The 72,089-nt window shown below is 42.4% G+C and overlaps 1 protein-coding gene across 1 annotated transcript; it reads left to right on the top strand.

Annotated features, from left to right (window-relative positions):
* The first annotated feature begins 16,890 nt into the window (after positions 1-16,890).
* Positions 16,891-39,521, top strand: LOC143416922 (butyrophilin-like protein 2). The gene is made up of 5 exons (XM_076882596.1): positions 16,891-17,162; positions 19,090-19,416; positions 21,073-21,405; positions 32,365-32,694; positions 38,940-39,521. Exons 1-5 carry the CDS (start codon positions 17,099-17,101, stop codon positions 39,272-39,274), a joined length of 1,389 nt encoding a protein of 462 aa, XP_076738711.1. The 5' UTR covers positions 16,891-17,098; the 3' UTR covers positions 39,275-39,521.
* Positions 39,522-72,089: the final 32,568 nt, after the last annotated feature.

Consider the following 72,089-nt stretch of genomic DNA (forward strand, 5'->3'; position numbering starts at 1 on the left):
TCATGCTTGCTATTAAACATGCTGCAGTCTGCAGTAAACTCCCTGCCACAAAGCTTTGAGTCTCCTCCAAATGCACCTGTAACAAGGTGACCTGCAGAAATAACTGTGTCCACGGGCAGAGTCACCAACACTCTGCACCAGAGCTAAACCTGCTTTGGAGCTAAAAAGCTGCTGTCAGGGTTTCCTGCAGAGCTTCAAATGTGGAGACTGAAAGCTGTGGACAGTTTCTGTGGCTGGATTATTTCATATGTGTTTGTTTCACTTTCAAAGGAAAGTGTTGGAATAAATCAGGTGTGTGACGCACACTTTACTGCAGATTGTTCTCAATGTAACACAAAAAGCAATCAAAATGTGATTGATCCTGATGTGCTTGTTGCTTCTAGCAGTGTTGATGTATTTGCACAGAGAGGGGGAGATGTTATCAGAGTGTGTAAGTGATCAGATCTGATGCTGAATCATGTTCATGTACAGTCAGCTGATCCTCACAGTTCAGTTTGTAATCATGCAGCTCTCCTCTGATAAATCCTGAGCTCCACCTGAGTCTCAGTCCTCAGGACCTCACACAGTCCCAGCAGCTTCTATCAGCAGAGTTCTCCCTGATATCACAAACATATTGATCCTCCTTCAGCCTCCTCTCATTGATCTGTTTCCACAGAGAAACTCATCAGTGAAACCTGAGTTTACTGTGGATTATTCTGGTGGCTCCATCACTCTCTGCCTCACACGCCCTCATCTGCTGCTTTCCTCTGATTGGCTGCTCTGACAGAGTCATGATTGGCTGCATGTTTGTATATAAAGCAGCACGTTGCTGGTAGATCAGCCATCAGCTCATGTTTGTGACTGCAGCATGGCACCAGTTTGCTCCTCGTGTTTCAGTCCCAGACTGACCTGCAGCTCTTTAGTAAATTCAGACAGCAGCTTTGTAACTGTTAGTAAATCTGACCATGAATATCATTATGACACCTCTGACCACTCATTCTGTCTTTATTGGCTTTCATACATGAAACACGCTTAAAGTCACCATTGAATCTAAACTGGATGAAAGCAGCTGTGAGTCACTGCAGCAGCTCTGTGCCAACAACCAACCAACACCTGGGTGGAGTCCCAGCTGAAGCTGAGAGATACTCAGAGATAGAAGCAGCTGTATGGAAGCGTTCTACAGGACGGCTGACACAAACCTGATGTTACTGATGTCTCCTAGATAGATCTCATGGACCAAAGGCTCTCTGTGTCATCTCGGCTCCAGCTGAACTAAACTGAGAGTGAATTTGGGCTTTCAGGGAGGGGTGAAAGCAGAGCGCTGTAAAGGAAAGGGCTGTGATTGGTTCAGAACACGTCAATGAGAAGAAAGGAAAGCTTCAGAGCAACATGAATGAAACAAAATGTTTTGATGACGACTGAAAGCCAAAACTGTCCCTGAAATCAGAATCCAGTTCATCTCCAGCCCCGTCAGCAGTTCCAGCTGCAGTGCTGTTACAATAATAGTCATCACTTCTAGTTTCACAGCAGCAAACTGGGAACTTTCAGCGTCTCAAAGATTGACCTGTTAGCACCTGCAGACATTGTTGAGCTGGCTCTGCTGATCTTGTCTTCATTTCTCCACTATTTGGAGAAGCTTCAGCAGGATCCACAGTCAGAGTCAAAGTGGAGTTCTAGCATGGACGTGACGCTTCAAGAAGCTTCAGACAGACAGTGTTCTCCAAATGTTCTGCTTTAAAAGGAAACTTTGAGCTGGCTCTGTGATTGTTGTAGTCAGAAGGATGGAGGCTGGATCTTTGATGAGTGCTTGCACACAGGCTGTCTTTAAGTATTCTGGGACACAGCCAGAGGACAGACGAGTGTTCATTATTGGAAGCAGCCGAGGGGCAGGGACATCCCAAACTTCACTCAGGAACTTTGGAGGAATCATATCTACACAGCTTGATGAGCGTTTCAGTTGTGCCACAGTCCTTCAAAGCTCCTCCACAGAGACTGGCACAAAAGAACATCAGATATTGTGGCTGGGGTCGGGGACATCAAGAAAAGGATCAGGAGCTGCTGTTTTGGATTTCCTCTCATTCATTTGATCCTTCAGAAAGTGAAGACGTTCCTCACTCGATGCCGTAACCTGATGAAAACTTGCAGGATTTCAAAGACGCTCCACTGAGCTCCAAAGAGCTCTGGGCTGTGCTTATTAAAATGAATTAAAGGAGAGAAATTGCCGGCCCTCGCCTCGTTCACCTGTTCATTGAAAGCAGTCGTTCATGCTTTCATTTCTTGATGATGACGGAGCTGAAGATTCACCTTCTTCCATCTCCGGCATTGTCTTTTCAGATTGTGAATCATTCAGAGTGTTTCTGTGTGTGAGGGAGGAGGAATACCAGTGGGGGTAGGAAACACTGATGTTGTATGCAGGCCAACAATACTCTGTTTGAAACCAATGAATTTACTGTACTGAGGAACTCTGTACATCATCTATCTGGTCTTTAAGTGATGACGTATTAATCTTCCTTCCAGGTCCAAATGGCTCTGCATTTTTTAAGGCTGTTGTGTTTTTAGCATGTTTTCATGCTTTGCATCTGATTCTGTTGAAGGAGACTGATGGTCTCCTTGATTTGTAGGATGTGTTGTTGCGGGTTGCCGTCTTCACCCCTCTCTCACCAGGGTGAAGCTGGACCTTGCTCCCAACCTCTGGCTTTGCCTACAGTGCTCACCTGTGGCCATCTACCATATTCATCCGCTGGCTTCTCATCATGAGTGATGACTCTCTCACACTACATAAGACCATGGGAGAGTCTGCTTCTTCACTGGAACGTTGTGCTAACTAGCGTCAGTGTAGCTCCAGCTCTCCTAGTAATTCCTTGTGGTTTCTCCTGATGACCTTCTCCTCTCCTTGCACAAAGTGTCCCTCCAACAGCCAAACCAATCTGCTCTCTGATTGGATTGTTAAATTTGTGATTGACAGGGCATTGACCAATCAGCCGAAAGGAAGAAAATCAGGTCAAAATTCGTCCTTGCAAATTGAAACTCACACACAGCCAGGAAAATTGAGTGCAGAGTTTTACACATAGTTTTTGCTTTGTATCTGTAAACAGACCTTAACAATAACAATTTGTAACTTGTGTAAATATTTTTTTACAAAAACAAATTCTCAACAATAGAGTTACAAACATTTTTTTTTTTTTTACATATTTTTATTTACAATGTTACAAAACTCAGTTCACAACTACGCAAAATATTTATAACCACAATCTGAGCCCATAATATTGGAGATCTAGTGAAATATACTTGATGAGAATTATCATGTGCAATGCTCCAGTTTGACCTCATGGGGGCAGTGCTGTTAAACACTCAGACTGTAGGACATAATAACAGTGTTGGAGTGTGAAAGTAAATCCGCTTTAAACCATAAATCTTTTTCCAGAGTGATTTCTGATGACATCAAACTGTTTGTGTGTCTGTTGTCACAGCAGCAGCCATCAGTGATACCAGCTCACAAAAGCAACAGTTACAATTCATTTCTAATGTCTGACCAGTTTGTAGTTTATGTGTTTGAGTTCAGTTTAAGAGCTGAACATAAGAATGGCCTGCATTTGTGTAGCGCTTTTAATTAGTCCCTAAGGACCCCAAAGCGCTTCACACTACATTCAGTCATTCACCCATTCACACACACATTCCACACTGGTGATGGCAAGCTACATTGTAGCCACAGCTGCCCTGGGGCGCACTGACAGAGGCGTAACAACATAAGATGGAAACAAACGCATACAGAGATGTGAAATGGTGTTGGTATACTTCCTGGTTTCCTGTTTTTTGTATATTTGTCACATTTAAATGTTTCAGATAAAATATGTTTAAATATTAAACAAAGAAAACACCAAATGCAGTTTGTAAATGGAGTTATTTGTTATTAAGGGGAACAAATCCAAACCTACATGGTCCTGATCATTTACATCACATTTACGTGTGACAAACATACAAAAACCTAACTCTCCAGCTGCCCCGGCACAGACTGCAATCATTGCACCAGACGTGCTTCAGCATGTTTCAGACACACCTTCACACTCAGTGCAGTTGTTACCTGTGTGCTCTAAAGCTCTCTCCTGTCTACTTTCCTAACCTCCTTTCTCTGACCTCAGTGAAAACACCGCTGCAGTCAGCAAAAGGTCGGTAGGAGAACTGATAAGGAGTTAGGAAATAACAGAGCCATGTGCTGAGAATGACCACTCATCTCTCCTTGACAAAGTGATGCTTCTGACCATGGTGTTTGAAAAGTGTGTTCACTACAAAGGCTGGAATTTAAAGAAGATTTAGGGTCAGATTTACTAACATTTGTATCTGTAAGAGTTTCACTGTCAGGAGAAGAAAACTTACATGAGTCACAAAGATGTGAATTACAAAGACTGTTTCACTGTAACTGCAGGAAGTTGAACGGTGAAACATTCCTGACTCGTGGCCGTTGTGCCTGTGGCAGTTGCTGCTGGGAGGTTATTACTGGGAGGGAGATGTTATCAGAGTTATCAGAGCTTCATCGGCTCAGAGTCGTTACCACAGCACCAAAACTTTGTCTCTGTCAGTGAACTGGAATGAGCTTCTTCTCTGCTGGATCTGAAACAAAGGCAGCTGTTACTGTGTTAGATTCACGTCTGCATGTTGAAACATCTTATTAAAAGTAAAGATGTGCACATACAGGCACGTGTCACAGTGTCAGCTGATGATCTGACAGTGAGTCATGCTCTGTGCTCTCCTGCACATCACAGAGGTCACTTTATAATCATGCAGCTCTCACAGAAGCTCAGTCCTCAGAGTCCTCTGCACAGTGCTCAGGCATTTCCAGTCAGATTTCCAGTCAAATATCCCAAACCTGCCGACTGGGATATTTGACTGGAGCCTTCAGTTTGGTTATTTATTTATTTCCATCCTTGTTTTGACCATCACAGCACTATGAACTGTGGGTAATCCTTCAGGTCCACAGAGATGAGGACTTATAGAAAATGTGAATAAGGACTCAAAGTGTGTGCAGAGAGGCGTCATGCACTTGATACCAGGACGGCCCTGAGCCCTCAGAGGCCGACACTAAGCTGTGACTGTTTATCTGCACGTCTCAAACACGCCTCCATTTTGTCTGCAGGCTGAGTGATCTGACTGAGCTCAGCCTCCATTTTCTACAGGGAGACGCTCAGAGAGGCTTTCAGTTTCATTTCACAGGAACAGCTTTGCTTCTGTTTTACATGCAGGTGCTGCACAGAACACACCCTGTTCAACCTGTTTGTGTGACTGACTCCAGCTCAGAAAAAATGACACAATACAAAGAAAAAAAATCCCCTTCATAACAAAGAGGAAGTGTACTCAGTTACTCTCCTGTACTCTGATCACAGTCATGTTATTTACAGGAAGCTGATGTGTTCTTGCAGTCAGTGACTCTTGACTTTATTTTAAAACTGTAATTCTCACCAATCCAGTCAAGCTGCCTTTATGCCTGTTGTGCCTGTGGCAGTTGCTGCTGGGAGGTTATTACTGGGAGGGAGATGTTATCAGAGTTATCAGAGCTGTCATCGGCTCAGAGTCGTTATCGCAGCGACAAATTTTTGTCTCTGTCAGTGAACTGGAATGAGCTTCTTCTCTGCTGGATCTGAAACAAAGGCAGCTGTTACTGTGTTAGATTAACGTCTACATGTTGAAACATCTTATTAAAAGTAAAGATGTGCACATACAGGCACGTGTCACAGTGACGGCTGATGATCTGACAGTGAGTCATGCTCGGTGCTCTTCTGCACATTACAGAGGTCACTTTATAATCATGCAGCTCTGCAGAGTCTCAGTCCTCAGAGCCCCCTGCACAGTGCCCGGGGTTTTCCAGTGAAATATCCCAAACCTGCAGACTGGGATATTTCACTGGTAGGTTTGGCTCGGTTATATATATATATATATATATATATATATATATATATATATATATATATATATATATATATATATATATATATATATATATTTCCATCCTTGTTCTTAATGCTTTGAAATCAAAGCACTATGAACTGTGGGTAATCCTTCAGAGATGAGGACTTACAGAAAATGTGAATAAGGACTCAAAGTGTCTGCCCTGAGCCCTCAGAGGCCGACACAAAGCTGTGACTGTTTATCTGCACGTCTCAAACACGCCTCCATTTGTCTGCAGGCTGAGTGATCTGACTGAGCTCAGCCTCCATTTTCTACAGGGAGACGCTCAGACAGGCTTTCACTTTCATTTCACAGGAACAGCTTTGCTTCTGTTTTACATACAGGTGCTGCACAGAACACACCCTGTTCAACCTGTTTGTGTGACTGACTCCAGCACAGATAAGAAGCTGGGTCAGCTGGTTCAACAGATCAGCAGTTTGCATAATTTTCATCTATGAAAAAACCAAACAGTCCTGTCCACAGTGTGTTTGGTACACTGGGTGTTTTATCTGTTACTAACTGTGTTTTTAAAAGGGTCACAAAAGGTTGATTCTGTTCATCTGGACGTAGCGTTTTGTGGGAGAAACATTTCATCACTCATCCAGGTGACTTCTTCAGTCTCAGCTGACTGCAGGTTTCCACAATCTTATAAACAGAACATTTGCATAGTGACTGAAACCAGCCAACTGAAGGAACAATGGGCTGGGAGGTCAGTTCCTTAATCTTAATTAATCAACAACCACTGATCAATGGCCATGAGTACCATTCACAGAGAGTTGGGGAATGGCTCCAATCACAACATTGTAAGATGGTGAAAGATGTACCCTTAGGCCCCCTCCTCGATTCACGGAGGTTTACGGTACACGTCAGCTTTTAGATGTCCCCCATTACTGATGGAAATCTCACAGTCTAAGAACGCTAACCTGCCACTTTTCATATCCTCCCTAGTGAATTTGATTTGTCGGTCCACCGAGTTAATGTAATCCGTGAATTGTGGTACGTCCTGAGATTTGATTTTCACCCAGGTGTCATCCACGTATCTGGACCAATGGCTTGGTGGTGTTCCAGGGTAGGATAGCAAAGCCCTCTTTTCCACTTCTTCCATGTACAAATTGGCCACAATGGGTGAAACTGGGGAGCCCATGGCACACCCATGTTTCTGCCTGTAGAACTGACCCTTGTATGTGAAGTAGGTGGAATCAAGACACAGTTCCAAAAGCAAACACACTTGGTCGATGCTGAGAGTGGTCCTGTTGCTGAGGTTGGGGTCATCCTGTAATCTGTCTTTGATCAGTGGGTTTTGGTCAGTGGTTTATTGATGGATTGATTGGAAATGACCTCCCAGCCCATTGTTCCTCAGTGGGCTGGTTTCAGTCATTATGCAAATGTACTGTTTATGAGATTGGGGAAACCTGCAGTCCGACAGTCAAACTGTCGGTCTTGTTTTAAGATCTAATCTGAGCTTTGATCATTTGTTGAATGATTTGACAAGCAATTGGGCACCATTGGTTTTAGTTTGAAAACTAGTTTGGAATAGCCTTGTCATAAATTTTAAATGAACAATTTTATAAGACTTAACCATGGAATTAACACAGCCTCTACTTAGTCCTTTGCACCTTATCCAGGTGTCTGATTGTATAGACTTTGGATCCATGGCAGGTGGTGTCTTGACCCAGTTTTTCTTGTTGACCCAACCATATATGTTTTTCTTTCCTCAAGGAAAAGTTCTGACAAAAGCTACACCAGAAAATCATGAAGGGTTTGGATGATTGCAACCTTTCAGTTCTAAATGGTAGGCCAAGCATATGCATATTTATGCAAATTAATGTCTAAATGAATTTTGTGTTGCTCACACTGACAGTGATCTTAGATAGAATCAGTTTTATGTTGTCAAATCAAAAAAATATTTAAATTACATTTAAATGTCCATCCATCTTCATCCGCTTTATCCGAGGCCGGGTCGCGGGGGCAGCAGCCTAAGCAAAGAGGCCCAGACCTCCCTCTCCCCAGCCACCTCCTCCAGCTTATCCGGGGGAACACCAAGGCGTTCCCAGGCCAGCCGAGAGATATAATCTCTCCAGCGTGTCCTGGGTCTACCCCGGGGTCTCCTCCCGGTGGGACATGCCTGGAACACCTCACCCAGGAGGCGCCCAGGGGGCATCCTTGTCAGATGCCCGAACCACCTCAGCTGGCTCCTTTCGATGTGGAGCAGCAGCTGCTCTACTCTGAGCCCCTCCCGGATGGCCGAACTTCTCACCCTATCTCTAAGGGAGAGGCCAGCCACCCTTCGGAGGAAGCTCATTTCTGCCGCTTGTATCCGCGATCTCGTTCTTTCGGTCACTACCCACAGCTCGTGGCCATAGGTGAGGGTAGGGACGTAGCTCGACCGGTAAATTGAGAGCTTCGCTTTTACACTCAGCTCCCTCTTCACCACAACGGACCGGTGCAGAGTCTGCATTACTGCAGCTGCAGCCCCAACCCGTCTGTCGATCTCCGGCTCCCTTCTCCCATCACTCGCGAACAAGACCCCGAGATACTTGAACTCCTCCACTTGGGGCAGGAACTCCCCGACCCGGAGTGGGCACTCCACCCTTTTCCGGCTGAGAACCATGGCCTCAGATTTGGAGGTGCTGATCCTCATTCCCGCTGCTTCACACTCGGCTGTGAACCGTTCCAGTGCGAGCTGGAGGCCCTCACCCGATGAAGCCAACAGAACCACATCATCCGCAAAAATCAGAGATGAGATTCTGAGGCCACCAAAGTGAAAGCCCTCCGCCACTTGGCTGCGCCTAGAAATCCTGTCCATAAAAATTATGAACAGAACCAGAGACAAAGGGCAGCCCTGGCGGAGCCCATCACCGACCGGGAACGAGTCCGACTTATTGCCGGCAATGCGAACCAAGCTCTTGCAACGGTTGTATAGGGATCGAATGGCCCGTAGCAATGGGCCAGACACCCCATACTCCCGCAACACCTCCCACAGGACACCACGAGGGACACGGTCGAATGCCTTCTCCAAGTCCTCAAAACACATGTAGACTGGTTGGGCAAACTACCATGCACCCTCAAGTATCCTCGAGAGGATAAAGAGCTGGTCCAGTGTTCCGCGACCAGGACGAAAACCGCATTGTTCCTCCTGTATCCGAGGTTCAACTAGCGGACGAACTCTCCTTTCCAGCACCCTGGCATAGACTTTCCCAGGGAGGCTGAGGAGTGTGATCCCCTTGTAGTTGGAACACACCCTCTGGTCCCCCTTCTTAAAGATGGGGACCACCACCCCGGTCTGCCAGTCTACGGGTACTGCCCCTGATCTCCATGCAACATTGCAGAGGCGTGTCAACCAGGACAGCCCTACAACGTCCAGAGCCTTCAGGAACTCGGAGCGGACCTCATCAACACCAGGGGCTCTGCCACCAAGGGGTTGTTTAACTGCCTCAGTGACCTCGGCCCGGAAATTGGCGGGTCATTCCCCTCATCCCCAGACTCTGCTTCCTCCTCGGAAGACGTGTCAGTGGGATTAAGGAGGTCCTCGAAGTATTCCTTCCACCGCCTGACAATTTTCTCAGTCGACGTCAGCAGCGCTCCGCCAGCACTATACACAGTGCAGGTAGTGCACCGCTTTCCCCTCCTGAGACGCCTGACGGTTTGCCAGAATCTCTTCGAGGCAGTCCGAAAGTCTTTCTCCATGGCCTCTCCGAACTCCTCCCACACCTGAGTTTTTGCTTCAGCCACTGCCCGAGCCGCATTCCGCTTGGCCTGTCGAAACCTGTCGGCTGCCTCCGGAGTCCCACAGGCTAACCAAGCCTGATAGGACTCCTTCTTCAGCCTGGTGGCTCCCTTCACCTCTGGTGTCCACCATTTGGTTCGGGGATTACCACCACAGCTGGCACCAACCACCTTGCGGCCGCAGCTCAATGCAGCAGCTTCGGCAATGGAGATGCTGAACATGGTCCATTCGGACTCAATGTCCCCAGTCTCCCTCGGAATGCTGTTGATGCTCTGCCGGAGGTGTGCGTTGAAGATCTCGCGGACTGGGGCCTCTGCTAGACGTTCCCAGCACACCCTCACTACGCGTTTAGGTGCACCAGGTCTGTCCAGCATCCTCCCCCGCCACCTGATCCAACTCACCACCAGGTGGTGATCAGTTGACAGCTCAGCCCCTGTCTTTACCCGAGTGTCCAGAACATATGGTCGCAGGTCTGGTGATACGATTACAAAATCAATCATCGACCTACGGCCTAGAGCATCCTGGTGCCACGTGCACTTATGGAAACTCTTATGTTCGAACAGGGTGTTCGTTATGGCCAAACTGTGATTAGCACAGAAGTCCAATAACAAAGCACCGCTCGGGTTCATATCAGGGAGGCCGTTCCTCCCAATCACGCCCCTCCAGGTCTCACTGTCGTTACCCACGTGAGCATTGAAGTCTCCCAGCAGGACAACAGAGTCTCCAGGTGGAGCCGTTCCCCGACCCTAAGGCGCAGGGAACAAACCCTCTCATCCACCGGGAAAAACCCCAACGTACCGGCAGCGAGCCGAGGGGATATTAGAATACCCACCCCAGCCCGCCGCCTCTCACCAGGGGCAACTCCACACTGAGACAGAGTCCAGCCCCTCTCCAGGAGACTGGTTCCAGAGCCCAAGCCATGCGTAGAGGTGATCCCGACTATATCTAGCCGATACCTCTCAACCTCATGCACTAAGTCAGGCTCCTTCCCCACCAGAGAGGTGACATTCCATGTCCCTATTGCCAGTCTTGGCAGCCGGGGGTCAGTCCGGCCTCCGCTCCTGGCCGCCACCCGGCACACAATGCACCCGACCCCTATGGCGCCTCCTGCGGGTGGTGGGCCCATGTCTCCTCTTCGGGCTGTGCCCGGCCGGGCCCCATGGACTAAGGCCCGGCCACCAGACACTCGCCCTCGGGCACCCTCCCCGGGCCTGGCTCCAGGGCGGGGCCCCGGTAACCCTATCCCGGGCAGGGTAAACTGTTCCCTCGATGTTCTTTTCATAAGGGTCTTCTAACCCTTATAAATGTATTTGACAAAATGACAATTTGGAATTGTTTCCTTTTTTGAACAGTGAAATGTATACATTTAAAGAGATGTAAAACTTTTACATTTCTGAAAGTTGCTGACTTTTATTTACAGCTCCCAACATAGATGAGGTCTTGCTCCACACCCTCAGTAGGGACGATTTAAGGAACCTGCTTCTAGGGCCTGAAACTTTTATGAGGAGGAAACAGTTGTGGTTTGTGATGCAGATTCAAGTGGTGAATCAAACATGCTTTTGCCACCAAGGAGCAGTTCTGGTGACAACAGTTGTAAGCGAAACATTACAATTCTGGCAATAATATTGAATATTGAACTGAAAGTTGATTTCCTTCTTTCTTTCCTTCTTTCTCTTTTTTTCAGTTCAAGTGGAAAACAACATAGCCCTGTTCAGGGCTCTACCAACTCTCTTCCCATCACCAGCTGGACCACCCAAGAAGATGGGACATGCCAGTTAAGCACGGATTCATGTCCTTCAGGTCTGGGTTTCTTCATATTTGTTATCAAATTATGCCCCTAAAGCCTTGACTTTAACAGTTTATTTGGCATATGGCCTTTTGATCCATGCCAAGTCCTCCAACAATATATTTGAAAAAAGTGTGCAGAAATCTGAAATGGCACAAACACTGATAGATCAAAAATGTTAATAAAAAAATAAAGAAAAATATAAAGAAATTAAAAACATAAATTGGAAATAATTACATATTTAATTATCACAGGTGCAGTATCTTTGTCATTTCCTAAAGTGTGTAAAGACATAATCCTAACGATGATGAGGCAGAATCTATTACATTTTTCAATGGCATGAATATTTTTTCTATATAGTATTTGTCTAAAGAAAAATAACATTAATATGGTCTGTAGCGCATCTGATCTATGGTTGTCATCATTCATGTATCACCCTAGGGTGCACCCCAAAGGGATCAATAAAGTTAGGTCTAAGTCTAATACATACTTGTGGTTAAGTATTTGAACTACCCTGACAGCTTTGGAGTTTCTCCGTACACTGTACAATTTTGTCTTTGTTTTTCTTTTAGCCAACAGAAGATCCAGCTGTATACCTCCAGAAAAGATCTCTCTTCAGCCCTGTTCTGCTCTTTGAAGGGTCCCGCTGTCTTATTGCAACCATATGACTCCTACAATGACCATGATTACGAAAAAAACTTGTACTAATCGATTGCTACAGAAGCAATCCAGGAAAACATTGAATGGGCAAGAATGGAGTTTAAGCCAAGTAAACCTCGCAGCATCTCCATCATAAAAGGAAAATTTACAGCTGAGCAATTCTATATCAGTGGAGAACCAAGTCCAACGTTCTTAGAGAAGTCCATCAAGAGCCTGGGATGCTGGTATAATGCAGACCTCAATGATACATGGCAACTTGAACAACTATTGGAGAACATGGCTAATGACCTCAGGCGGATTAACAAAACTGCACTCCCAGGGAAACTGAAGATCTGGTGCTTCCTGCTGGCTGTTGACAATGTACAAGGTCTCACTCAATCATGCCAAACGACTAGAGAGGCTAGTGAGTTCAAACTAGCCTTGCTGGTAAAGTTTCTGGGCTGCCTTTCCTCATAAAAGCCATCCCTCAAGATTTTCTCAATTTAAAGCAATGCTTTATCGTGGATTGTAACATCTAGTCCTTTTACTGAATCAGTACTGGCTAATTTAATTAACGGTTATTTTCTCATCTCTGAATTTTGTTGGCCTTTCATGACCTCTGACTGCTGCTGTTCTCTTAGTGTGTGAACACTTTTAACTGGAACTGGAAATATGTCTGAGTTGCTATGATTACAGGTAATCACAAGGCTGCCTAGTACTGTTCAGCATCCAATGACCACTGAACAGAACAATGTCTTACTCACGTAGTATTACAAAAATTGAATTGTTTTTTCGTTTTTTTATTTTTTCAGTTATCAACAAATTTATTAATAATAAACTTTATTATTAAATCATTAATAATAATGTTCTACATGTATTGAATTTTTTCCTTAATTCGTTTTTTTATATAGCTGCTTATTTTGTGTGTTTGGCCTTGTGTTTGTGCTCTGATTGTATTTTCCTGGTGAATCTGCACCCCTGCTCCCACACAGCATTAAAAAGCCTGAAAACTCGTGTTCACAGAGTCTGTGAGCTCCAAATGTTTGCATGTAATACAGAAAATAAAGGTCAGCGTGAAGGGTGGCTCTATATTTGAACAATAACTACTAGATAAGTCTGACCCTGTTATCCTGGATTTATTAAAGTGTGTTTGTGTGTTAGAGAGATGTAGACTTAAAATCTTTTCAGCATCACTCTGAGACAAGATATTTCTAATTTTAGAGCTGTTGCTCAAATGGAAGAAAGCAGTCCTACATATTCATTTAATATGTGTATTGAAGGACATATCCTGGTCAAAAATGACTCCAAGGTTCCTCACAGTGTTACTGGAGGCCAAGGTAATGCCATCCAGAGTAAGAATCTGGTTAGATACCATATTTCTAAGATTTTCAGGGCTGAGTACAATAACCTCAGTTTTATCTGAATCAAGGAGCAGAAAGTAAAAAGCCATCCAGGTCTTTATGTTTAAGACATTCCTGCAGTTTAACTAATTGGTTTGTGTTATCTGGCTTCATAGATAGATAATGTTGGAGGTATGTATGTGTTAAGGTTCAAAAATATCGGGGATGGAGACAAGAGAAAAACCACAATAACAACACTGGTCCGGTCGGGTTGAGTCAAACGATGATTTAATGATCACACGCGTGGGAGATGGACACTGATGCAGACAGCCTCAAAATCTCAAAATGGTGGAGCATTGCTCAAACTTTTATAGCCTCTGGTGCCTCCACCTTATCATACAAAGCCTAAACATTCACATGCTTTCTCTCACACAGCGCCTGAGCTACGACCTTGGCTCCCTGTTTATCTGCTCCTGCTGAAATGGGGCAGAAAACTCCACCACACTCTGTTCTCTTCTACTCAGACAAATTAGACAATAACCTTCTGCGAACAGTATTTCTTATAACTCAGCAGTATAATGCATCATAAAACAATATCATTCATTCACAACGAGTCAGCAGTTTAATGTAATGCAAATCAGTCTAACTAATGCAATAGTTATCAGCTTCTTCTAATTCAGGAGAATAATGCAAACTAAAACTACATAATAATTCACAATCTTTAATTCGGGGTATAACATGGCATAAAATAATATTATAATCTAACAATCTAATAATCTGGTTAGATACCATATTTCTAAGATTTTCAGGGCTGAGTACAATAACCTCAGTTTTATCTGAATCAAGGAGCAGAAAGTAAAAAGCCATCCAGGTCTTTATGTTTAAGACATTCCTGCAGTTTAACTAATTGGTTTGTGTTATCTGGCTTCATAGATAGATAATGTTGGAGGTATGTATGCTATGCCTAAGGGAATCAAGCAGACTGGCCCTGCCACAATCTGCCACACAAGGACGTCTGGAAACAAACACAGAGCCGTGTTATTGAGTTAATATCTATGCCCTCATTTGTAACCTGTCGGAATTTTATTTTGAAAGGAAACTTCCTGTTATGTTGTGGCATATATGCGAGAGTTTAATAAAAAGTAATGTCGGTGAATATTCCAATGATGCCCCGCGTGTGATTATTCCTCCGTCTAAATAATAAGTATCTTCAGTATTCATGCAGATTCTGCTGGAAGACCCGTCTCTGCTAACACGTTTACTTGTTGAGAAATACTGATATACTGAGCAATAAAGTTTCTATGGATCAAGTTTACAGAGACGTGATTCTCCGCTTATCAGGGAAAACGTCCTTGGTTTGTTAAAACAATCCTTTCCGATAACATGTGAGAACAATAAATGTATCATTTTCTGTTGTATGTAACTATGTTCATCTTTCACTTTTTCACTAAGTAAAGCGTCGAGTTGAAGTCGAGTCGTCCAAGTCGAGTTGGTTGGAATTAGTGATGCGAACGAAACGGCTCTTAGAGCCAACTCTTTGAAGTGAACGACGCGAGCCGGCTCCTGGGTTTTTTCCCCCTTCTCTCACCCTCTCACACTTTTTTCCGCTTCACTCCGCACGCGAGCCTTGTGCTATGCGCTGGGAAGAGAGGGGAGGGGCAATAGTTACACTAGTAGTAACGTGTTCGTGTTATTTCGCACAACTTCGCAACTACTTCAGATACATTATCAGATAATGATAATAAAACTTTCTGAAGAACATGGAAAATATATAAGTAAAACGAAAAAAAAACATAGACACACAAAAATATTGTTATTGTGTTGTATTTTGCACACCTCTGTGGCTTGTGAAGCTTGCACACAAGAATTTCACATGTCTGTACCAGTGTACCTTCACATGTGATGTGACGATAAAAGTGATTTGATTTGATTTGAAATAAACAATTTATAAGGTGACTGCTGAAAATTAGTGCTCTGAAACCCACGGAGTGAACACTTTCTTCTTCTTTTTTTGCCTGTCCTGTTTGGCTCTTTTGCATCAGAATTATTGTCTAAAGGCAAAGAAAGATGCCCAACGGATTTACTTTACCAAATTGACCATCCCAGCCTTGCCATAATGGTCTATTTGATTCACCTTTTATTGTTTATTTTATTTTATTTTTTATTTTCACTTGCTAGATACACGGGAGAAAGGAAGAGCAGAAAAAAAACAGCGGAGAAGAGGGATGAGGATAAAGGGCAAACCCCCCCCCCCCCAAAAAACAACTAAATAAGCAGACAAAAAAAATGCATCTATCGATCACCTGGATCACCTGTTGAGAAAGAAAAAAAGAAAACAAGCAGAAGAAAACAAGAGTAATAGAATAAACAACATCACGATGATCTATGTGAATATAACAGTAAATACTAAATATTAAACATTATTGTGCAGCACGTAAGATCGACAGCGCACAGTTTGCTTTGAGGTAGGAGCCAAAAAGGGTGTAGTTTGTGTGTGTGATCACCCGTGTGTACACCTGTGAGCATGGACGCGCTTGTTTTTAAAAGGTTCCTTCATGTAATGATCTGCTAGAGGGTGTGTGTGTGCGTGTGTGTGTGTGTGTGGGGGGGTTAGGCACAGCCCCGTCCTCCAGGGCATGAAGCAGGTATGGAGGAGATCAAAACTCCAGACATCCAGAGGCCCCCAGAACACAAGAGACCAAGAGAGTGAACACTTTTGATGAGTGCTATTGTAGTGGCGAATTTCCATCCAAGCTTTGAAGAAATAATCCTTCCACTTCTTAATGTGAGCTGTCCAGATTTATTTCTGACTGGTACATACAAACAAACGACGCCACGATCAAAATACTTTTTGATGTTACAGCGCACATTTCCATTGCTGTACTGGCTCATTCTAACCTGATAATAGGCTACATATACACATGCGCTGTAATGTTTTCTTACCCGACATATATTCTCTGATAACATATTATACAAAATCAAACATGTGACATTGACAACTGAAACATAAAAAATATATATTTATGGATTGGTTTGACAGCAACTAGAACACTTATGCGAATCTAGCAGGTTGAAAAGGCTTAATTTCACATTCGAATAAACATTTATGTTTTCTAAATCACGCACATACCCGTGACAGTTTCGTTCTGTGTTTTTCCTTAAACGACTTAAAAAAACTGCCCGTATAAAACGGAGCTCCAGCAGAGAATCTATTATGTATATTTACAGTATGGTTAAAATAAAAGAAACATGAAAACGTGGCGTTTACAGACGATTTTCAACTGAAACCGACTTTGTCCAAACCAGCTGATGTGTTCATTTGTGTTTTCCAGGTAAAGGAAAGACAGAAAGACCGGTCACAGAATTGTTATTGTTAACATTATGCTCGGCACCGCGCGCTAAAACATTAATCTGGCTTCGTAGTACATATCTCTGTTTTTAGCCACACCTCATTCTCCATTCGACTCTGAGCCAACCACCCAACCCTCGCTCTGAAGTCACTTCCTCAACTGAATCTTTCGAGTTTGAACGAGCGACTGAAAATTAGACCTTAGATCTAATTTCTACTTTATTTAAACCGTACATTTTTATCGAGTGGTTTGAACTTGCTACCGAAAAGAAATACCAACATCATAAGAAATTGACAACAATCCAAACTTCGGATGAGCAGACCTAGAAAACACGGAAATGTCTGTTGTATCGGTGTTACTCTGGTGGACTCAAATTTTCGTCTTCGTGTTTGTCTCTGCAGGTGAGATTTGACTGTTAAAAACTAAATGATATTTTCTTTTTGGCATTAAGACTAATACACACCAGCAGCCTAGTTTACATGTTAATAATAATAATAATCCACTAAGAATTATTTTCATGTTGACTCAGTTTGTGTGTGTGAGGGTTTGAGATTACCATCTGTGACCGTACACACACACACACACACAGTGGGGCAAAAAAGTATTTAGTCAGCCACCGATTGTGCAAGTTCCCCCACCTAAAATGATGACAGAGGTCAGTAATTTGCACCAGAGGTACACTTCAACTGTGAGAGACAGAATGTGAAAAAAAAAAAATCCATGAATTCACATGGTAGGATTTGTAAAGAATTTATTGGTAAATCAGGGTGGAAAATAAGTATTTGGTCAATAACAAAAATACAACTCAATACTTTGTAACATAACCTTTGTTGGCAATAACAGAGGTCAAACATTTACTATAGGTCTTTACCAGGTTTGCACACACAGTAGCTGGTATTTTGGCCCATTCCTCCATGCAGATCTTCTCGAGAGCAGTGATGTTTTGGGGCTGTCGCCGAGCAACACGGACTTTCAACTCCCGCCACAGATTTTCTATGGGGTTGAGGTCTGGAGACTGGCTAGGCCACTCCAGGACTTTCAAATGCTTCTTACGGAGCCACTCCTTTGTTGCCCGGGCGGTGTGTTTTGGATCATTGTCATGTTGGAAGACCCAGCCTCGTTTCATCTTCAAAGTTCTCACTGATGGAAGGAGGTTTTGGCTCAAAATCTCACGATACATGGCCCCATTCATTCTGTCCTTAACACGGATCAGTCGTCCTGTCCCCTTGGCAGAAAAACAGCCCCATAGCATGATGTTTCCACCCCCATGCTTCACAGTAGGTATGGTGTTCTTGGGATGCAACTCAGTATTCTTCTTCCTCCAAACACGACGAGTTGAGTTTATACCAAAAAGTTCTACTTTGGTTTCATCTGACCACATGACATTCTCCCAATCCTCTGCTGTATCATCCATGTGCTCTCTGGCAAACTTCAGACGGGCCTGGACATGCACTGGCTTCAGCAGCGGAACACGTCTGGCACTGCGGGATTTGGTTCCCTGCCGTTGTAGTGTGTTACTGATGGTGACCTTTGTTACTTTGGTCCCAGCTCTCTGCAGGTCATTCACCAGGTCCCCCTGTGTGGTTCTGGGATCTTTGCTCACCGTTCTCATGATCATTTTGACCCCACGAGAAGAGATCTTGCGTGGAGCCCCAGATCGTGGGAGATTATCAGTGGTCTTGTATGTCTTCCATTTTCTGATGATTGCTCCCACAGTTGATTTTTTCACACCAAGCTGCTTGCCTATTGTAGATTCACTCTTCCCAGTCTGGTGCAGGTCTACAATACTTTTCCTGGTGTCCTTCGAAAGCTCTTTGGTCTTGGCCATGGCAGAGTTTGGAGTCTGACTGTTTGAGGCTGTGGACAGGTGTCTTTTATACAGATGATGAGTTCAAACAGGTGCCATTCATACAGGTAACGAGTGGGGGACAGAAAAGCTTCTTACAGAAGACGTTACAGGTCTGTGAGAGCCAGAGATTTTCCATGTTTGAGGTGACCAAATACTTATTTTCCACCCTAATTTACGGATAAATTCTTTACAAATCCTACCATGTGAATTCATGGATTGTTTTTTCACTTTCTGTCTCTCACAGTTGAAGTGTACCTCTGGTGCAAATTACTGACCTCTGTCATCATTTTAAGTGGGGGAACTTGCACAATCGGTGCATATATATATATATATTTGATTGTCCAATCCAGTGACTGTAATCAGGGAAAAGACAAAATACTCAAGATTACCTGTCCAGCCGTGCTGGTGACCTCGTGGATATGATAATGTTAGCAATGAGGTCCTTTAACCTCTCTGCTCTGTGTTGTTTTCTCTTTCAGACCAGAAGATCATCACAGCTGAGTCTGGACAGGACGTCACTCTGACATGTCGAGCTCCAAACAACAACATCACAACTGTGGAGTGGGGCAGAGCTGACATGGTGTCAGAATTTTCTCTTGTTTACCGAGATGGGCGGTTTGTTCCAGAGTACCAGCATCCATCTTTTAAGAACCGGGTGGATCTGCAAGACAGACAGATGAAGGATGGAGACGTGTCTTTGATTCTGAAGGATGTGACGACTCATGACACTGGAACATACGAGTGTCGTGTTTACATAAGAGAAACATTGAAATCCATCCTCAACATCAGCCTGACTGTTTTTCCAGGTGAGTGAGTAGAGTTGAGTGTGTGTGTGATCAGAGGTGAAGCTGCTTCCTGGTTGTTGATGTTTGTTTGTTGTATGGATGAGCTGGTGGATGTCAGAGGTAGACAGATGTTTCTCCAGCTGTTGTCTTTGTGGCTGGTAGTCTAGAGTTGTAGAGCAGCATTGTTTGGTTAGAGCAGAAACAAAGACATTTATGAATCCGTCTCTTCTTCTCTTGCTCTCTAACTCGTCTGTAAACATGTGTGGGGAAACTCAATGTTAAAGCCTACAGCTGGAGGGGGAGGGGAGGGGTGAAGCTGGTGGTTGTGAGTCTGTGAAAGTGAATCCTGCCGGTGCCATAGCTGCTGAAAACGTACTTAGTGCAGACACAAAACGTCCATCAGCTTCAAAGTGTGTCAGAAAAATGTCCACGTGGTGACTGATGGATGAGAGAGGTCCCATTGTTGTTGTTGTGCACAAATCATTGAACAACACAAACACTTAGAGCTGCTTTCAGTGCTGCCTGTTTTGTTACTGCACACATTTCTGATGGTCCTACAGTCCAACGTAGCAAACATCTCCCTGAAGCCTCTTCCTTAGAGACCAAAGGTTGGATCAGAGCGAGCAGCTGAAAGGACACATCTGTGAATGAAAGAAACATCAATAATCAGGTTTAAATCATCACTAAAAATCAATATTGAATTTAATGCTCATCTGTAACAGTATGGATACGTGTAACTGTTTGTCTCCTCTGGCTGATACTCAACTTCACGCACCTCTGCAGACAGGCAGGCTCCCAGCACCTCCCCTCACTAACAGCTGGAGTGGTTAACGTTCACAATACTGAAAACACTTAGAGTACACTATACATGTGGCGTTTTGAGTGTTGATGGAAAAGTTCAAAGGGTCAAAAAGGGGCCTCACTGTGTCTTTCGATCTAGAGAAATCAGATGATAGGGCGCAAAGAGAGGAACTGTGGTACTGCACAAGCAAGTCAGAAGTGGTAGAGAAGTATGTGAGGGTTGTGGGAAGAGTGACAGATGGGTTGAAACCTTGGAGTGAGATTATTTTGGTTATCTGCTCTGAGCTTGTTCTTGTTTCAGATGTACAGGGTGTTAGATGAGGTCAGGCAAGAATCTCTATATACTATGTTGTTTGCAGATGACATTCTGATCTGTAGTGACAGTTGGGAGCAAGTGGAGGAAAATCTGGAGAGGTGGAGGCATGCTCTTGAGAGAAGAGGAATGAAAGTCAGTTGAAGCAAAAGAGAACATGAAGGAGACAGTTGGAAATGTGAACTTGCAAGGAGTAGAGGATAGTGATGGTAGGTGGGCTTAAATACCTGGTGTCCAACACACAGACAATGCACAGCAGAGGTGATGAAGGGAATGCATGCAAGGTGAAGTGGGTGGAGACAAGTACATGGGGAGATTTATGACAGAAAGATAGCTGCAAAACTGAAAGGGAATATTTACATGACCACACTCAGACCTGCAATGACATATGATTTAAGATAGTGGCTCTAATAACATGGCAGGAGGAGCTGAGGATTTTCATTTTGAGTGACCAAAAAACTAAAATGTCAAAGGAAATAAACAAAATATTTAAAGTCAATCATTCTGATCATAATTGTACTTTGACCTTTAACCTCTCTGCTCTGTGTTGTTTCCTCTTTCAGACCCAAAGATCATCACAGCTGAGTCTGGACAGAACGTCACTCTGACATGTCGAGCTCCAAACAACATCACAGGTGTAGAGTGGGGCAGAGCTGACCTGGAGTCAGAATATGTGCTTTTGTATCAGGATGGTCAGTTTAATTCAACACACCAGCATCCATCTTTTAAGAACCGGGTGGATCTGCAGGACAGACAGATGAAGGATGGAGACATGTCTTTGATTCTGAAGGATGTCACAGCTGCTGATAGTGGAATATACAAGTGTCATTTTTTCATAGAAGGAGCACACTCATGGATGCTCAGCAGCAGCATCAATTTGAGAGTTGTTCCTCCAGGTGAGTGAGTAGAGTTGAGTGTGTGTGATCAGAGGTGAAGCTGCTTCCTGGTTGTTGATGTTTGTTTGTTGTATGGATGAGCTGGTGGATGTCAGAGGTAGACAGATGTTTCTCCAGCTGTTGTCTTTGTGGCTGGTAGTCTAGAGTTGTAGAGCAGCATTGTTTGGTTAGAGCAGAAACAAAGACATTTATGAATCAGTCTCTTCTTCTCTTGCTCTCTAACTTGACAGCTTTAAACTCAGGGTTCTTTGTGATTGACTGAAAATACCATCAGAGTCACTAGGTGACTTGAAAAAAATCTGATATTCAGATAAAAATCAATAATAAAAAATTAACATCGTATTATGACAAATTCAACAAATAATTGGGAAAAATGACTTCTTCGCATTCACTGTTGTTCGCTGTTGCAGGATTAAGAAAAAAATCCTGTGGTCTCAAAAATGTTATCAGGTTTGATTTTTGGTATTGTGAAACCTGAACTTCAGACATTACTAACAAACTAACAAAGTTTATTTAAACTAAGATTAAACTTAGCAGAACCGGATGATCCTTTCAATGTTTGCTGTAACTGTGTTGCTCTGTTCGACTTTGCTCTTTGTCTCTGCAGGTGAGATTTAGCTGTTAGAAACTAATTGATGTTTCTCTCTGAGATAAGAAGTTTACTTAAGTTAGTTTCATGTTTCTCTGTACATAAAATCTCAGTGTATATCTGTTTGAGAAGGCAACAGAAGGTTGGGTGGAGTCTGGGCTGACTTATGAGGTTTTGCAGACTCATGACCATCAACCTTGTCTGATATTTTGGTCGTCATGGTGACACTGCATGATCAAGTGAATAAGGGCCTGTTCACACAGGCCTAGAGATCTCTCTGTTATCTTCTGCCAACCACCAGTTGTGAGGGGATAATGTCTATTCCTTAACTGGTTAGAATAAACCTCCTTGTGACTGATTTGGTTTCTATCATATTCAATTCAATTCAATTTTATTTATATAGCGCCAAATCACAGCAACAGTCGCCTCAAGGCGCTTTATATTGTAAGGTAGACTCTACAATAATACATATAGAGAAAAACCCAACAATTATATGGCCCCCTATGAGCAAGCACTTTGGCGACAGTGGGAAGGAAAAACTCCCTTTTAACAGGAAGAAACCTCCGGCAGAACCAGGCTCAGGGAGGGGCGGGGCCATCTGCTGCGACCGGTTGGGGTGAGAGAAGGAAGACAGGATAAAAGACATGCTGTGGAAGAGAGACAGAGGTTAATAACAGATATGATTTAATGCAGAGAGGTCTATTAACACATAGTGAGTGAGAAAGGTGACTGGAAAAGAAAAACTCAATGCATCATGGGAATCCCTGGCAGCCTACATCTATTGCAGCATAACTAAGGGAGGATTCAGGGTCACCTGGTCCAGCCCTAACTAGCAAAAAGGAAAGTTTTAAGCCTAATCTTGAAAGTAGAGATAGTGTCTGTCTCCCGAATCCAAACTGGAAGCTGGTTCCACAGAAGAGAGGCCTGAAAACTGAAGGCTCTCCCTCCCATTCTACTTTTAAATACTCTAGGAACAACAAGTAGGCCTGCAGAGCGAGAGCGAAGCGCTCTAATAGGGTGATATGGTACTACAAGGTCATTAAGATAAGATGGGGCCTAATTATTTAAGACCTTGTATGTGAGGAGCAGGATTTTGAATTCAATTCTGGATTTAACAGGAAGCCAATGAAGGGAAGCTAAAACAGGAGAAATATGCTCTCTCTTTCTAGTCCCTGTCAGGACTCTTGCTGCAGCATTTTGGATTAGCTGAAGGCTTTTCAGCGAGTTTTTAGGACATCCTGATAATAATGAATTACAGTAGTCCAGCTTGGAAGTAATAAATGCATGAAATAGTTTTTCAGCGTCACTCTGAGACAGGATATTTCTAATTTTAGAGATGTTGTGCAAATGGAAGAACGCAGTCTTACATATTTGTTTAATATGTGCGTTGAAGGACATGTCCTGCTCAAAAATGACTCCAAGGTTCTTCACAGCGTTACTGGAGGCCAAGGTAATGCCATCCAGAGCACTCTAAGAAATAAAATGTTGCATTTACTCCACCCAGTTACGTCAACCGGTTCCACATAACTGGGTTAGTGAAATATAAAATGTATGATACACTTAATTTGAACAATAAATTTTAAGTACATCGGTCAAGCTTTGGCTAATTAAATGCAAATCACAGGAATGGTGTTGTATTAACTGAATATCAAAATGTTGATCTAACTAACATGTTGATTTAAATTGACAACACTAAATAAAATCTACTCAACCAAAACAAGCCTACTTACTTACTTACTAAACTTACTCTATAAAATAAAATGTTGCAATTACTCCACCCAGTTCACCCAATTGTGACAAGATTTTGGTTATTTTCCACCTTTCCAAAACAAAGTCAAAAATATTAACAGATGAGTGATCAGTGATGAGTAATTAAGCAACGTTTGACAACTCACATTAGTGACATTCAGTGATGTTAATGATTGGTAAGGCACTGACTGTTCTGAGTCAGATCAACAAATATATGAACACAAAACTAGAAGAATTTACACCAGTGTCCTGTTATATCGTTAGCTTCATAGCATAAGTGCCTAAGTCATTGACTTAGTCCAATGACTTAGGCACTTATGCTATGAAGCTAACGATATTGGAGATAGCAAGGAGCTGAGTATATTATTGAGGACCCGGCCTTCGCGGTCTACGTGGGCCGGGTCCTCAGAAGGTCGGGTAGGCCGGAAGTAAACGTCTGTGAAATTGGACGGTCTAGCCTTCAGATTTGTGTAGTTTAATAAACTCAGCTGTCTGCTCCTTGCTATCTCCAATATAACAGGACACTGGAGTAAATTCTCGACCATCTCACACTTCTGTCTAATCAGTTTTCTGTTTGACATTTATTCAGCTGTGTGAAAACCACCCTGGGGATTAATAACATTTTGTTTTATTTTATCTAATCTAATCTAATAACTTTAATCTCAGCCAAACCGATTTACTCACAAACAAAACACTGATAAAAGCCAAACAATAACATTTTTAGGTTATCTAAGTGACTTACATATTACGTTTAACCTGAGTAGTGAAAGACCGCAGTGATCTGAAAATGATGTGCTGGGAGTTTGCTATTATCGGTGGCTCTACTGCCCCTTGAGCTCCCGGCAGGCTATCGAGCTGGTGGATAACAGACGTCTCCAAAAATGTCGGAGAACTTTTGCAAATATGTGATATCTTGATAAACCGAGCAGTTATTTGAAGTTTAAACTCACCTGAAAATATGTTAAACGTTTATTTTGTGACCCAGAAAGATTAATAAGAGTAATATTAAAACTAAGTAGTGGCCGCCATTGTTGAAAACTGGTATTGGCTGGGCCGCACCATGAATTCTGGGATATGGTGGGCCACGAAGGATAAACCTGAGCCATCCTTCAAATTTGGAGAAAAGGAGAACACATTTGTCGGCTGCATTCGGAGAAGACTACGAATTTGGACAGCCATTGTCGCATCGCTGTGACGTAATCGGCCTACAAATGGAGCGGCGAAATGTCTAACATTAACAAAGATCATGGCTACCACGTAGTGGCTCTTCCACAGGTGTGCGATGAAGAAGATATTGAATGGATGGAGCAGCAGCACGACCTATCACAAGACAGACTGCAAGCTGATCGTCTCCACACACCGGTTAAAAGTACAAATCCTAAAGAAATGAAGGCTAACGAATCGCAGATGGAAAACGAAGTCTCAAACACATTTCTCCTCAACACTATCCAAAAACTGTTATGAAAATTCGACACCCAAAGTGAACATTTAAAGAGTTATTAGTTCCAGTTGCGAGAAAACACAGACTGTGTAAGAAAAGTAAAGGAGTCGGTGGATGCTGATACGGAAGCTGTTAAAACTGTGGTGGAAGATGTGAAACGTATTAAAATGCAGATGGCCACGCTGAAAAAAGAGAATGAGGCTCTTCGTGAAATGTGTCTGGAACATGCAAGATATAAACGGAGATGGTCTTTGCTGCTTACTGGCATTCCCGAAAAGGAGGGGGAGAACACGAGAAGAAATAATCAGAATTCTGACCAAGTTAATTCCTGCGAATGCCGAGCATTTTTACATCACCATGGATCGTGCATCGGCTGGGTCAGAAGGGATGAGTTGGCGACAAACCCAGGCTGACTGTCTAGTTTGCCATGAGAACTTTTCGAGACGTAGTGTGGAAGATGTCCAAGGATGCGAAATTCTGCAAGGAGATGAAGATTCTGTTTAGAGATGACTTTTGTAAGGAATACAGCAAAGCCTGCAAACGTCTGTGGTCAAGGGTGGAGGAAGCAAGAAGCAGAGGGCTCAAGGCTTTCCTGAAGGACGGATATGCTGTCATTGATGGTCGTCAAATCAAAGAATGAAAGAACTTTGTAATGACCTAGAGAAGAAGGTATAACTGTTCAACTAAATTTAAGCCAGTAACTTGCTCATGTAACAGGGTCATAAATCACATTGTTATAAAATGTGTTCTAAACCCCCAAACTGTTCCTTTTATACCTGACTTTTAGGACCTCCAAGCCTGTAGTTATGTTCATTATCAGTTAGAGCCCCTCCTCATTCTTTTCTTCTTCTTCTTTGGTGCAATCCTATAAACACAGTGTACCCCTTTTGCCTCTCCCCTTTTCTACAATTGCCCTGTGGGAGAGGTGGGTGTAATTTCTTTCCAACACTTTAAAACACACATATAATGCATATTTAGCCACCTGGATGTTTCTGATTGCGATTTTAGTTCAATTATTGTCATTATTAAGCCTGTTTTTGTTAGATGTTATAAGTGTGTAGTATGTGTGTATCATAAATGTGTTTTAGGCACCATAAATGCTAGCATGAATATATACTCCTTGCTAGCTTGGAAGTTGTGGTGGGTTGAGCTAACCCTCTTTCCCACTGTTTGTATTTGGTCTAGGAGCTGGAGTGGGCAAATTATTTATTTGGAGGTCTTTCTTTCTTTTACCTTTTTTATCAGACACAATGCAGAATCACACCGGTTACACTCAATGGTCCTTAAATTTGTTTAATAGTCTAATAGTTAATAGGAGGTAAAACGTTCCATTGCCCTACTCTAGTTATTAAAGCATTCCCAAATTCAATGGTTCTTTCTTTAATTGTTACATAAAAAATATATAATATTTTCTTTAAATGTTCGAGGTTTAAGAAGTAACATAAAGCGTAAAGCGTTTTTTCTTTTTTGCAAGGAACAGCCTAACACTAATTGTTTTTTATTTCAAGAGACACACAGTAGTAAAGATGATCATATGTTTTGGAGAAAGCAGTGGGGTAGCGGTGACATTTTTTTTTTATCTCATGGTACCTCTCATTCAGCAGGAGTGGCTATTTTTCTACATCATTTTCACGGAAGAGTTATTGATCATAAAGGTGATAGAGAAGGTCCATTGGTTAATGGTCAACATAGAGTTGGATGATACTAAATACATTTTAGTAAATGTCTATGGATTCAACAATAGAGCTAAAAACCGGAAATTAATTTCTGATTTGAACATAATGATAGAAGAATGGAAGATCATTTATTCAATTGAAAAGGTCGTTGTTGTAGGTGACTTTAATATGGTACCAGATGAAAAACAGGATAGATTTCCAACTAAGTATAACTCTCATCATTTTAACCAAGTAATAATGGATTTCTCCTACACCCTCAACCTAATTGATATTTGGCACAAGTTAAACCCAGAAATACTGCATTATACCTGGAGTAATTCTGAGCGCTCTCAATGCTCAAGACTAGATTATTGCGTAATAACTGGTAGTCTTTTCCCCCTATTATCCAACTGTAAGATTCTTAATTCCCCTGTTACTAACCATTGTGCCATAATACTTTCAATAGAATAGAATAGCCTTTATCGTCATTGTACAGAGTACAACGAAATTGGAGTGCCACTCCCTTGGTGCAAGATTCAGTAATAAATATAAGAATAGAATAGAATAGAATTCAACTTTATTGTCATTGCACATGCACAGGTACAGGGCAACGAAATGCAGTTTGCAGTTTACATATAAATGTAAAATATAAAAAGTACAAAAAACAATCGTAAGAACTCAAACAATAGTAAGTACGATATATACAGGATAGCAGCATTAATATAATGACAGTATGAATAGCAGCATAATATAATGGCAGTGACGGTATGGTATAGCTAAGCAGGTTCAATTGTTTTTGTGCTTATTTACTACGGTGATAGCTCTGGGAAAGAAGCTATCCCTGAATCTGTTTGTCCTGGTTTTATGTGACCTGTACCGTCGGCCTGACGGTAATAGTTCAAACAGTTGGTTGCTGGGGTGAGAGTGGTCCTTGATGATATTGCCAGCTCTGCTGAGGAACCGAGAGTATGCAATGACCTCCAGGCTGGGCAGAGAGCAGCCAGTGATCTTCTGGGCTGTGTTGATGACCCTCTGCAGTACTTTCCTGTCTGCAGCTGAGCACCCTGCATACCATGTTGTTATGCCGTACGTTAGAATGCTCTCTATGGTGGCTCTGTAAAATGTCACCAGCAGCCTCTCCTCCAGGTTGTTCCTCCTGAGCACTCTCAGAAAGTGGAGACGCTGCTGGGCCTTTTTTTTTTTTACCACCGCCGTGGTATTTGCAGTCCAGGAGAGATCATCAGAGATCTGCACGCCCAGAAACCTCATGAACCTCTTTGTGGAGACCCGGTGCTGTGTGTGATGGTGCTGGACCGGTGGGGGCCGAGTCTGACAGACTGTGGTCTATTTGTCAGGAAGTCCTTGATCCAGAGACAGATGGGGGTGGAGAGTCCCAGGTGAGACAGTTTCTGGACCAGGATCCCAGGATGATATGATTGAATGCTGAGCTAAAGTCCAGGAAGAGCATTCTCACATAGCTTCCTCGGTGCTCCAGGTGACTCAGCGCAGTGTGGAGCGCTATGGTGATAGCGTCCTCGGTGGATCGATTTGTCCTGTAGGCAAATTGGTGGGGGTCCAGAGTGGGAGGCAGACCGGCCCTGTTGTGCTGACAGACCAGTCTCTCAAAGCACTTCATCACTACAGGCATAAGTGCAACAGGCCTGTAGTCATTTGGGCTGGCCACAGCTGTCTTCTTGGCAATGGGGATGATGGTGGAGGTTTTGAGGCAGGGCGGGACGGTGTTTGATGACAAGGAAAGTTTGAAGATTTTAGTGAAGATTCCGGTCAGTTCGTCAGCACGTCAGCACATGCTCTGAGAACCAACAATCTTCCCGGATAATAGATCATCAGAACCGAAGAATTCTCACTGGCAGTTTAACTGTAACCTCTTAAAAAGCTCATCTTTTCTTGTATGAAAATTTAATCCTTAACAGGAGAGGTAAAAGCAATGAAGGATTTTTCTTCTACTAGTCAATGGGAATGGTTGAAGTTTAACGTCAGAAAAATTGCCATTGAAGAAGGAAAATCAATGGCTAATATAAGGAGACAGAAAAAGGCTCATCTCAAAAATAAGTACATTGTGTAATTTATCACATCTGATGGAGGAAAATTCTATAGAACTAAACCAGCTGCAGTACAAACTAAATGAGCTTTATATAGACAAAGCAAAAGGTGCCTCCATTCACTCAAGGGCTGAATGGATTGAGAAGGAAGACCCTTTTTTAATTCTTGATTTCTTTAAAGCTTTTGATACCTTGGAGCATAATTTTTTATTTAAAGCTCTGGAGGCTGGGGGTTTTGGTCCCAGATTTGTTAGTGCAGTGAAAATGAGATCTTGTTAGATCTAACAAGTAGTATTAGACTCAATCAAGGTTTTTCAGACAGACCTTGATAACATGTCAAAAAAAACAAAAAAACATTTACCTTTTTACCTACCCACTCACACCTAAAAGGAAAGAAACAAAATTCAGAATTATATCTGACATTTATCCAGCTGGAGAATTCCTGTCTAAAAGGTTTAATTTTGAGTCTGACTCTGACTTTGTGTTTTCTGTTCTTCCAATCCAGAAACATTAAAGCATCTATTTTTCAATTGTCAGTATGTTAATGCTTTCAGGTTTGAAATACACTGTTGGGTTTCACTCAGAACCTCCAATGTACCTTCCTTCACATCTAAGGATGTTCTTTACTTTATGGACAATCTAGATTCTGAAATCTCAGATTTTATTAGGGTGGCTGTGGCTCAGGTGGTAGAGCAGATCAGCTACTGCTTGGAAGATTAGTGGTTCAATTCCTGGCTCCCCCAGTCTGCATGCCAAATATCCTTGAGCAAGATACTAACCCCCAAAAGCCTTCTGATGGGTTCATCGGAGTGTGAAAGTTTATTAGTTGCACTTGAGTTTAGAAGTGCTTGTATGAGTGGGTGTGAATGGGTGAATGAGGCATGTTGTATACAGCACTTTGAGTACTCTGGGAGAGTAGAAAAGCGCTGTACAAGAATCAGTCCATTTATCAATTTTGTAATGGTGCTGTGTAAGTATTTCATTCATTCATGTAAGTGGAAAAATACCTCTCCTCTGTTCACCATCTTCTTGAATTTTGTCAATTTTTTAAGTCACTTAAGCTTATTTCAAATATGAATAAAAAGTCTGGTAGTAGTAACTCAGGCGCAGAGCACTTAGACGTCTCCAAAAACAGTTTATTTACAGCACCAGTGCACGATATATACAGTGAAGGGAAATCCAAACTCCAGGGAATCACGGGGAAGCTCTCTCACACTCGCTCATGTCTTCTTGCCCAAACTCACACACGTTCACACAGCAGGGAGGTCACAGGTCCGGGGAGGAAAGTCTGTAGCAGAAGAAAGGGAAGTCACTCACCAATCACAAATCACAGGTTCACAGGAGCTGGGAGAATCACTGACGTCTGTAGTACAATCCCCCTTGCCGTAGCATTTATGTTGTACCTTGTCAATCTCTAGCTGTGAGAGCAGTCCCTTCTTTCGAATGTTGGAACACTGAGCTACTAGTTGTTTCGCCGTCATTGTGGATGTTGGGTATCGAAGAATCCATAGGTCCCTCATCCTATTCGTGTAACCCCTTCCGCCAGGGTTACTTGCGTAGTAGCATTCCAACAACGCCCTGTTTTCGTCTCTTGCCCACCGATGCCTTCTTGTTCAAGTAGCCCACTTCTTGTCACCAGTCTCAAGTCTTTTGCAGACTCCAAGAGGTTTTCTTCCAAGATTGCGCTGTATTTGGCTCCATCCATCTTCCCATCAACTCTGACCAGCTTCCCTGTACCTGCTGAAGAGAAGCACCCCCAGAGCATGATGCTGCCACCACCATATTTGACAGTGGGTATGGTGTGTTCAGAGTGATGTGCAGGGTTAGTTTTCCGCCACTGATAGCGTTTTGCACTTTGGCCAAAAAGTTCCATTTTGGTCTCATCTGACCAGAGCAGCTTCTTCCACATGTTTGCTGTGTCCCCCACATGGCTTGTGGCAAACTGCAAACAGGACTTCTTCTGGTTTTCTTTTAACAATAGCTTTCTTCTTGCCATTCTTCCATACAGGCCAACTTTGTGCAGTGCACGACTAATAGTTGTCCTATGGACAGATTCCCCCACCTGAGCTGTAGATCTCTGCAGCTCGTCCAGAGTCACCATGGGCCTCTTGGCTGCATTTCTGATCAGTGCTCTCCTTGTTCGGCCTGTGAGTTTAGGTGGACGGCCTTGTCTTGGTAGGTTTACAGTTGTGCCATACTCCTTCCATTTCTGAATGATCGCTTGAACAGTGCTCCGTGGGATGTTCAAGGCTTGGGAAATCTTTTTGTAATCTAAGTCTTCTTTAAATTTCTTTAACTTTATCCCTGACCTGTCTGGTGTGTTCTTTGGAACTCATGGTGTTGTTGCTCCCAATATTCTCTTAGACAACCTCTGAGACCGTCACAGAGCAGCTGTATTTGTGCTGACATTAGATTACACACAGGTGCACTGTATTTAATCATTAGCACCCATCAGGCAACGTCTATGGGCAACTGACTGCACTCAGACCAAAGGGGGCTGAATAATTACGCACACCCCACTTTGCAGGTATTTATTTGTAAAAAATGTTTGGAATCATGTATGATTTTCATTCCACTTTTGACGTGTACACCACTTTGTGTTGGTCTTTCACGTGGAATTCCAATGAAATTGATTCATGTTTGTGGCTGTAATGTGACAAAGGGTGGAAAAGAGGGAAACACAGAAACAGTTAAGGGAAATGAGACACACAGAGAGAGCGGGAGAAGGACCCAACTAAGACGCACAGAGGGTGAGGGAGCGATATGTACAGAAACATGAACACAGATGACAAGACAGGTTGCCAAAGGAGACACAAAGACAAAGACACAAAAGGGACCTAACTAAAAAGAGAACATGAACCAGAAATGACCAATTTGGGCGACCGTGGCTGAGGGGGTTGGGAAGCGTATCTGTAACCGGAAGGTCGCCGGTTCGATCCCCGGGCTCTCTGTCCTGGTCGTTGTGTCCTTGGGCAAGACACTCTACCCTACCACCTACTGGTGTTGGCCAGAGGGCCGATGGCGCGATATGGCAGCCTCGCTTCTGTCAGTCTGCCCCAGGGCAGCTGTGACTACAACTGTAGCTGCCTCCACCAGTGTGTGAATGTGAGCGTGAATGAATAGTGGCATTGTAAAGCACTTTGGGTGCCTAGAAAAGTGCTATATAAATCCAATCCATTATTATTATTATTATTATTATTAATAACTCAGTGACAGGGAAACAACTAAACTCAATACAAAATTAAAGGAAACTAAATCATTCAACACAAACAAATCCCCAAAACACAAAAAAACTGAACACACTCGGTCTAATTACCCAGAACAATTAAATACTTAAATCCAAAATGACTAAAAACTTAAATGTCAAGGGAAATAAACTAAATATTTAAAGTAAAATAATTATAGTCATAGTTACACTTTGATTCATTTAACCTCTCAGCTCTATGTTTTTTCCTCTTTCAGGTGAGGAAGTCATCATAGCTGAATTTGGACAGAAGAACGTCACTCTGACATGTCGAGCTCCAAACAACAACATCACAAGTGTAGAGTGGGGCAGAGCTGACCTGGAGTCAGAATATGTGCTTTTGTATCAGGATGGTCAGTTTGATTCAAACAACCAGCATCCATCTTTTAAGAACCGGGTGGATCTGCAGGACAGACAGATGAAGGATGGAGACGTGTCTTTGATTCTGAGGGATGTGACGACTGCTGATGATGGAATATATGAGTGCTGTGTCTTGATAGGTGGAACACAGTCATGCAAGCACAACATCGACCTGATTGTCATTCCAGGTGAGTGAGTAGAGTTGAGTGTGTGTGTGATCAGAGGTGAAGCTGCTTCCTGGTTGTTGATGTTTGTTTGTTGTATGGATGAGCTGGTGGATGTCAGAGGTAGACAGATGTTTCCAGCTGTTGTCTTTGTGGCTGGTGGTCTAGAGTTGTAGAGCAGCATTGTTTGGTTAGAGCAGAAACAAAGACATTTATGAATCCGTCTCTTCTTCTCTTGCTCTCTAACTCGTCTGTAAACATGTGTGGGGAAACTCAATGTTAAAGCCTACAGCTGGAGGGGGAGGGGAGGGGTGAAGCTGGTGGTTGTGAGTCTGTGAAAGTGAATCCTGCCGGTGCCATAGCTGGTGAAAACGTACTTAGTACTTAGTTGGGCCTCGGGGCCTTGGGTCCTGGTTTGTGTGTTGCCGGGGTTGTGGGCGGGTGGGTGCATGGGGGCCCATCCCTGGCGCAGGGTGCCGCCGGTGTGTCGAGCCGCCTGTGGGGCTCTTCAACCGGTGGGGGAGATTGTCACACCTTGCAGAAGCTTTCCTCCCCTCAGGAACTCTCTGCACGAGGGGGAGATACAGGAGAGGTGGAGGAAGATCTCAGCCTGGGCGTCTATTGTCTCATGTAGTCTGGAAGACGAGTGGATGGTGGGGTGGGTGCAGTTTTCTCTGTGGTGGGGTTGGGTGGACTGTCCCGGGCTCTGTGGGGCCGGGGGGCGCTGCTGCGCTGGGCCCCGGTCTGGATGGGCCTGGGCCCCCTTTTCCCTGGCGGGTCGCGGAGTAAGGGAGTGCGTACTGGGGTCAGCGGGGGAGCTGGCCCCAGGGAGGGGTCACCTGCCCCTCCCTTCCTTCCCTCCCCATCTCCAGCTGCCTCCCTCCTCCCGCTCCACCACAACCACCCACACATGCAGGGCCTTGGAGTAGGGGTATGTCACCAGGGTGCAGAGGAGGCTACCCCCCCCGTCCCCTTCTGGCTGCCTCTGCCTCAATTTTATCCCACAACTTAGACATTCACATTACTCACACCCTCATTACACATACATATAGGATCTTGGGGGTGGGCACGATACACGGAATCCAAATTACCATCAGGGTGTACACCTCACCCCTGGCATCGTTGCCCACCTCTCAATTTTAAATACACGTAGACATTGAGGGCTAACAGGAGGGACTATGCGCTTACCTGCTGCTCTCTGGCAGGTACCTCCATGCCCTCCTGGGTTTTAATTGCACCTTAGAACACACATGCATCAACACTACTATGAGCGGGTGGAGGGAGGTTTGGAGTCTTCTCTCACCCCCGTTCTCTGCGGCCTGCTGGAGCGGGGGGGCTAGGAGGAGTTGGCCGTCCGGCTGCGGTCTGGGGTGTGGGGCCTCCCTGCTGCTGCGGAGTCGGGGCGGTCTGCCTCTCCCCACCGCAGGGAAAAGGGTAACACCACCTGGGTCTGGGTGCGGTTCCCCCCTCCAGAGGCAAGGGTACCTAGACCCGGTTTGTAGAGTACGCTTGGGGAGTGTGATTGTGTGTACAGCGTCTCTTTATGTCTGTCTCCACGTCGGTTGAGTGTGAAGTGCACATGAGAGCATGAGGGTGGGAATGGATGTTTGTGTCTGTGTGTGCCTGTATGTCTGTGTCTATATGTCAGGTTGGGTATCAGACGCCACCTCTCTGGGGACATCTCGGGCCTTCCAAGGTTTGGAGGCCTATCTCCACCCACCACCACTTCCCCTGCCGGTGGTGGACTCCTTCAGGTGTCGGTGCGTTAGTGGTTCTTTGTATCTGGGGGTGGGTGTCCGGGTACACACCGGCTCACTCCTTGGCGGCCGCTTATTGGGGCTCGCTCGGGCCATTTCGGAGGTGGGGTGCCCCCGGCCTCTCGGCCTGGGGCTTGGTCACTCAGGCACAGCTGGCTGCCGGCGGAGCTCACGGGCGCGTCACTGCAACTCCCCCTGGCTTCTGCTCCGCGGCTGCTGAATGAGCCCTCATCTGGGACTCTCCTTAGCTCTTACTGGGACAGTGGCGCAGCTGCCCCTCTGTTGGTCTTCCTTGGTCTCTTGTGTTCTGGGGGCCTCTGGATGTCTGGATTTTTGATCTCCTCCATACCTGCTTGATACCATAAAGGACAGGGCTGTGGCTCCCCACACTCCCTAGCAGATCATTACATGGAGAAACCTTTGGAATGCAAGCATGCTGATCCACACAGGTATGCACACAGGTGTACACATGGGTATTCACAGACGCGGACTACAGCTTTCTTGGCTGCTGCCTCAAAGCACACTGTGCGCTGTCTATCTTGCGTGTTGCACAATATCGTTTATTATTTAGTAACTATTGATATCTATGGCTAGCTAATTTATTGTGATGGTGCTTTTTTTTCTATTATTATGTTGCTCTTTGTTGTTTGCTGTCTCCTCTGTTTTTTTTTTCTCCATACAGGTGACCCAGGAGTTTTTTTTTTTTTTTTTCTCTCTTCCCCCCCTTCTCACCGTCTCTTCTCCCCTTTGGTTTTCTTTCTTTCTCTCCCCCTCTTTCTTTCATTCTTTCCCCCTGTCCTATCCCACAGTTATGCCTGTCCCGTTTGCAACTGAAAATAAAATAAATTCATAATTACAATAAAGGTCAACCAAATGGACCAATATGGCAAGGCCATGATGATCCACTTGGTAAAATAAATCCGCTTGGCATCTTTCTTGGCCTCAAGACAACAATTCTGATGGCTATAGATCCAAACGGGACACAAAAAAAAAAAAAGAAAACGTACTTGGTGCAGACACAAAACGTCCATCAGCTTCGAAGTGTGTCAGAAAAATGTCCACATGGTGACTGATGGATGAGAGAGGTCCCATTGTTGTTGTTGTGCACAAATCATTGAACAACACAAACACTTAGAGCTGCTTTCAGTGCTGCCTGTTTTGTTACTGCACACATTTCTGATGGTACAACGTAGCAAACATCATTCACGCACCTCTGCAGACAGGCAGGCTCCCAGCACCTCCCCTCACTAACAGCTGGAGTGGTTAACGTTCACAATACTGAAAACACTTAGAGTACACTATACATGTGGTGTTTTGAGTGTTGATGGAAAAGTTCAAAGGGTCAAAAAGGGGCCTCACTGTGTCTTTCGATCTAGAGAAATCAGATGATAGGGCGCCAAGAGAGGAACTGTGGTACTGCACAAGCAAGTCAGAAGTGGTAGAGAAGTATGTGAGGGTTGTGGGAAGAGTGACAGATGGGTTGAAACCTTGGAGTGAGATTATTTTGGTTATCTGCTCTGAGCTTGTTCTTGTTTCAGATGTACAGGGTGTTAGATGAGGTCAGGCAAGAATCTCTATATACTATGTTGTTTGCAGATGACATTCTGATCTGTAGTGACAGTTGGGAGCAAGTGGAGGAAAATCTGGAGAGGTGGAGGCATGCTCTTGAGAGAAGAGGAATGAAAGTCAGTTGAAGCAAAAGAGAACATGAAGGAGACAGTTGGAAATGTGAACTTGCAAGGAGTAGAGGATAGTGATGGTAGGTGGGCTTAAATACCTGGTGTCCAACACACAGACAATGCACAGCAGAGGTGATGAAGGGAATGCATGCAAGGTGAAGTGGGTGGAGACAAGTACATGGGGAGATTTATGACAGCTAACAGCTGGAGTAGTTAATGTTCACAACCCTGAAAACTCTTATGGAGGGATATTTAAGGTCAGTGAATGTCCCATTTCAACAACAGTGAACAGCTATCATAAATTGTAACCTGCTCGCACACATATTAATTCTTGCTATTCAACTATTGGCAATACAACAGCTAGAAAATGGTAGTTTTAAAAAAGATAAATAATTTTTGTAGCGCTGAATGTGTGATGGATGAGATGCTGAACTGTAAAAATTGTGTTTCTTAACAAACTAAGATTAAACTTAGCAGAACCGGATGATCCTTTCAATGTTTGCTGTAACTGTGTTGCTCTGTTCGACTTTGCTCTTTGTCTCTGCAGGTGAGATTTAGCTGTTAGAAACTAATTGATGTTTCTCTCTGAGATAAGAAGTTTACTTAAGTTAGTTTCATGTTTCTCTGTACATAAAATCTCAGTGTATATCTGTTTGAGAAGGCAACAAAAGGTTGGGTGGAGTCTGGGCTGACTTATGAGGTTTTGCAGACTCATGACCATCAACCTTGTCTGATATTTTGGTCGTCATGGTGACACTGCATGATCAAGTGAATAAGGGCCTGTTCACACAGGCCTAGAGATCTCTCTGTTATCTTCTGCCAACCACCAGTTGTAAGGGGATAATATGTATTCCTTAACTGGTTAGAATAAACCTACTAGTGACTGATTTGGTTTCTATCGTATTGTTGCGATTATAGCACCTTCTTTGCAAACATCACCCAGAGAAAGCCAGCAACCTCCAGGAACCACTCCCACTCATTTGAGGAATACACATTTTTCCCTTGCAGCAAATGATTATATCACATCCAGTATGACAGACAACTATCACATGACATCAGAAGAGAAACTTCATAACATTTGTCCCTGTAATCCAGGGGCCCGTTCTTCGTACCTCGCTAAGTAAGTTAGCTGGATTAGATTGTTGACGATTTCGCGTGATCTTGGATCGTTCGGTTCCCCGAAGCTCATCCGGGACTTGCTGTCATAGCAACAGAGCCGTAACCGTAAACCTGCTCGGGAGCAGTTTTACTTTATGTAAACAGGATTAGATCGCGGCCACGCAGGTATGTCCGCTTCATGTATACGAAAGCAACAGCGATATTCCACCACTGTTTCACCATAAATAAATATTATCAATGTAACTAAAGATAATGCAGCACTTGATCCTTTAATTGATGTCACACAGATACATACAGGTCATTTCCTAAAAAAGGGAAATGTACTATTAACATTCTATTACATGTATGTGATTATTACAGACGTAATTCATATTTTAGAGTAGTAATTGTAAATTACTTCGTGTAATCAAGATGAGAGACCACGGCTATAAAAGCGAAGGTGGATTTGGGAAGCCTGTCGCAGCCATGTCCTGTCCGTATACACGAGCCACCCATTGAGGAAGGTGCAAGATTGATAAGGAGAGTCCTCAGAATTCAGCGTATATTGCGGGACAGACAGGATCCTTTAGCTCAGCGCGACAGTGTGCTCATAGAGAGATATCGATATTCCCGTGAGGGTATCATTCACTTAACCAACTTGTTGACGAGGGGGTGCAGGACCACCACCTGTGTTTTTTTTGCTCTGCCCTTTTCTTGGTTGCTGTTATGAACAAACTAACAGATTATTCCAGGGTCTCTTTGCAAGAGACGAAAAGCAATATAAGTGATAAATATTACCATTCTGTAGAATACTCCTGTATTTCACTTTTACTTGTTCCCATGTTCTTGTGGGTCCTGTTGTGGCTCTAATGTGAAAGGGGATATAATATGACAATATAATATAATGTAATATAATATTGGATAATATAGTGTAATATAATAAATCTACCCTACCACCTACTGGTGTTGGCCAGAGGGGCCGATGGCGCGATATGGCAGCCTGGCTACAACCGTAGCTGCCTCCACCAGTGTGTGAATGTGAGAGTGACTGAATAGTGGCATTGTAAAGCGCTTTGGGTGCCTTGGAAAGCGCTATATAAATCCACTCCATTATTATTGTTATTATTAAATTACTTACGAGTTTGATTAGTCAGCAACTTTCTGCCAGCCCTCTCTCCTTGCTTTTGCAGCCTTTGCAGTGTTCCCTTGCGTTTTAATTGAACTCTGAAACTCCTGAAATCCCTCACTCAAGAGTTCTTGCTCTGCTGCCGAAAAATACCGAGCGCGCTCCTTCGACACTTTTCGCCGACCAATCAGAGGGTTGCCGATCAATGTTTCTACTATAGATGCGTAGCCCCTTTTACGACACCCAGTGATGTCACATTACTTCATCCAGCTGTACTAATCATCAACAGCAGGTGTGTTCGGAGAACCGGATTAGCGAGCTCACGGTTAGCGCGATGATTTGGTCTTGGATGTGTCATTTGATCTTGGATGTAGTAAGCGACGTACGAGGAACGGGCCCCAGGTCTGAGACAAAGACCTTTGATTCACTGTAACCCTCAGTGGTTCGCTGTTGACCTTGTGGATGTTGACAAGTTATCATTAATTAAATGCAGAATGACAAAAAACTTTAATGTTAGTGGAAATAAACAAAATATTTAAAGTAAATCATTATTATCATAAGTGTACTTTGACTTCTAACCTCTCTGCTCTGTGTTGTTTCCTCTTTCAGATGAGAAACTCATCACAGCTGAGTCTGGACAGGATGTCAATCTGACATGTCGAGCTCCAAACAACAACACAGCTGTAAAATGGAGCAGAGCTGACCTGGATTTAGAATATGTGCTTTTGTATCAGGATGGTCAGTTTGAAACAGACAACCAGCATCCATCTTTTAAGAACCGGGTGGATCTGCAGGACAGACAGATGAAGGATGGAGACGTGTCTTTGATTCTGAAGGATCTGACGATTCATGACACTGAAATATATGAGTGTCTCGTGTTCATGGGAGGAACACAGTCATGGGAACTCAGCATCATCAGCCTAATTGTCATTCCAGGTGAGTGAGTAGAGTTGAGTGTGTGTGTGATCAGAGGTGAAGCTGCTTCCTGGTTGTTGATGTGTGTTTGTTGTATGGATGAGCTGGTGGATGTCAGAGGTAGACAGATGTTTCCAGCTGTTGTCTTTGTGGCTGGTAGTCTAGAGTTGTAGAGCAGCATTGTTTGGTTAGAGCAGAAACAAAGACATTTATGAATCCGTCTCTTCTTCTCTTGCTCTCTAACTCGTCTGTAAACATGTGTGGGGAAACTCAATGTTAAAGCCTACAGCTGGAGGGGGAGGGGAGGGGTGAAGCTGCTGGTTGTGAGTCTGTGAAAGTGAATCCTGCCGGTGCCATAGCTGCTGAAAACGTACTTAGTGCAGACACAAAACGTCCATCAGCTTCAAAGTGTGTCAGAAAAATGTCCACATGGTGACTGATGGATGAGAGGTCCCATTTTTGTTGTTGTGCACAAATCATTGAACAACACAAACACTTAGAGCTGCTTTCAGTGCTGCCTGTTTTGTTACTGCACACATTTCTGATGGTCCTACAGTCCAACGTAGCAAACATCTCCCTGAAGCCTCTTCTTAGAGACCAAAGGTTGGATCAGAGCGAGCAGCTGAAAGGACACATCTATGAATGCAGTCAGACACTTTCTCACAACCTCACACTTCATCTCATCACATTTACACTCAGCTTTAGACTCAAGATCCGTCTTATTCACTAAAACTACAGACTCACACATTAACACTAAACTGAATGCTGGGTCAGATGAACACACAGAAGACAAAAGTCACATGTGCTGCTCTGCTTTAGAAACCAAACATTGCCTCCTTTATATGTTGATATTTATAAAATAATTGTTTTCTTAATTTTGTATGTGTGTGAAGGTGACATGAGTCAGCAAAAACTGTTATAGCTCTGTCTAGCACAGACCTATTGCTGGAACAGCTGAGACGGTCCTACTGCAAAAGCATCTGTGCTGTCAGTGACTCTGAACTACAGTTTATTCATCTTCAGGCTGTTCATGAGATTTACTGACACAAAGTCAAACTGTGTTACAAACATACATGAATTTCTGAGCTCTGATCTCAGAGTCATCGAGTGTTTTTGTGTTGGAGCTTCAGGTTGAGCAAATTCTCATTAACATATGGCATCTTAAACAGGCATACATGTGAACAAAGAGTACCTTGTGAACGCCTCCTTAAAAAGCCAGTGCCAGGAGTCCACGGACCACCTAAACAAAGGGCTCTTATACTTAAACAGATACAGAGTATTATATTATATATCATATTATATATCAGAAAGAGAAGGTACGGCCTCTCTCGTGACCTTAGGACATGTGTGTGCATGCCAGAACCTACTGGAACGCACACAGAGTCTTTGCAGACTACTAAGGATCAGATATCCTATCATTATACAATCGATTATATACCTCTAAGCATGATTATATGTTTCTAAGCATAAATGACAAACTGTAATCTCTATCTTTTCATTGGAGCTTTTGCATCTGATGAAAGTCAAAGCCAACCAGAAAATCATTCGGAGATGATTAATCATAGAGTTGATTTCATTTGAAAGTTGAGATTATTTATTTCCTCAACATATTTTTATTTAGCATGTGGCTAAAACTCTAGATGATGCACTGGTGACCTGGTGTTTACTAACAGGTTTTATCATATTTAGAATCTTTTAAACATACTATAATTACCAGTTAACTCCCCAACGTCTTTAACAACCCATGTGGGGTCAGGGGTCACTTTTGCTTCATCCAGGTGATTTGTGGTTCAACCAGCAGAAAGAACGACTGGGGATCTGTGAGAGCTCATCATATACACACAAGTGCATCAAACAGTACACATGGAGACGAGTGTTGAAACATTAACTGTCTGACTGACTGCTGGAGTCCAGCATCCACCCACACTCAGGTGGCCTCCATCAGTTTTCTTTAGCACAGATGTGTCCTGCTCGCTCTGGAGTCAGTGTTATCATCCTCATCTGTGACTCAGGCTCCACCTGAGCTCATTTTTTATTAACTAATTTACTTATATTATGTCCTGATAGCTTTAACCTTAGAATTTAAATTATGTGTAGCTGAGCAGACTCAGTTCCCTGCATGTTTAAGGTGTTGCTGTTACAGAGAGAGGACGGCTGCTGTGAGTCTGTCATATTTCGATAAGGCCAAACTAAGATGGCAGTTTGTCAGAATACAGGCAGTGTTTATTGTAACATATATATCTCTACTGTAGCTGTGTTGCTGTCCTCTTGCTTTAATGTTCTTGAGACCAGCTGAGCATTGTTACTGATCTGTAAGCAGTTTCCAAATTCCTGAGTCACTGCCTGGATTGTTCTGCAAACTTTGGAGGAGACTGAGCTCAGTGTAAATTTGAACCTCTCATGCTGAAATCATCAGTATCCCTGACACATCTGGACCAGCTGTGATAAACTGTTATTCTCTTCCACCATCATCTGATTTTTGATTTTAAATTAATTCATTCAAAATGAATAGTTGAGAAATTACACGTTGTACTATTATCTTGTACTCCACAGTTTGTCTGTGTAACAGCTGTATTAGAAAATTACAGAAATTCATTCGATAATTATCTTCATTTAATGATCACACTGAGCTCACTGAGGTGTTGAAAAAGTCATCTTTCAGCTGTAACTTTGAAAGCAGTCTGTCAGTATGCACTGTTTGAAGTGCTTCATATATAAAGGTTGTAAATGTTGTACACAGTATAGTGTGTTTGGTGTGACAGAGCTGTTATCACTGAATCACAGGTTCAGATGTTTCAGCCTCATAATAAACAAACACGTTTTCAGAGACTCGAGGATTTGACCTTCCAAAAGTCTCAGACATGTTTTAATGAGCTCTCACAGTCTGCAGCCAAACAGGTCAAATTATAAAGAACAGCTGGATCAACCCAACATGACCTCTGACCCAGAAGGAGCTGTTAGACCTGCTCATTAGTATATTTTTATTTTCATATATTTTTTTTATGTGGAAAACAAAATTACTGCAGTTTTGGTCAGATCCTGTTTTTAAATGAAAAAGCAGGAAAAATCCACTAGTATGAACATTTTCTCACTTTATACATGTTATCAAATTATTTCTTTATCCTCATCTCCTGAACTAGAAGAGGAAATGGATTTTGTTCTGTTCCTCACTCATCACCTACATGACAGCTGACACCTGTTTCTCACCTGCAGGTCAGTCGGGAGGAGACACAGAGGATGGAGGGAATAGAGGACATCGTGAATGGTTGATTGGTCTGATAGTTTTTCTGGGAATTGTTGTTGTTGTTGTTATTGTTCTGATCTACAGAAAAATACAACAATGGAAAATAAAACGTCGCAAACAGTTTGGAAGGTCTGAAGGGCTTTTAAAGCTGGACTCTAAGTCTTCACCTGCTGTTCCAAGAAGTCAGAGCTACCCAACACGGAGAAAAAAAGATGATCAAGGACAGAAAGAGACTGATGATGCTGATCTTCAGTCTCCATAGCTGAACTGTGACTCAGACAATATAAGAACATAAGTGAACTCTCTGTCTCTCTGAGTCTGATGTTATTTCTCTGATGATCATCATGTTCAGACTCAGACCAACAGTGTGTGTCTGTGCTGTCAGTGACTCTGAACTACAGTTTATTCATCTTTAGGCTGTTCATGAGATTTACTGACACAAAGTCAAACTGACATGAATTTCTGAGATCAGGGACCTATTTCAGGAAGCCGGTTTAGAAAACTCAGAGTGAAAAATGATACTCAGGGTTGAGTAACCCCGAACTGTCCAACTCGGAATATTCGGTTTCAGAAAGGCTGATAACAATTAGTTCAATCAACGCGGAGTTGCTTTAACCCCAAGTTAAGCACGCGCACGAGGATACATAAAGCCCTGATTAGTGGAGCACAGATTAAGCGAGTCACCATGGAGACGGAGGGAAAGAAGGCGCGGTCAATGTATTTCACAGCGCTTGAGGCCGAAATTCTGATGGCAGCATATGCCGATAACATGCAAATTTTGCGGAAAAAAAGTAACACAGCCTCAGCTGCAAAAGACAGGGAGCATGCATGGCAAAACATAGCCGACAGAGTCAATGCGTGAGTGTTAATTTAAACATTGATCTAGGGATTTCCACCCATTTAAAACGTTATTTTATTATATTTTATTTTTTATTTTATACATTTTATTTTGTGACGTGATGTGAGCGCAGGTGCAACCCAACAGGCCCCAAACGTGCCTGGCAGCAAGTAAAAATGAAATATAAAAATATAGTCCAAACAGGTAAGGTGTAATTGTATTATGAGCCATAGTGCTTGGTCTGTTTGTCCGATGTAAATCAATTGCAGTTAGAGGCTACATTAATTTTCTTTCTGTAAGCACTTATTGAAATTATCTGAGCACATTACAAGTAAATATTTGCTTACTCTGTATGCTCAAATGTGACCCGTTATGGCCACTAGAAAAAAAGCGGAGGCCCAAAAAACAGGTGGGGGTCCTCCACCACCACCACTCACAGAGCCTGGCCACTTGGCTTCCACATTTGTGATAATGTTGGCAGCATCACATATGATCTTCACAGTGCAGAGAACACAAATTAGCATCCATTACTATAATGAAATGATTTGTTAGTTTGAAATGCTACAGGGAACTATACATTAATGCTGTGGAAAGACTTCCTGTTCACATAGTCTCCTTCATTTACTGAAGGAGCAATGATTGGAATGTGAGTGCCATCTACAGCCAATCACGCCTGGGAACCGTGAAAATAAATGTAAAATTTAAGTAGTAGTTCAAGTATCACCACATCATGAATTAAGTTTTGGTCATCCTGATACCTGCAATTTTGTGGAATCCCTCTTTGATAAATCTTGTGGGTCTATGACCGGGGAACACCACAGACGAGTACAGGAGACGTTTCAGTGCAACTGTAACATTCCTGACTGCCCGACAGACGGTAGCCTTGGAAACGTGCTCAGCGTCACCAATATTATACAGAAAGCTCCCGTTTGCAAAAAAACGAAGTGCAATACAAATAATATGTACAGAACTGAGAGGATGTCCGCGATTTTATATATTTTATTTTATTTTTACTCTATTTAATTTGAAAAATGTGTATAAACACACACACATACGTAGAAAAACATTTAGTATACACATCCAGAAATGCATACAGTATACTATTACATATTGTACATATATTTATTAGTTTCAGATCAGCCATTCTTGTATTTTGCTTGTTTACGTTATTGTATTTTGCACAACTCTGTTGCTTGTGAAGCTCGCACACAAGAATTTCACTCACATGTGCTGTACTAATGTACCTGCACATGTGATGTGACAATAAAAGTGATTTGATTTGATTTGATGTGTCACAAGAGCAATATTAGGCCTGAGGATGTTATTCAAATAAATTATAGATTGTGCTGAAAAACGGTAACGTTCACACAGAAAATCATCAGGAAATGATAAAATGTCCAAACGCGCTCTGATCACTCTCTCCCGGCGGAGAGCTCTGCGGAGAATTTGGGCTTCACGATCTACTGGCTCTTCAAGGAAGGGGCACGCCATGTCTGACACTTCCTACAGTCAGGTTTCTGACACAGAGGCGGAGAACGTCAGGGTTAGTTGAAGTAAACCTGCTAGGGGGCAGGTTAGCTTCACGGAGTGTGTCGTCATAGTAACTCACTCAGGATTAATCTGAACTCGCTTTGTGAAACCGAAAACCCAGAGTTTTCGTTAACTCAGGGTATACTTACTCAGTTTTTCCACTAAACCGGCTTCCTGAAATAGGGCCCTGCTGACCAAAGGGTCGTAAACGCAGGAAGCTTACATCAAAAGAAGCAAATCTTCCAGATAGGATATATCTGCAATAAAACATTACAGCCCCCCACCAGAACCTCGAGAATCTGGGGGGAAGGACAGTGGAATTTCTTTCATCAGAGTTAAAACACTGTACAAATGGTAAACATAATAATGACAAACATTTAACAATTTAACTCTAACAGTTCTGGGTCAGTTTGACCCAGTATTTTGAGTTGTTATGTTTTGGAGTGTTTTTGCATTTTGGATTCTTTTCTTATGATGATGATGATGATTATGATGATTATGAATCTATGTTTCAGTTATTCTTGTTTAGGGATTAGTTCGTAGGTTTTGTGTTCTCATGTTTATTGCAGGTTTAGTTCAGTGTCTAGTCTGTCTCTCAGTGTCGTGTCTGCGTCTTTGTTTGGTGGTGTCTTGTTTCCTGTTTTACTCTGAAGGTTCATGATCTTGTCTTATGTCAGTGTTTCTAGCTTTGTTCCCCCCAGTCTCATTAGGTCTTATTCCTCCCAGCTGTGTTCCCCTTCTGTCTCTAATTCCTTGATGATTTCCTCAGTGTATTTAAGCCCAGTGTGTCTTTGTGTCAGTGTTGTGTCGTCTGTTAATGCACCCTGTTATTTCTAGCTGCACCTCAGGATTCTAGCCTGCAAGATTTGGTATTGGACATGTTCATAGTCACGTTCTCCAGTAATGTTTCCCTGCACCTTCATGTGCCAGTACCGAGATCTTGTTCACAGTTTTTCATGTCGTGTTCATAGTCTGTCCACAGTACTTTGTCATAGTTCAGTCCTGGTCTTGGTCTTCATAGCCTTTAGTTACTCCCAGTTTAGGTGCTTAGTTTTGTCATTTCCATAGTTTATGGTTTGTTATTTTGCCTTCTGTATCAGCCCTGATTAAAGGCTCGCTTTGAGCTTAGCAAAAGTTTTGCCTCCTGCGTCTGTGTCCGCTCCTGGGTCCACCAAACGCACTCTCCACACGGTCTGCCCTCGCAGACCATGACACTCCCTGTTAATTGTTGAATATTGTCATTGTGTTTCTTAAATTTGTAAAGTCTTAGTTCAAACTATAGGATCAAAGACATTCCTTTGTCTGACCACCTCTCCAGCCTCTCAAGGTTCTGGGCTCCGTAGTATGGAGGACCACAAGAGCCATGTGCATCGAAATAAAGAATTGTGAATGTGCTTAAATAATGAATTGTAGAATAAATTCTGCATTTTTAAATTCATTTTTAAGTTCCAATTAAATAAACAGATTTTAAAAATGCTTTTAAAAACTGCATTTCAAAAAACTTTTTCCAATTGCACTTTAATAAACTGCATTATAGATAGATATATATTAGATAGAGAAAACTGTCTCAGAGATTTAAGCTGTCTGTTTCCACAGTTAGGAACATATTGAGAAAATGGAAGACCATAGACTCAGTTCAAGTTAAGGCTTGAAGTGGCAGACCAAGAAAAATCTCGGAGAGACAGAAAGGACGAATGGTGAGAACAGTCAGAGTCAACCCACAGACTAGCACCAAAGACCTACAACATCATCTTGCAGCAGATGGAGTCGCTGTCCATCGTTCAACCATTCGGCGCACTTTATACAAGGAGATGCTGTATGTGAGAGTGATGCAGAGGAAGCCTTTTCTCCGCCCACAGTACAAACAGAGCCGCTTGAGGTTTGCTAAAGCACATTTGGACAAGCCAGCTGTCCAACCAGCTGGTTTCCAGACCATCTCCGAGGCAAGCTTTCCCAGATGAATGTGCCTGATCCCATCTGCCGGTGGATCACTGACTTCCTGACGGACAGGAAGCAGCACGTGAGGCTGGGAAAGAATGTCTCGGACTCCCGGACCATCAGCACCGGCTCCCCTCAGGGCTGTGTTCTTTCTCCTCTGCTCTTCTCCCTGTACACCAACTGCTGCACCTCCACCCACCAGTCTGTCAAGCTAATCAAGTTTGCAGATGACACCACCGTTATTGGGCTCATCTCGGACGGGGATGAGTCTGCCTACAGGAGGGAGGTTGAACGTCTGGTGTCCTGGTGCAGCCACAACAACCTGGTGCTGAATGCCCAGAAGACAGTGGAGATTATTGTGGACTTCAGGAAGCACACAGCCCCACTCCCCCCCATCATCCTGACTGACACCCCCATCACCTCTGTGGACTCATTCCGCTTCCTGGGTACAACCATCACCCAGGACCTGAAGTGGGAGCCCACCATCACCTCCGTCATCAAGAAAGCCCAGCAGAGGATGTACTTCCTGAGGCAGCTGAAGAAATTCAACCTGCCAACACGGACGATGATGCAGTTCTACACTGCAATCATCGAGTCCATCCTCACCTCCTCCATCACCGTGTGGTACGCTGGAGCCACTATGAGGGACAAACAGAGACTGCAGCGTGTTGTGCGCTCTGCTGAGAAGGTGATTGGCTGCAGACTCCCATCTCTGCAGGACCTGTACACCTCCAGGACACTGCGGCGTGCAGCTCGGATCTCAGCTGACCCTTCTCACCCTGGACACAGTCTGTTTGACCTGCTCCCCTCAGGCAGGAGGCTCCGGTCCATTCGCACCAGAACCTCTCGCCATAAGAACAGTTTCTTCCCCTCTGCTGTCGGACTCATGAACAATAACCGTATGACTGTTCCCACCACTAACACATGACCCTACACTGTGTTCACTGCATCATTCCATGTTTGGCACTGATCACCACCTGCACTCATGTATATATCTTTCTACGCAGCACTTTTAATTCTTATCTCATGTATATATCTCATGTATATCTCATGTATATCTCATGCACATATCTTTCTACGTAGCACTTTTAATTCCTATTCCTACTTTTATTTTTTCATGTCCATTTAATCGCAATTTATGACAGTATGTTGCACTGAAGCACCGCAGCAATTTCCTAATGTTGTAAACCTGCTCAACATTTGGCAATAAACCCCTTTCTGATTCTGATTCTGATTCTGATTCATTCTGGAATAAGGTGCTGTGGGCTGATGAAACTAAAATTTAGTTATCTGGGCATAACAAGGGGCGTTATGCATGGAGGAAAAAGAACACAGCATTCCAAGAAAAACACCTGCTACCTACAGTAAAATATGGTGGTGGTTCCATCATGCTGTGATTGTTGAGGGTTCCAAAGTATGAAAGGAAAAAAAAAAAAAAGAACGCTTGGACACTGCTAGCAAAATGGACAGGTTTTTGACAGGGCTCCCACACAAACGCAAAGCAGGAGATGAAGCATCGCTGAATATGTTTCCAAACCAACCTTTCAAGCCAAAGACTAGAAAATATGGTGAAGCATATCTTCCCTTTGGCTTCATCTGCTCAAGTGCCAAGGTAGGATTCTGCGACAGAATTAGTTCTCCCTGCATCGGGAGCACGCACTGGGCTCTCCAAATCATGGACAAACAGTATCTCACATTCTTGATTTTTAGTTCAGGAACACTTCTTGTAATGACTAACTACTCCTGACATTTTGGAGATGTTAGCTTTTTATACAGTAAAGTTACAGTGGGATACAAATAATATCAGGATGATCCTGCCGTAATTTGTTCCCCCAGTTCAAATCACGGACAAACAGCATCCCACAGTTGTTTATGTTTTTGAACCTATTTTGCACAGAGAGGCATTTTTGAAAAATGTATTGATAGCAATGTTGAATATTATTGCACAGGAAAAAAAAACAACTACAGTAAAATAATCACACTGACTCCTCTGCCTTTTTAAATAGAGGGACAGTAACTGCATGTGTAAATGTAAGCGCATAAAAAGTGAAGATAGTCAGATTAACAGTAACAGTTTTTTGTCTCTTTCCACCATTGTAGAAATTCATCTCACGTAAACAATAACGTGCTAATGGTGCTGTGTAGGAGGCTAAGACCAGACTCAGCATTAGCTATATACACTGCTGTGATCAGCTCAGCTCGTCCAATTTATTCACAACAGACCTGGTGTTTGTGAGAAAATGCCAGGTCTGTTATTTTGTCTGACCAAGTTTTGTTTGGTGTTTTCCTTAGCTGCACTGGCCCTGCAGCTTTGCTTCGGTTTTCTGTCTCAGCACCGCCTCTTCTTCCTCCTTCCCGGAATTGTGAACTGCAGAGAGCCCAGTGTCCTGGCTATAAACACGCTGGTATGTTGTGGTGGTGGAGAAACCACAGGGTAGGACCGCCTCTGCAGGAACTAGTCTATTGACTAGCTTAGGGCCACTTGTTTTCTGCTATTAAAGGAATGCACTCAGAAAGGTTTAAGTTTCAATTTATAGTCAGTTTGTAGTCAGTTATAATCAGTTTTTACTAGAAAATAAAATCACAGCTGTAAACAAAAAACAAACAAAAACACACAGACAGTCACACTAAGCAACAGTCACTCTGCATAAATTTAAATCTTTATTAACACAGAAAAGATATTTGTATTTATGATGACAAGCTTTACATTATTTACATTCCCTACAACAAAAGTGAAATCAAAGACTTGCAAACATCACAGCTGTTTGCTACATCTAGCTTCATAACTCTCACAGCACTCCATAGGTGGTAAGATGGAATTACATAAACTATTAGGTAAACTTGACTTTTAAAAAAAAATGAAGCGACATCAACTAAAGCGAAGGTTGTTACTGTATTTTTTTTTCACAGTGTGTGGTACTTTAGGAAAAAAATTACATGAACTTTACATTTAATCCATCCATCCTCTTCTGCATAGCCATGATGCAGGGTTGAGGGAGTGGGGGGAGTGGAACTCATTCCAAATACAATCGGGCAAGAGACAGTGTACACCCGTAATCAAGTCTTTATACATCCTGAACTGAGTCAAACATCATTCAAATGTAGCTGGTCAATGGATTGTGAACATAATCAGGTAGATTGTCATACATACACAGATTATCAAGCACAGTGTTTGTGTTGTTGGTTCATTCAGCATCTGTAATTATACTGAAACAACTGATCTCTAGCTTGTGTGGTTGAATGCTCACGGAATAAGCCCAAGTTAGTTCTTACAAACAGCTGCTGAACCTGAAGGTAAAATCCAGTGAACAGCCTAAAGATGAATAAACTGTAGTTCAGAGTCACTGACAGACAGCACACACACACTGTTGGTCTGAATCTGAACATGATGATCATCAGAAATAACATCAGACTCCGGATGTTTGCTCTGCTGGCTGGTCAGACTGTAGGACTTCAGGGTGAGGCTGGTTTGAATCCTGAGTTTGGTTGTTGTAGATAAAAACAACAACAACAACAACAACAAAAAAACAAAGCAAAACAGGGAGACCCACTGTCAAGCCATTTCTTCCTCTGCTTCTCTTATCTTTGTCGTCTTGTCTTCCTGTCTGACCTGCAGGTGAGAAACAGGTGTGAGGTATCAGCTGTCAGGTAGGTGATGAGTGAAGAACAGAACAGAATCCATTTCCTCTTCTCGTTTTTCTTTTCCTGTTCTCCGTATTTCAGCACTGCCAGGTCATGCAGTGGATAATAAGGTGATTTATATTTATACTGGGCAATTAAAAGAAAAAAAAAGTAAAAACACACCAGGGTCACGTGTACTGTTTGGTTCAAGCAGGTTTACTCATTTGGATCAACCAGCAGTAAAGACACAGTCAATCTGTAAGACCCCATGTTTGAGACAGAAAAATAAAATCCTTGAGTTTCTATTGTTCAAAGGAAAAATCTACCTACTTACTAGTAATATTTTGGTGCTATAAAAAAAGGGACATGATTGTATTATCTTTTCAGCCAATATGCTCTACCAGTTTTGAAATACTGCTAAGACAGAGCTGATCAGATGAAGTGTGAGGTTGTGAGAAAGTCTCTGACTGCATTCATAGATGTGTCCTTTCAGCTGCTCGCTCTGATCCAACCTTTGGTCTCTAAGAAGAGGCTTCACCTCTGATCACACACACAGAACTCTACTCACTCACCTGGAGGAACACAATGAAGGAGGGTGGTGTTGATGAGTTTCCATGAGCGTGTTTCTCTCATGAAGACAAGACACACGTATGTTCCAGTGTCATTAATCATCACATTCTTCAGAATCAAAGACGCGTCTCCATCCTTCATCTGTCTGTCCTGCAGATCCACCCGGTTCTTAAAAGATGGATGCTGCTCACTTTGCTGGTACTTTGGAACAAAGTGACCATCGCGGTTCATAAGTACATATTCATCTCTCAGGTCAGCTCTGCTCCACTTTACAACTATGATGTTGTTGTTTGGAGCTCGACATGTCAGAGTGACGTCCTGTCCAGACTCAGCTGTGATGTTTTTCTGGTCTGAAAGAGGAAACAACACAGAGCAGAGAGGTTAAAGGTCAAAGTACAATTATGATCAGAATGATTGACTTTAAATAAATGTGGATACATGCACCAACATGGTTGTATTTTTCCCTCTGGAAGAGGTGTTCTGTCAGAACAAGTCAAGTGTCAAAGTCAAGAGAAAAGTATTGTATTGTCAAATCTAAAAATAAAACAAGAGAAATTAAAAAGTACTAAAGTAAGCCGATCTCTATCCTTGAGATCAGCACTGTTATAAAGTTCCTTGCCTGTCAATTAATGTGCATCCAGCCTTTACTTTACTGTCAGCTTGTAGCCTCAGTCAGTCAGTGATTTAGAATCATAACAGAGGAGATTGGTCTTGCTGACAACCTTGGTCAACATGTTAATAACTCCTTTAGAAAATAATCAAGAAACGCTCTGACAACTATGGAGAGTGGTCAGCATCTCTGAACATATCCGCTCTAATAAAACAGGTAAGCTGACCAGATGGAGGCTCAGCTAGCATACTTCTACTAGCATCTATGAGAATGTCTGAAAATGCTACATGGATAGAATTTTCATTAATATTTTAATCTCCCTAGTACACATCGACAGTTAACTGTGTCACACACTGCTCAAGCCTTTTAATCCTGATTTTTAAAAAAAAATTATTAATATTGTGGGACGGTAACTTCGACCCGCCCGCATAGTTCACTCTTTAACACTTTTCTTTTATTCCAGTTGCTGTTTCCCCTAATACACAGTTGCAGGTTTTAAGCTACAGCCACACACAACAACAACAACTCAGGGCCCAGTTCATTCTTCTTATGCAGGGGAGGCGTGATTGCTGATGGAGTGTTAGACTCCCCTGCTGCCGCGCCCCAAACCACACCCACCACAAATATATTTTATTATACACTGCCTACCCCCAAAAAAGTCACCACCTGGATTTAACTAAGCAAATAGGAAAAAGCCTCCTATTGGAAAATTACTGCATGGACATTAATTTTCAACTTTCAGCTGGCACCAAGTTCTTTAATCCCAATGAGTTGCTTCTAATTTTATAAACAAGCATGTCAAAAGACACATCTCGTGGTCGGGGAAAAGATGTGAGTGTGTTTGAGAAGGGTCAAATCACTGTCAAATCAGTTTGCGCCTGACCTCCCCTCGGGATGGATGACAATTGACGGGATCCAGAGACTCTTCCCATGAACGTAAACAAACAGTGAATACAGAAGGCCTTAGAGAGCGGCTACGTGCCCGTGCATTAAAGCAGGTACGTGAGCGCACAAGCTGTGCGTGTAGACGCAAGCTGCCTGGTTTCTCTGCCAGTGTTTTTATTTTAATCTTTTTGATTTATTTAAGGAGGGTAAGGATGGTTTCTCCACCGAAAGGAGGATAGAGCTCTATAAAATAAAAAGGGACTCCGCAGTTAAGGACGTTGAGTGAATGGTTTCTCCACCAATGTTAAGGAGGAAAGAGCTCGCCGCGGTGAGGGGGATTATAGGCCTTAAAAAGAGTGTGAATGAGCATATGCGTGTGTGAGTGCCAGCAGCACAGAAGGAAACCTAAAGCGGTGTTAACGGAATTCTGTGAACTGTTGTGTACACGTAGCCTGGGTTTTGGTGTAAGTCGCGTTGCCTGCTGCAAACTGTGTAAGTCTGCCATGAAAGAGGATGAAACATACTGCAAAGTTTTTATTGGGCAGCACGTGGTGTGTGGATCGTTGACGAATGAAGTGAAATTGTGAGCTAAGCAGAAGTGAGTGTGCGTGTGTCTGACGTCACGGTGTGTGTGAAAAGGTATCCAGCTGGGGCAGACATGATTCTGCAGGTCACCTGCCCAGTGGACAAAAAGAAATAAAATAGTTGTGTTGGTGAATGATAGCATGAAGAGTGTTTGGTGTTTCTCAGTCTGAAACAGCTGTAATGCTATTTTCTGTTTTGGAGAAAAGTACAGTTTAAAAACAAAACAGAGAGAGATGTGTGTTGTTTTAAGCAGTGATGAGAATAATGAAAGTGTGATGAGAGAGGAACACAAAAACATACAGAAAATGCATTAACTATACTAACCCTACATGCACATGCACATACAATGATACTCATGAAGACCAGACAGCATCTTAAGCATGGGATTCTGTTTGTCATCTTGTCCAAGCCACTAGTAAGATGAAAGTGATACATAGACTAGTGGACTGAATATTATAGGAGGACAGATGGTTGCATCATAGAGGAGAAAACAGAATGCTGATGAGAGGTCTTAAATGAGTGAGCTGAGTGAGCTGATTGTGAGTTTCTGATGTGTGAAGAAGTTTTACCATGGCACACATTTAGTTACATGAGAACTAAAACTTATTATGTGCTAAGACAACAGGGTTATGCTGTATGTTGTGTGTATGGCTGATTGGATGAATGTTTGAGATTAAACTGGCTGTAGATTTGTCTTTTGTTATTAAGTTGAGCCTGCCAATTGGGTTGTTACGATTTATCCCCCTGGCATGAAGAACACGTGTCATGATTTAAACAAGGCCTTTCTTTCCATTATTTTCTTTGATTTTGTTACTTTCATGGTGCACTGAAAGTTTTGTTTAATGATCTCTGTTTGAGCAGATCTGCACGATTAGAACCGAAGCGTCGTCGAGAAAACTGTTGCAAAGTGAGCTTCTCCAAAATTAAAATGGGCTCAGGAGAAATCCACTTATTTGGGACAATTAGGAAACAAGTTCCTGTCCAAATGGATTCAACGAGGAAATCCAGTCTAAATTGTTTTTCTTTTTGAAATGACGTCATTCTGCTGAGCATGATAACGAATGCGACGATAATTTCCACAATCAGCAAAAGAAGGAATCACTGAGTGAATGAGTAAGAATTTTAAAATAAATGGAGAAGCTGACAAGACTGACTGACTTAACACCATTGTGCAAAGTCAACCCCCACCTGACAAAGGTGTGGATGTATCTCTGTGTGTGTCTCTGTTGCAGGAGCAGAAGGAGACCACAGGAGGAAACTTGGGTCACATGACTATGTGAACTCTGAAAATTTAACCTTTTTAGTTTAAAATTTTCTGTCTGTGAATTTACCAGGTACCATTCACTACCTTGTGTTGCTCACAGAGATCACTGTGAGAAAGAGTGTATACACCTGCGCAGCGCTAACATTTACATTTCTTTTTACAGCAGATGGTTAATCATGTGGCTTGATCATGTGATTTATAGCAGGACACAACTTAATGATGTTTTTCTACCACAGGATTACTGAGATTTTGTATGAAGAAAACTATAGTTACAGGCTATATGTTGATGATGAAATTACACTGTGTTGTGAGAGAATGTTGGAGAAAATGTGAATGTTACAGGGGAGAAATGAATACAGTTTGAGACATACTGTGATGAGACCATTGTTACTTTTCCACAGCGAGTGTTAACATTATGACTTTTCACAGCTCCTCTGGAATCTGGATGGCCGACACCTGACAACCAGGATGAACCGTGTGTCTAACCGTGTGGCTAATGTTTGTTTTTCTTTAAGAGTGCTTGTAAAGGATTCAGCACAGACAGACAAGTGACGATTGAACAGATGTGCAGTGGTTACAGAATAGTTACATGGGGCTCATTATCTGACCACACTGTTGGGCTCATGGTGAGTGACAAACTTAAGGGAAGTCACTGATTACAATGTGGAATAACATTGAGATGTTAAATAATTTGGAACAAATTATGGGAAAAAGTAGGAGTTTAATGAGTCTAGAATAAACCTGCAATGACACTTGTCTCTGTGATGCTGAATACTTTATTACTCTTATGATCTATAGTTGGTTGCAAATGTGAAGTTGTTTTAACTTTAAGACTTTGTCTTCTAGGATACAGGAGCTGGGAGCTAAACAAGCTGAACATTTAAGTGCTGACTAATGTTTTTACACAGGGTTACAGCTTGGAGTGAAGCTGCTCCAAGGGACAAACCCTGAAGATTGTTTTAGGGAGACTGTGCAACATTCTTGTACATGTCTCATTGGGGAGTTGACACATGGCGAAAGCCGTGTGGCGAGAGGAGTGTCATTTTTTTTAATTTGTAGATGTCGTGAGGTGCCATGACGAGAAGGAATGACTGAGAGGATCGCCCACAAGATGGAAGCTGAGGCCTGGAGAGAGTCTTCAGGAGGATCGGAGATCACCTTCAGCACAGAGAGCTGTGCTACTGGGCTTCCAAAGGATTGTCACAAGGAGATTTTGAACAGTAAATCTTAAATAAGATGAAAGAGTTTCGACGTTGACGTTAAGGAAGACAACTAAGGTGTATGACGTGCTCTGCCTTAAATCTTCAGCAGCGTTGGAAAATGGAACCTGAGGGAGCGTGCCAAGCTCCAAAAAGTGACAGCGCAGAGGAGGTCCAGCGATGGACTTGTGGTTCTGTGAACAGCACAAATGCCAGGTGACTGTAAAATAACTAACAGCACTTTTTCCACAAATGAAGCCAGTAACTTACTATCTTAAAAGATTAGCTCTAGTTGCTCGTGCTTTACCTCCATGCGTGAGATCAGTATGTGCAGCAGCTTAAGCTGTACAGTGTTTCAGGAAATAGTTTATTTCACCTTTTGACATTGTTAGTTCCACACGAGGTAGATGTTTACTACTGCAGACTAAACTTACATTTCTATCACCTACAAGACACTTGTCTTTAATGCTACTGTTACTCTCACAACCACACATATTACCACAAAGTGGTGCACAATTCTGAATCTGTCCAACCCTTTTTGCCAACAAAAGAGGAGGACACTTCTCATGAGAGTAGAGAGCGCGAGGAGAAGAAGTGTAAGCTGAGGGATGACTTAATAGATGTGCCACTCGTTGAGGGAAAGGTTTGGTTTGTTGATGGTTCGAGTTTTAAAAAAAAGCAAAGGGACAGACTAGAACACGTTTTACTGTAGCAGACAGTGAGAGAGAGTTATCTATGCAGGACAACTATCATGTTTCATATTTGCTTGAGCAGCAGAGATGCTAGCTTTAACGGAAGCGTGTAAAGCTGCAGAGAGACAATATACACTGATAGGCAGTATGCATTTGCTACTGTACATTTCTTTGTCGTGCAGTGAGTGAGACGAGGTGTGACAACCTCTACAGGGAAACCTGTAGAACACGCCAAACTCTTGCAAAATCTGCTGGAGGCAGCGTTATTAACCAGTGGAATTGCCGTTTGTAAATGTGCAGCACACATGTGAGGGAAAGATCCAGTTGCATTAGGGAAAGTTTTTGCAGATAAGATCACAAAAGAGGCAGCTTTAGGAGAACATTGTGTTCACATTTTAGCAGTACAACATCAGCAGACATGCAGACCCACTCACCTACTGCAGGAAAACAGTTACGACTTACAGAAGGAGCGAGCTTGCAGGATGGTGTTTTCTATCTGTGTGATAAACCAATACTGCTTAATAATTTGTATAAGACTGCTGCTATTTTGGAGCCATGGGCTTTGCCATGTCTCCACAGGAGGGAGAGTATTAACCCTTTAAGACCTACCATAGAACCAAGTCCGCCAGAGCTTATATTATATTTTTACATGCTGTGGAGCCATTTTTGGGAGCATTTCAAGTTGCTATACATCAATACAACCATTATAGCCCAGATTTTAATAATATGTATTCATTAAGTGCATAGTAATTACATAAATTGCAAAAAAGTGCAATAAACTACAAAAAAATTGAAAATCGTTTTTGATTTTTTAACATATATTTGTAGTTAGAGAAATTTAAGAGGCTTATCCCTCAAAACTGTAAATACAAAAAAGTTGCACAAAATAGTTTCCCACCACAGGAAATTTATTTTGAGTGTCTTCATAGTTTTATTTTTGAAATACACCAATTTTTATACACTGCAGGAAAAACGAAAATAAATATTATAGTGCAAATTTGCAAAAAAGCAGCATATGCATCAAAATAAACTATTTCCAGCAGTGCAATATGAGTCCTAAGCATCCCAGAAACGACACAGAAAGTCATAAAGTCAAAGATAACTTTTAAAAAGAGCAGTATAGGCCCTGAGGCCCTGATCGCAAAAAAGACTACATTTCCGCGAAAATGACGTCACTTCCGGTTTCAGCCAGGTAATGGCGGAAATGCAAAAGTACGCGCTGACGTCTATTCCAACGTAGGAAGTGTTTTGAACAGGTGACCGGCAAAGCGTGTTTCTGGAATATTATGTTTTTGTTCCTGCAAGCGCTTTTTATGCAGTTTTTGCAAAGCTTTATGTGGAAGGAAACCGTGACCTAGGACAAGCTGATGGCACAATATGTAAGTACAACTCCTCCGGTTTCATATGCAAAAAAAATTTTTGCGCTAGCTTACGTTGTTGCAGTGCTACCGGGATTTAAAAATAGTTACGCATAACAGAGCGTTCCCGCTCCGATCGGCTCTAAAGGGTTAATGGCAAAAGTAGTTTATACTCTAGGATTAAATACTTAAAAAAAAAAAAACTTTTTGCAGGCAGAGAGAACTAATGGAACAGTAAAGTTAAGATTTAGGAAGACAGGCAGGACATGGTTAGACTGTATAGAATTAGTTAAGATGTACACGAGGATTACTCCAACAGAGAATGGTTTGACTCTTTGAGATTACATATGTTAGAGCATTTAGAGTTCTAGTCTTCTGTAGTGATGATAGAAAAGCAGAAGAGAGAGCATATTAGCAGATTAGATGCTTGAAATGTTTAAAAGTAAAGAAGTCTTGAGAACAAATGATCTGCCAGAGGATTCTGTTTCTCCGCAGGAGCAGAGTCTGAAGTCTGGAGATTGGATGATGATAAGGCCATGGAGAGGAAGTGCTGGTCCAGTCCACGGTGGAAAGGTCCCTATCGGGTGCTGCTGACAACAACCACAGCAGTGAAGATTGCTGGAAGAAACATTTGGATACATCAAGCGCACTGCAAGAAGGTGACACACATCCAGGCCAGCTCGCAGTAAGTGGCAGGAAGACCGGGTACAAAGGGGGGGGAAAGCCTCCAGGGCCCTTCGTCTCAATCCGGTGAAGAAACCAACTGAGCCACAGGTACTCATCAGAATGGCTGGGAATGTGCTGTGCATCTTCTTGAGCCTGTGGACCCAGAGTGGGATGACAGGAGCGCACTGGAACAGAGCAAACCACACCCAGTACCCGCATGGGTTTTCAACAACTACTGGTGGCAGTTTAAGAACACAACCGCTCACATAAAGAACGAGACCAATTGTTATGCTTGTGATGCCACTGGCTACACATTCTTCTGGACTGTGGCCCTATAGCATCACTGAGAGCGAGACAGTTTGTTTGGTTGCTTTAGCAACACATCTGGGAACACTTCTAACTTTTCAACTGCTCTGAACCTGAATGGAAGGTTGATTCACCAGTAGCCGGGAAGGTGAACTGCTCTGGTGAGACAGACCTGCTCGTCTGACTCAAAGAATATGACTTGCTGCAGGACATTGAACAGTTAAACGAACTGGAAACAGGCCAATTGCCTATGTATATGAAGGACAATGGATTAGTCCAAGTTGGAGATTTACCATGGAACATGGCAACATCACCTATTCTTGTGTCTTCTGCAAGAAGGATGTAAACAGAGAAGCTTTTTGTCTACATTTACATCATGAACACTTGAGGTTTTGAGCCAAGAAGATCAAAACACCTTGATCCAATTTTCTTTACAAATCAGACAAAATCAGACCAACTTGAAATTTACATGGTTTTACTGTCGGGTTGGATACTGTTGATCTAAAGTGGAATTATCCTGTGGAAACAGCAGCTTTCAATTTAAGAGCATTTTGAAATCGTTAAAAGAGTATATCTTTTATGGTCAATTTGAAAAGTCTTTCATACTGGAAAGCAAAATCAGCCTGACTCAAAATTGATATGGTATCACAGTGGGGTTGGGTACTTTTGATCTAACATGGATTCATCCTGTGGAAACAGCATCTTTCAATTTAAAAGCATTTCGAAATCGTTAAAAGACTAGGTCGTCTACGGGCAATTTGAAAAGGCTTTTATTTTGGAAGGCAAAATCAGAGTGACTTGAAATTGACATTGTATCTCTGTGGGGTTGTATACTGTTGATTTAAAGTGGAATTACCCTGTGGAAACATGAATTTTTCATTTAAGAGCATTTTGAAATCGTTAAACGAGTAGGTCGTATATGGGCAATTTGAAAAGGCTTTTATTTTGGAAGGCAAAATCAGAGTGACTTGATCTTCACATTGTATCTCTGTGGGATTGTATACTGTTGATCTAAAGTGGAATTATGCTGTGGAAACAGCAATTTCCCATTTTAGAGCATTTTGAATTCGCTCCAAGAGTAAGTCATATAGGGGCAATTTGAAAATGCTTTTATTTTGAAAAGCAAAATCAGAATGACTTGAAATTGACATGGTAACATCGTGAGGTTGTATACTGTTGATCTAAAGTGGAATTATGCGGTGGAAACAGCAATTACCCATTTTAGAGCATTTTGAATTCGCTCCAAGAGTAAGTCATATATGGGCAATTTGAAAAGGCTTTTATTTTGAAAAGCAAAATCAGACTGACTTGACATTGATATGGTATCACTGTGGGGTTGTATACTGTTGATCTAAAGTGGAATTATCCTGTGGAAACAGGATTTTTTCTATTTAGAGCATTTCAAAATCGTTACAAAAGTAAGTCATATATGGGCAATTTCAATGGGCCATTACTTTGGAAAGTAAAATCAGACTGACTTGATATTGACATGGGATCACTGTGGGGCTTTATACTGTAAATACAGAGTGAAATTATCCTGTGGAAACAAGAATTTTTCTTTTTAGGGCATTTTGAAATCGTTAGAAGAGCAAGTCAAATATGGGCAATTTCAAATTTCTGTGGTTGGATAGTGTTGATACAAAATGCAACTAGTCTTTGTAAATATGACTTTTTCTTTTAAGAGCATTCTGAAGTCATTGAAAGAGTAGTTCAAAAATGAAAATCCACAGGGCTTTTACTTTGAAATCCAAAATAAGATGGCCTTGATATTGACAGTGTGCTATTAGGGTACAATGTTATGTAATGTAGATCTAACAGTAAAGTTTTCAAACAAGCCTAAATTATATGTTATTACGTTCTTAACATACCTGTTAATTCACTCGAAGTTGGCTTTTATTTTGAAATCCGGTTTCCACATCCATTCCCGTAATACTTTGAATACACAGGGAACGTAAAACAAACTGGAGGCTGGCTTGACTGCAAGTCTCGAATTGGAGGCTGGCTTGACACAAGTTTATTTTCGGACTAGTTGACAAGTTATGCTCTGGTCATTTGATGTTTCCAAGATAGATGTTCTTATGTAATGTAGTTAAATTTTCTTTGTATATTTCATTTATCCACCATCATACATACAAGCGAAGAAGAAGTCGTTATACTAACAAGAGGTATCAACGCTGGGCCAAAGTTCAGCACATGGTTAAAGTTTGTAATCCAGCCAGGGTGTAAATATCACTCAGCAGCCAGAGCTGAAGCAGGTAGCATCAACACATAAATCTACTCTACCCGGCTTAAATCACAAGAGCACCTCTGACCAAAAAGCTGTAGATTTTTCTTGTTTGCACAAATTAATCCAGATTCACATTAATTGTGTTCACAGCTCCAACAAAATGAGGAAGAGGAGGGGGAGAAACACAATTAGGTTGAATTACAATTGGATGGAAGGCAAGGACAAGGAGAAGGAAGCTTAGGATGAGGAGGAAGAGAAGCAGCAGGAGCATCTTTAGGGATCCCTATGATGTCATTGAGGTTTGTTTCATTAATATGGTCCTCTCACAAAGAAAGTTGACTTGTTTTAGTTCACCTACTTCCTGTATTAAATAGTGATGTGCAAAATGTTGTGAAAAACCACAGAGAAGGCATGTATAGTGCATCTGCAGGTAAATGAACATCAAATCTCTAAGACAGACTGAAATCTGTATATTTATCAACCTTCTGATAAAACCCATGTCAGCCATTGGTTTATGGACTTTGTATTTTGAAGCCTCAACATTTTCTTTATTGCTGTTGCTATGTTGGGACCATATTAGGATGAGGGATCAGAATCTGGAGTCATGCACACTATTGCTTCATTTAGTGTGTATCCATAAGATTCGTACAGCAGATCCAAGTTGTGCCTTGAAAACAGGAATGTTGTCTGCATAGAGGAGAACTGTAATAGCAGGCTTTTACAAAGTGAGGCTTTGTGCTCACATTTGCTGCAAACACTCGTTTTATTTCTGTCACCCTCCTTTGATGCAGAATTCACTTGAAATCAGGCAAGAACTAGACTGTTTTATAATGTGTTCTTGTGAATTGATTGTGTATCGCATAGGTTTGATTTGACTTTGTGCAAGACAACAGTCGTCCGCTGGCCAAAAATGTTTTCCAAATACCTCCACGTGATCAAGCCTGGATTTAGAAAAGAATAGCAAAAAAAATCTGCACCTCCTGCTTCAGATGCAATTTGTGTTTCTGTGTTCAAAGGCAGCGGCGAGAGGGGAGACCTCAGATCATCCAGCTGGAGAGCCTGACTAGGAGGAGTCAGCTCTTCCAGGGCACCCGGCAGACTCGGCTGTTGGCATCGGCGAGGGATGACGTGAACGCCAAACTGGAGTCCATCACAGGTCAACTGCAGGTATGCGAGTCAGACCATCTGAGGAGGGTTTCACTTTTCTCTCTTCTTTATAATTGACTATTTTCTCTCCCTTTCAGCTCCTTGTCTCAGAGTGGGAGGGATTTGAAGCACAAAGGGAGGAACTTGTCGTTTGGTTGGCTGATATGGATGTGAGGTTGACCAGCTGACAGGAAACACCAGTGAAAAACTGAAACAACTGCAGGTGTGGGCTTGTTTTGATATGACATATATTTGATATGATACATACATCAGAGACATTGTCCTAAACTGGACTAACAAAGGACCATGAGTACAACATGAAACGTACATTACATAGCGTAAGGCTGAAGTTCATTGATCATTTTAATCATAAACTTGTTGTTGAAATATTTCTACTGAACATGCAAGCATCTGCTGATTAAAATGTGTTGATTTATTGGTCTGTTATGAAGCTATTGCTATTTCTAATGTGTTTTTATCACTTTCTGATGTTTTATTAATTAAACAATACATGTATTAATTGTTGTGTTATCTGTAGCTATAGTATTTATTAGGGGTGCAAAGATACTCGTATCGATATTGAACCGTTCGATACAGTGCTTTCGGTTCGGATCAGATCAGATATATTTATTTTTTTTATTACTTTGTTGTTTCAGCAACATTAAATTTAAAAACTGTACTTTTGAGTTAAAATATATATTTATAATTTTAATAAATGACAAATTAAAAAGGCATGAACATTTTTTTTGTATTGAAAAAATATTGAACCATGACACCAAAGTATCGAACCGAACCGTGAATTTTGTGTATCGTTGCTCCCCTAGTATTTATATATATTTATTTATAGTATAGCAAATATATTTAATTATTACTATTTAAAACACTAATATATGACATGTATTAGTAGTGATGTTGTGCTGAGGGTTAAAATGCCTTTTTGTCTTTTGGTAACTACAAAATGACAATAAACCATTAATATATGTCTATGCTGTGCTCGTATTTATTTTACCCTACTCAAATTCAATGATGATACATTTTATTTTGAAAGATTTAAAATGGTTTTTTAAAGAATCATTTGAAGGACCTTTTTAAAAATGGTTCTTTGAAAAACCATTTCTTGATGGTTCTTTGGGGCACCTTTAAAGGTTCTTCAATGAACCACTGAAAGAAATGGTTCTTCAAAGAACCATTGTTTGAAAGGTTCTTTGTGGCACCAAAAAAGGTTCTTCTATGGCATCAGTCTAAAGAACCACTTTTGGTTCCAGTTGGCACCTTTATTTTTCTGAGTGTACAGTAGTAGCAATATTTTATAATCTAATGTCATCAGACAGGAAGGAGAGCAGAAATGTGAAGATGTTCATATACAGTGCATACATACAGGACTAATGGTACGTTTCAACTTTCTGTTCTTGCCTTTCTGCAAAGGAATTTTTTTCAACAAGAAATTGATATCACCATGGTGACAAACGTAAGTCATAACAATTACCAAAAATATCCATTTTGGGCCCTTATTGTTATATTTCAAAGAATTACTATTTTAAACACAAGAAAAAAAACATTGCAGTCCAATATCATTTGAATCTTAATTATCAGTTTTAAAATTAATTGTTCAGTGACATGACCACCACTTGAAGTTCTGTAATATAATGAGGGTGAAACAAAACAAAGTCAGATGAAATTTATTGATCTTCAGTCTCCTGTAGAACACTACCACTGGAGACAACTGGTATAACAATTACTGCTGTTTATTTAACTCCAGACACTAACATTAGGATATCCCTCACCTGTCTTCAAAATGCTATAAATAAATTACAGAAGGCTCACCTGATGGTGCCCACATAATCACTAGTGATTTGAATCAGGCATGCTTAAGCACAGTCCTCCCTTAATTTTACTAGCTGCTTACATGTGCCACCAGGGAAAATAATACTCTTAATGGTGTTTACTGTAATATCATGCAGGATCACAAAGCACTGCCACAGCGTCATGTGGGACAGCCAGACCACGTTTCACTACACCTTATGCCAGCCTACACACCTCTAGCAAAAAAGATTAATATCTAGCCAGGGCAGGCTGTCTCTCAGTTACAGGACTGATTCATGAATACCGAACGGCACTGGCGTGCACAGATAGAGACGAGGTGGTGCTGAAGCACTTGCCCTTTTGCCCTCAGTCCAAAAAAGTGCCCTTTTGAAAGACGTGATTTTTTTTTTAAAGCTGCGCGATTTAAAAAGGTGTGAAAATAATGGCTTTATTTGTGCCCCTTCTTCAAAGACACCCGAACCCTGTCGCTTTTTCACTGTCACCGTGTCACGTGAACATGCTTGCAGTTCATTTGTTGTGAGGCGTGTAGCAGCGGCATGACATAGGACTACTTGGAGTAGGCATAGTAGGCTAACTATAGCGACTGGGAGCCACGGCGGACAACACGGCAGCTCTTTCCCTTCCCAACCAGTCAGGTAACCCATGAATCGAGTGAAATTATTCTGTTTGCCCTCTAAGACCAACCTGCAATTGTTTTGTTGTGAAGTAGCCTGTCAGAAACTGCACATGACAAACTTTGCCAGCTTGCCCCCTCCATCCATCCATATGGATAAACAAAAAAACGACACATTTAAAATGTAACCTAAACCATTTAGGCAACCCCACTCTCCATCAATTCCGACCTTTTTGCATACACTATTGAAAATATCACGTTATGCTATAGGCTACATGCCGTTAGGCAGAGGGCTCTTTTAAGCCCATTTTTCGTTACAAATTTTAGGATGATCTCACGGAAATCTGTGAATAAATACAAAGTTTTCAAACTGAAGTCAGTGACGGGAAGACATCACACTTTTTAGAGATGGAACTGCAGAAAAACCTAAAACCTTGACATGATTATGAATAATAGAATTATGGACGTTTCTCCGTTTTTGTGGATTAGCCTTTCCATAACTAACGTCAACTACTGTCCTACTTTGGTAAGATTGAAATTAATGTCTTTGACTGTCTTTAGTAGGTGTCTCCTGTGAGAAAGTTAGAACACCGTCCAACTGTCTAAAGATGCAGTCTTTAGCCTAACTGGTTGTTACTGACTCAGCGATGCTCGCAGACATTTACGCACTGTGTTGTGACCTGATTGTGACAGAACAGTGACGTTGTTATTGGTAGTTTGAAGGGTACGGTGCTGGGGGTGGTGCATGTTAAAAGTTTTGAGAAGCACTGGTTAGACATGTTAATTTTTTTTGGTGTAACATATTGGCAACATTAACACATTAATTTGCTAAAGGAAAAATAGGCAGTTCCCAATTGCCTGTGAAAACGACCATTCAGACCTGTTCTTGTAATGACCACAGTCAGTCTAATTCGTTCTCATACATTTTGGTCTATTTATTTACTAATTTCAGCAAGCACAAGGCCTAGGAAAGAGAGGCTGAGAAAGGAGAAAGAAAGGGATCTACAACAGGCAGCCCAGGGAAGCAGTTCTCTGCTCTCCTGGATGAAAGCAAAGGAAAATGAAGATGAAAGATCAGAGTCAAGGGCAGAGTCAGGTTCTATTTTAATGTTTTAATGTAACCTGCTCCTTGCAGTTAATTCTATTGGAAAATCTTAAAAGCTGTTCACACTTAGTTTTTAATGAACTTAATCAGCAGGCATTGAGCTAACTATTATTTTGTACCTACGAAAGTTATTTCTATGTTACAAGACTTGCAGTATGAGTTATTATTAAAACTATCTGTTTAAGCTTATTATTATGATAAATAATAATACTACTATTATTATTATTGTTCCATTGTAGTCAGTCACAGCAGGGAAGCAGCTCTATGCCATCTACCAGCATAGCAGAAGAGGGAGATATAGAAACAGATGAAGCCGCGACCAATGCAGCAACAGGTTCAGTTAGGCCTACAGACACTGATGTAGTGCTCTCTGAAGACCACAATGAGGAAGAACAGATCGATCACATAATGTCAAAGTTAGCAGCTTTACAATACCCAACAGATCCAACACACATCCATACATTTAAAATAAAGCGCAATGACAGATACGTTTCAATGTGCTGCAATGTGGGCCCATGTCAGCCTGATATACCTTACCCAAAAACTGAGGGGAGATCATTCCAGAAACAGTGGTTTTCTGCTAATGTGTGGCTGGTTTTCCACATATGCAAAAAGTGCCCTTTTTTCCCCCTGGAGCACTTGCCCCCCAAAATGTCTGTGCACGCTACTGCCGAACGGTTAATGTTTGAGAGTGAGAACCTGAAGGATTATATCGCTTATACTAGACTCTGCTGTCCTACATTACTTTTTGTACTGCCACCATGCTGAAAAATGCTGCTGGACTTTTCCAAACCAGAAACCTTGGATAATGGATGATATGCAGCTCCTAATGACTTTTTATATAAACACAGTTTGGAGATGCTTGCAATGACAATATAATGATTATAAGAACAGAATTATATAATTATTCTGTTTTTGTGTGTGATGGCATCAGCCACACAGGGGTAAATTAGTCCATTTTTCACTTTATTATTTTGCTTTGCAGTTTTCTTCACTAATCATTTGGTTAAACCTAACACTGGTATTATGAGGCGCGCACATAGTAACATTGTGTGGTTTTTCTAAAATGTTTTGTTAATTATGTTTCTCTTTCTTTGAGTTACCTGGGTTTGGGCGGTGGCTGTTTCCTGTCTGGGCAAAAGGCGTGGCTGAGGACTCTGGGGACAAAATGCCTGCTCAGCAGGACCAACCATGGGCTTACCAGGAGCAGGGGTGTTTTAGGTTTAGTTAGGTTATTCTGTGCTTAGTTAATATTAGTATGTGTTTTTGTTTTCCCCCCTATTGTGTTCAAATGGTTTGGCCAAATCATTATAAAAGCTACCCTCATGTGTCTTTGTAATTAGGTCAGTTTGTGAGTTAAGTTGTGTCTCACTTTGTTTTGTTTAAGTTTCTGGAAATTCTTTTTTGTAGAGTTATATTTAGTTGACCTGTTTTATGGGTCTGCTAAGTATGGTTTTGAATTTTGTTAATTTTGGACTTTTTGAGGGTTAAAATAAAGAAAACCCTTTTTGAAGATCTTTTTGTGCCTGTGTCCTCTTTGCTTTGGCTGCTTGGTCCCTCACAATTGGTGGCAGCAGTGGGATATGCCAGTTGAGGACACAGTTTTTTTTTCTTTGAGGTTTTTTTTTCACCCCCAGAAAAAAGAAAAATGCATCGGGGAGGAAAGGTGGAAAAGAAGAAAGGAGTAACTGTTCAGAAGGAAGCTGATGCTGAGGAGGAAATTGGAGTCTCTGAAATGGTGGAGAGCACTGAGGTTGAAGAAAGGGAGCCATCTCTGTCAGATCTGATGTCGATATTGCAAGCTCATATGGGTCAACAGGAGGCTCGGGAAGCAAGGCAAGAAGCGGTAACTGCACGACAAGAACAAAAATTCGAAGCATTGCAACATCAGTTTCAGCTTTTACAGTTAGAGGTGCAGTCCCGGACATCACCAGTACCAGAGCTACCATTACCTACCACAGAGTCTCCAGAGTCAAGGGAGCTACCTCACATTCCTAGTTCCCCTCAAGCTGAATCCAGTCAGTCATTATCAGGTCAGTTTTCATTGCATGAACCCAGACTGGAAAAGTTGACTGATAGTGATGATATTGAGCATTTTTTGACTACATTTGAACGCATTGCCTTAGCATATCGTTGGGAAAAAACAGACTGGGTTTTTCGATTGATACCACTGCTAACGGGCAAGGCAAGAGGGGCATACGTTCATATGGATATTGATGACTCTCTCAGCTATGACAAAGTTAAAGCTGCAATTTTGTCCAAGTATGATGTTAACCCTGAGACCTACAGGCAGCGATTCCGTTCACTGGAAGTCAGGCTTGATGAGAACCCTAAGGAGTTGTATGCTCGACTTAAAGATCTGTACGGGAAATGGATTCAGCCAAAAGGTAAAACAAACCAAGAAATTGGTGAAATAATCATCCTTGAACAATATTTGAGAATGTTGTCCCCTGAGCTGCAGGTTTGGATTCGAGAGCACAATCCGTCTTCTGCAGCGAAGGCAGCTGAGCTGGCAGAAGTATTTGTAGCTGCCAGGAGGAAAGGGCAACCTTGGACCTGTAATGCAAATAAAATGCCAAAGGAAGGCCCCAAATCAGCCCAGATGTATCATCAAAGGCCACTGTCAGCAGATAAAACTCCTGTGGGTGAGAACCAGTTTGCTGGCAGACCATTAAAAAATTCAAAAAAGATCGTTTGTTACCTCTGTGGGTTAGAGGGCCACACAAAGCCAATGTGCCCAAAAACCTCAGCTAAGATGGTTCAAATGTGTTTCATGCCACGTTCACATGCTGAACATGGGCTCCAGTGTGACCAGACTGCTAAAATGATAAAAATTGAAGCTAATGGAACAACTTTAAGAGCTTTACTTGATTCTGGCAGTTCTCGTACACTGATACACAGAGATTTTGTGCCCCCCAATATTGTCAGTGATACCATCCCCATTTGTTGTGTGCACGGAGATGAGAAGATGTACTCAACAGCTGACATGTACATTAAAGTGAATGGACAGACTTACCTTTTAAATGTTGGGGTGGTTGATAACCTGCCTTATTCAGCTATTCTGGGACGAGATTTTCCAGTGCTTTTTGATTTGTTGGAGTCAGACCAGAATCATCAATGCAATGTGGCTGTTACTAGAGCCCAAGCTCAAAAATCTAGTGAAACCTCAGACGTTTTCAGTGCCTTGCCATTTTTTAATGAGGAATGGGAAGTTGCACCTGGGAAGCCTCGGAAAAGTCGCAGACAGAGGAGACAGGAGAAGTTCCAGCATACTATAGTACACCCAGAAATGCATACTGACCCAGACTTGCCTTTGGGACTTCAAATTTCTGGCAATATAATAGAGTTGCAAAAAACTGATCCTAGTTTAGCTTCCTGTTTTCAGCGAGCAATAGACAAGAAGCAAGTAGAGGAGGCAGGCAATAACAAAAGTGACTATGTCTTGCAAAATGGCATACTTTACCATCAGATGGTAGAGTTGCAAAAAACTGATCCTAGTTTAGCTTCCTGTTTTCAGCGAGCAATAGACAAGAAGCAAGTAGAGGAGGCAGGCAATAACAAAAGTGACTATGTCTTGCAAAATGGCATACTTTACCATCAGATGGGCTCACTTCTGAAGCTAGTGGTTCCCCAAGAGGTTAGAGAAACTGTGCTTAATTTGGGACACTCTATTCCCTGGTCTGGCCACCTTGGTAAGCACAAAACCACAGCTCGTATTAAACAACATTTTTTCTGGCCTGGCCTCCATAGAGATGTAGCCTACTTCTGTAAGAGCTGTCCTCAGTGCCAGATGACATCCTCCAAAATCCCTTCCAAAGCTCCACTCCAACCACTGCCTATTATTGGTACCCCATTTGAGCGCCTCGGAATGGATATTGTTGGACCCGTTGAGAAGAGTAAGTCAGGGAATCGCTATATGCTTGTAATCACTGATTATGCAACTAAATATCCAGAGGTCTTCCCACTGAAATCCATCAAGGCAAAATCAGTAGCTTTCTGCCTCGTACAGCTCTTCGCAAGAGTAGGGTTCCCACAGGAAATACTGACTGATCAGGGGAGTAACTTTATGTCCAACTTACTAAAACAGGTGTACAAGCTGCTGGGCATTAGAAGCCTGAGGACCACCCCATACCATCCTCAGACTGATGGGCTTACAGAACGGTTCAATCAGACTCTGAAGCAGATGCTCAGGAAGGTGGTAGATAAGAATGGTGCTGATTGGGATCAGTGGCTTCCTTATCTTCTCTTTGCCTACAGGGAAGTGCCACAAGCCTCCACTGGTTTCTCTCCGTTCGAACTTTTGTATGGGTATGAGGTACAAGGACCTCTAGCCCTGTTACGAAACATCTGGGAGGGAGGCAAGGAAAAGATGGACTCTGTTAACATTGTTTCCTATGTTGTGCAGATGAGGGAGCAACTGCAGAAAATGAGTGAGCTTGCTCAGTCAAATATGACCAAAATCCAGCATAAGCAGAAGTTTTGGTATGACCGAGCAGCTCGTCAGAGGTCTTTTAGTCCTGGACAAAAGGTGTTGGTGCTCCTCCCCACTGACAACAACAAGCTATTGGCTAAGTGGCAAGGGCCCTTTGAGGTCCAGAAGAAATTGGGGTCCACTACTTACCAAGTGTTTATCCCTGGAAAGCCACGCTCCAGCAGGGTTCTGCACATAAATCTATTGAAGGAATGGGCGCAGCGCCCTGAAAAGACAGCAGAGGTTATGCTCATAAGGGGTGTGCCAGAGGAAGAAGAGGTTGGTGAGCAATACTTGCCTTCTGCTGATGTGGTAGATTTTGACCTTAGTCATCTGCCAGATGATAAACAGCTTCAGGTGAGAGCTGCATGCAACTCTAAAGTGCTTCAAGTGAATCCTGGCCGAACAGATATTGTTGAGCATGACATTGTCATTAAAGAGGGCGTCTCAGTAAAGCGTTTGAGTTACAGGATCCCTGAACGTCTGTTGATATCCCTGAAGAAGGAAATTGACCTCATGTTGTCCTTGGGGATCATTGAGCCATCAAAGAGTGAGTGGTGTAATCCGGTGGTCCTGGTGCCAAAGAAGGATGAAAGCATGAGGTTCTGTATAGACTTCAGGTACCTAAACTCAATATCACTGTTTGATTCATACCCCACCCCACGCATTGATGATTTGCTGGAACGGCTGGGGAAGGCAAAGTATTTGACCACACTTGACTTGTGCAAGGGATATTGGCAGGTGCCACTAACGGAGCGATCAAAGAAGTTGACTGCCTTTCGAACACCTTGGGGTCTCTTCCAATTTACAGTGATGCCATTCGGGCTGCATGGGGCTCCAGCAACCTTTCAGAGATTAATGGACCAAGTACTATGTGGTTTCTCAGATTTTGCATCTGCATATCTTGATGATATTGTCATCTACAGCACCACATGGGAGGAACACTTGGAACATCTGCATGCTGTCTTCGACCGTCTTGGCGCTGCTGGGTTGACCGTGAACCCCTCTAAGTGTGTTTTTGCCTCTGCTGAGACTGCGTACCTGGGCCATGTGATCGGGAATGGGGTGATCAAGCCTCAGGTCAGTAAGATCCAAGCCATTGAGTCTTGTCCTCTCCCACAGACAAGGAAGCAACTAAGATCCTTTTTGGGCATGGCAGGCTTTTATCGTCGGTTCATACCACAATTCTCCACCAGGGCAGCTCCACTAACAGACTTGACAGGCATCAAGTGTCCTAATCAGATTAACTGGACAGAGGAGGCTATAGCAGCTTTCAAGGACATCAGTCAATCACTGAGTAGCGAACCAGTTTTGTACAGTCCAGACTTTAATGAGCACTTTTTCCTTCAAACGGATGCATCTCATAGGGGTCTGGGAGCAGTGCTACTTCAAGGTTTGGAAGGAGAACGTCATCCTGTTGCTTATATCAGCCGAAAGCTGTTCCCAAGAGAGGTTCGGTATTCAACAGTGGAAAAGGAGGCCCTTGCCATCAAGTGGGCCCTCGATTCCTTCAGGTACTACCTTCTTGGAAGAGAATTCACCCTGGAGACGGATCATAGTGCACTTCAGTGGATGGAAAAGATGAAAGATAAGAACGGAAGGATCACAAGATGGTACCTTGCTCTGCAACCTTTCCGGTTTGTCATCAAGCACATTCCTGGGAAGAACAACGTTACCGCCGACTTCCTCTCTCGCTGTACCAGCGAGAGTCCTGAAGAGGGGGTGTGTGTGATGGCATCAGCCACACAGGGGTAAATTAGTCCATTTTCCACTTTATTATTTTGCTTTGCAGTTTTCTTTACTAATCATTTGGTTAAACCTAACACTGGTATTATGAGGCGCGCACATAGTAACATTGTGTGGTTTTTCTAAAATGTTTTGTTAATTATGTTTCTCTTTCTTTGAGTTACCTGGGTTTGGGCGGTGGCTGTTTCCTGTCTGGGCAAAAGGCGTGGCTGAGGACTCTGGGGACAAAATGCCTGCTCAGCAGGACCAACCATGGGCTTACCAGGAGCAGGGGTGTTTTAGGTTTAGTTAGGTTATTCTGTGCTTAGTTAATATTAGTATGTGTTTTTGTTTTCCCCCCTATTGTGTTCAAATGGTTTGGCCAAATCATTATAAAAGCTACCCTCATGTGTCTTTGTAATTAGGT

This window comes from Maylandia zebra, linkage group LG3 (assembly GCF_041146795.1).
Source record: "Maylandia zebra isolate NMK-2024a linkage group LG3, Mzebra_GT3a, whole genome shotgun sequence".
In the NCBI taxonomy this organism is placed as follows: Eukaryota; Metazoa; Chordata; class Actinopteri; order Cichliformes; family Cichlidae; genus Maylandia; species Maylandia zebra.

Excerpts from the sequence above, each read along its gene's own strand:
- LOC143416922 (XM_076882596.1), top strand. The coding sequence starts at position 17,099 with ATGTCTGTTGTATCGGTGTTACTCTGGTGGACTCAAATTTTCGTCTTC. Across the intron at positions 19,417-21,072 it reads CAGCCTGACTGTTTTTCCAG|ACCCAAAGATCATCACAGCT; the intron begins GTGAGTGAGTAG and ends TTCCTCTTTCAG. Across the intron at positions 21,406-32,364 it reads TTTGAGAGTTGTTCCTCCAG|GTGAGGAAGTCATCATAGCT; the intron begins GTGAGTGAGTAG and ends TTCCTCTTTCAG.